Below are 72089 nucleotides of genomic sequence, written 5' to 3'. Positions count from 1 at the left end.
AGCAGTTTGCAATTATGTTCGTATATCTTTTAATAAACCAAAGAGCGAAGGAAAATCTGAAATTTAAAACATACTTGAGGAGAAAAGGCACTTTGAAATGTTGTCAATAAATGGATTTTACCTTGAATGAGCAAAGGGTTGAGTAGTTTAATACTCAAACTTTATCACTGGCCTGTACACACACACACACGGCTGTACACACACACACACACACACACACACACACACACTCAATAGCGTGCATTTCTTTATTTGTAAAGTGAACTAAAAATAAAGAAAATAACGGCATATATATGTCTATGCATGCAGTATATGAACCTAATCTACGAAGCTCTGTAGCAGCCAGATTTCAAAGAGACCATATAAAAGCCTAAATGTCCTTTTTCTGGTTTAACTCGTGGCCAAAAGCCTCCATCATTCAGATTCATAGCTCTCTTGGCATTTCTCTCACTTCCTCACTTCTTCCACTGCTCAACATTAGCACCGGCTCGGCCATCTGCGAGCGCTCGACAGCTCAGCCCCAGCTTTTCTGTCTTCTCTAAACAAAGATCAGCTTTTCTACAATTCCACCGGAGGCCGTCTTTATATAAGTCGTGTCTCTGTGCCGCTGTGTGTCCGCCGCCCGGCGTGTTGGTGGCGAGAGCTGCAGCCCCGGAGCAAATACACAAGCGGCAGATTCCCTGTTTCTCTCCACACAGCATTGTTGTGTCAGACCGGAGCACAAAGACACGGCCTTGTTTCAAACCCAGATGGTAAAATGCAAATGACTGTTGAACACGATTCAGACGATACAGAGCAAACCACCCAGACACTGATATCACTTCTCCTCTCTGCTGGATATCAAGTATCTATTAGACAACATGCAAACGATAGAATATGTAGTTTCTTTAAATAAATGTACAGAGATGATGTAGCAGCTGGATGTTATTATCACTGCCTAGAATCTAACTGACTCATCATTGGTGTCTAACTTTATCACAAACATCAGATGACTCCAGGACCTTTTAAAGCAGAAGTTAAGTTTGGGAGCAGAAGGGAGTTTCAGAGAAGACAGATGTTTGTTCATTATATAATTTTTTTTATTCCCAACCTCCTGAAAAACCTTTTAAAATCTGTTGCAGCTCCACACAGACTCTGAATCCTCCTCCTTTCAGCGTGAGGACTAGAGAATATCAATCTCACTTCTCCAGCTGTGTCTACGTGTTGCATGTTTACATCAGCATGTAAATGGAACATAATGGTTTAGTTCTCTCTCTCTCTCAGCCCTAATGGCCACGTCTGTACATTAGTGGTGGAAGCGTTGAGCTGATACTCCCGTGTTATTTACAATGGGTGCATAACAGCAGCATCGTCTCTACCACGATTACAGTAAACGATCTGTGAAACTCTGCAGTTATCTCTGCTATAATTCATATTCAACGCACAGTGTTTTAAAGGAAGCAGGAAGATCTCATGTGGAAGAGAAGTGCTGGAAAAAAAGGATCTTTGATTGATTTTCATTTCACATTTCATCTCTCACACTCATTTTAGAGTATGTGGGACTTTATTAGAGACTAAGTGTTAGAGACATAATATAACGTGGAACATATACAATCTGTCATACTGTATTTATAGCTAGATATTATTTAAAACCCTTGTTTTTGTGTTTCTGAGGAGTGGATCCACAGAAAACTAAAGAAAACACAAGAAAAGAGATTTAAAAGAGGTTTATTTTGGAGACTTTAAGACAAATTAAACAGATTAAAAATGTTTTTTAGGTATAAAGACAACTTTGACTTATCCAACCTTATGTTACTTTACTGTATGAGACGTTTCACCACAGAGGATTTCAACCACGTTTCCTTTAACTCCACAAGTCAACTCCTCCTGCAGAGCGTCGGTCATTAAGTCAACAAATGAGTCCAAGTGGAAGAGAGAGAGGGAGAAGAAAGGTAAAGAGTGCAGCGACCTCTGACCCCCAGTGAACACATGAGTGAGTGTTGGTGTGACTCCGTGTGACAGCGAGGGGGTTAACCAAAGAATGCATGAAGTCCGCTGGTACCTCGGGATAATTGAGCCATTTGTTGCAAGGTCACTGCAGAGCGAACCCTCCACCGCGGAAAAAAAGGAATAAAAAACCTTATCAGCAGCCTTGACCAGAGCGAGAGAGTCAGGTTCTATTCAGGAGACCTGCTGTGGTGGTTTCTACATCTCTGTCAGTGACGCAGAGCTGTGGCGAATATGTGATTTATTCATTTATACCTGTGGGTTAAATCGCTTGTTTTGGGCTGGTGTCTATTAAATGAATTCTGCGTTGTGTGTTCTAACTCACATTTGTACTCGGTCCACACACAACAACAGGAATATGTCCAAACCATTCAGCACAGGAGGGAGGATGACGTACAAGTGTTATTGTTTACAGCCCTTATCAATAACTAAAATCTTGTTTTTCTAAATTGACATCAGTGTCTTCTACTTGTACGGCTGCTCTTTGAGATATTTGTGTTCTTCCATTTCTATTAACCTTTTCTGGAAATCTTCCTGCTGTGTTCTCACATGGATTTACTCCGATCTTTTCTAGACATCTAACTGGACAAGGCCCAGAAAATGTGCGGATCAAATGATTTAAGGTGTTTGCGTTCTAACTTACAGCGTTTCTGGGAAATTACAGGAAATTTCTGAAAGCAGTTTTACTCATAATATCAATGCATCTGCTTTAGTCGCTTCTTTCAACAGCCCGACAAGGTACAACAATCTTACACAATTGTCGACTTCATACAAAAAACACACTCATTTACGTATCTTACGTAAATTACATATTTGTTGAAAAGCTAGTAAACATATACAGTTTCTTCTAAAACCCTGCTCCAATCCCTCCACCCAGTGTGGTTGAAACCAGTTTAGCAGTTTTTGCGTAGTCCTGCCAACAAACAGACAAAGTAAAACACACATGAAAACAGCTCAGTTGGTTAAATGACACTTGAAAAGTAAAATTTAGATGTTTCAGTTTCCCACTGAGTTAAAATCTGGTTAAAAACGTCCTGATCTCCTGTGATTCAGATATTTCCTGACCAGTCTTTTGTGCTTTCGCTCGGCCAGACCCTCCTTGTCTGAAGAGGAAGTGAAACCTTGCTCTAATTGACTTTATGACCACCGCAAACACAAATTGCAGCTGGAGCTGAGTGTGTGTCCTTTAAACAACCAGTGGTCGTAAAGAGAGCAGAGCCGAGCTCCTCTCCAAACACGGGAGGAAACGCTGAGTGGTGGTCGACAAACACCAGAACCAGGCAACAAACAAAAAGGAAAATCTTTCCTTTAATTTCACAGAATCACATTTAATGATTGGAAGGATTTTCTTCCATCATGAGCAGCCAGATTGCGTCTTTGAGGTTTGTGTTGTCGAGCAGAAAACTGGCTTTTATAGGGAAAGTCTGTATCTGTTTGTAATTACACATAAAACAACCAGTCCACGGATTCTGTTCATTTTGATGGAAAAATAAAACGGGGAAAAAACTTAGAAATGTTTATTTCATTTGCATTTATTCTTTTTAATCATATATTTTATGGTTTCTATAAACTACTCTGACATTGGAAATCTATTCCATATCTGCACAAAAAACATTTTTCGCAAGAATTGTCCCTTATCTCAAATACGATAATTAAGTGCACGATATGACTCTAATAATGATAAACGTTATGCACGATGTTAGATATTAATAAAATGGAGTCTTCGATCCGAGCTCTGCATTAATTTCGTCCGTATTTGTGCACGTCTTTTGAGAGTTTCCGGATTAAACGTAGCTGCAGTACCACTGGAAAACCTAGGGGGGGCAGTGTAGCCTGTTGCTCAAACGAGACAATTAAAGAAAACAAGAAAGAAATGTCAACAATGGTGGAACTTTGAGGAGGGACTTTGCGAGTGTGTGAGTTTTGCCTCTTTCTTAAGACGCACAGAATCACAACCACCGTCACCACCATGTTCGTTGTCGTCCGAAGCTCTCGACGCTGCACTGCCCCCTAGTGGTTTGTTTGCTTAGCAGCTGCGCCAACAGAAACGATGCACGGAACCACGAGAGCATGGTTACGATATTCAAAGTGGACGTATTCCTTTTCCTTTGCCAAGGTCAGATAACCCTAGCTTCAGACACATGTGTTCCTCCTCATGTCTGGAGTCCTCGGCTCCTGTGATGCCTGAAGGAAACATGATGACCTGTGTTGAAGAATGAAACTTCTGTATCCGTGTCGTGTCATCGCACCACACATAGGGAAAGCTGCCATTTCCATTTCACACGCTTTAACGGGTCGAACCTCCGGGCAAAAAAAGCGTTTGGAATAAAAACCCAGCTCCTGACACTGCAGCGAGGAACTGAGAGAAGAAGAGGAAACGTCTGATGCCTGCGACGTGTTCGCTGCTGGTAACACAACTGAAACACAACAGGAGGATATTTTTAAACTCGTACTTCTCGCTCACCTGCGTCGTCTCCTGCAGACGATTTGTCATTAATGATGCACCGGCTCCATTAACTTGTTTTACAGTGTTGACGGTTTGATTTGCACGTCCCAGATATTGAGAGATGACAAGAAACCGTGCGACTGTTGGTTTAGAATTAATAATTCACAGGGGTCATGAATTCACAATGAAAACTTGTTGTCGGAATCTGTCGTTATCTCGCAGCACACGAGCTGCTTGGAATAATTTGGTTTTGGTGCAACACACGGATGAAGACAAAGTATTTAATTTAAATTTACAGATTCGTAAAGGTTACATTACTATTTAGCAGCTTGTACCCATTTGTTACTTTACAGTTGAACCATTAGAATATTAGAAATTAAGTAGATCATAGGAGAAATTGAAAATAAATAGAAAAAGCTATTAACACTCTTTATTAAAACAGTTATTTGGCTACAAGCTGTTTTCAGACATGAAATCTGTCTGTATCGTATAAATTCTGCTGTGGAGATGTTTGACTTTGCATCACATCAACACCAGAGTCGTCTTTTATCACCAAAGATCTTGAACCTCGTGATTTCTTCGTCTGTGCCTTCTGCTCGCTCACTGGGAATTTCCCTGATTCTCTCACACTTCGTCGTAGTGACATCATCTTGTTCCCAGATATCTAACAACAGAGAAATTGTACAAAAAGTGCAAAATGAAAACCCACATTTTCATTCTCCTTTGAGGAAAAATCCTTTTTTAACCTGGGAAACAACAACTGTGCCTCTTACGTCCGTGAAGACTGATGAGAAGCGACATGATGAGCGATGACACCTGCAGGCAAACCGGTAGTTAAAGGATGTCAATGACTGAGGAAGACGAGGGTGAACCTTCGCTTTAATGCACTGCACACATTAGCTTGGGTGTTATGCTGTGTGCGCACAGACACACAAACACACACACACACACACACACACAGACTCTCTCCAGGGATATAAATATTTCAGAGAGTTGTTGTTAGTTCCAGTCTGCTGAGCTGGACGAGCCCAAAGCAAAAGGAGCAAAGCACCAGTTTGTCGAGAGGAGGGACAGGAGTTCATGACCCGTACCCACGATTTCAAACGAATAAAAGCAACGTGGCTGAATGATTCTGTTGTGTGCAGCTTCTCCAGGAAGAGCCCGGCCTGTAATGGTGGAAACATTAATATAAAGTTAACAGGCGCAGCTTTCTTTGATACTTTTTCTTTTCCTCTCTTCGGCTCAGATCTGCTCCGGTTTGACCTCTGGCTCTCATCAAATCAATTAGTCTCATGAAGACGCCAGATGCTGAGTCCGAGCGTCTCCATTGATCTGTTTCCAAAATATCTGAAAAATGAATATAGGAACTGTTTGATCCAGTTAGAACAACAAAAACATGCTAATTTAATCTTGTTTGTTCAAATCTTAAAACGTGGAGGTTCACCAGAGTCCCTCGTAAACAGGATGTTACATCTCACAGGTTTTATCTATAACACATCGGGATCCTGCGACTTCTCTTCTCCCAATGCAATTTTATTTATTTTGTACAAGATGTTATAAAAAAACAACAAACTGGATCATCAACTTCTGTATTTTCTGTTTAACCTTGTATTTAAAAGTTGAAAATTCAGTATGAAGGTGTCGTTTCTCTTGGCTATTTGGTAATAATGATAACGTAATAATAATATTCTTAGTCATTGAGTTCATTCTTTTGTTTATCTGTCTGTAACTTTCATATTTTAATTCACCCACTTTGCCACTGCAGCCTCACGACCGACCGGTGAAGAGCAAACAAACCACATCTACCAGAAGTGGGCGGAGACCAAAATGGAGTTGTTAATGTAGGAACTTTCTTTCTGTAGTTGTTATCTAAAGCAGAACGAGCGACTTTCATATGTTTTTTTAACCGATTTTGTTAGATTAATGACTCATTATATATATACATGCAGAATTTCAGCATTGACTTTTGTATAGCAAGGACCAATGAGACGTATATGAGACTGTCGGACACGTATATCTTCAAAGCAGCGAATCTCTCTATCTCTTGTGAACATTATTTTACCTGCACGTGCCTGTAATTAGGGAAAAACATCAGTTATTTGCGCAGAAATGTCGGAATTTAACAACACATCTGAAACAGCACAGTGTTTGCCCAACATACAAACTACTAATTTTTGTTTAAACTTTTTCCGCGGCCTCCAAGTCCGATCTGACCCAAACCACCATCACTATTATCAAAGAAAAGATCCAAACATCCAAAACCGACCTAAGCTTTCCTCCATTGACCTCAGATTTGTTTCACTTTGACCTTTGACTTCCATCAAATCAATTAGTCTCCGGCCTCGTGTAGTATCTTGATTCGAAACAGCTTCGGTAGAGAATCATTTAGAAAAGATCATCAACATTTCAGCCACTGAACATCTTGCCGAGTCATTCAGGCTCAAAGAGAATCAGTTCTGCCACCGTGTTGAAAGTGAGTGAAGTCTAATTTGTCTCAGAATTAATTTCAAAGAGTCGAGCGTTGACGTGCACAATTAGAAATAACACACACAATAATTTAACTGCAGTGGAACCATGCAGAACACATATTTAGGATCTTAGCAGTCGGCAGAAGATTGATGAACGTGAGATGAATGTTTCTGAGGATCAATCCGTCATTTTCATACAAATGATTGTACACTAATTGGAAAGGATTTAAACTCCCCTTGCAAAAAAACAACACAAAATTGTAATTTCTTATCCGTTTAGCAGACAAGTCATGTTTCTCCACTAAGATGAATTCCCAAACTTCCTGAAGTATTTATCACCACATCCCTCTGATCTGAGCGAAGCTGAGCCACGGAACACAACATAGTTTTCTACTTTCCGACGCCGTGCGGCTCGGCAGCCTCGGAACTGCCAAGTGCGCTCCCTCGTTTTCCGAGGGGTCACTCATCTGCATCTCGCATTCTGCCCATCAACTATTTGTGTGTAAAGCCTGAGGAAAATGAGCAGGGACGACTTGACGAATCTGACAGGGGGGGGAAAAAAGAGGAAAAATATGTATTTACTTCAAAAGGCTCCGGGCTCCAGCCGAGCGGATGTATTCTGTGATCGAGCCGTCATCTGTAAAACTGAACAAGGAACAAAAACACCTTTGTCTGAACGCTACCGCTTCAATAATGCACTAAATTACTGCAGTAACTTTTGTATTTTAATTTTCACGTAGTTTGTGATCTTTTGATTAAAGTGTAAACAAACACAGAAAACAGATTTTGATTCGAGGTGAACACTCACGAATGAATTCTGTGCCGCCACGAATCACTTGAATGAAATATGACTTTTATAAATAAACTGATGGATGCAGTAATCAGCTCTGACTGCTACTGAGGTGCAGATTTAACCAGTTTTGGGTTTTCAGCTTCACCCAATGCAACAGAACCTGATCATGCATCTGAACGACTCAGCAGTCGCACATACGTCCTCGTCTCTCACACACGAGGGACACACAATGAGAAGCTGCTGGAGTCCCGGCGTGGCTCCGTCCTGTGATTGTAAATTAGCGCTCACAGGCCGGGAGCCTCGGGTTCCTTGATTGCCAATTAGGTTTTTCCTCAGCTTCTGTTCCTTTGGCCGAGCGAAGTGCTGCTGCTGCTCCGGTTCTCACCTTCCGAATCCTCATCGTTCATTATCGCTCCTTCATTAGGGTTAGGGTGAAGTGAATTATCGACTTCGCTGGTTGTTGTGTTGAAGTCGTTATGATAAATGTGACGTTGTGTTTGTTCTGTAGAGACGTGAGCGGACATTTTGAGAGGCGGTGGCTGAATTTAGAGAAAAGCCCCCCCTCACATCGTGCTGGATCAAAAGAGTAGGACACGCACACTCATCTCTCTTATGTATGCACACACACACACACACACACACACACACACACACACACACACACTTTTAATCGTCCTTATGTGACCCCATATATGATTTGCTATTCGGATTTTTATTTGTTGAACAGATCAGAGCAGGAAAAGCACAGCAAAGATAAATAACATTATTTATGACTTCATCCCATTTGTATGATTCAACAGGACCGAGGTTAAATAAATATGAAAATATCTCTCGAAAGATTTGTATTTGGTCGAACTAAACTCCATCCTGAAGCGAGTACTTTATATTATTTTAACAATCTGATACTAGTACATTGTTATTTTAAAATAATACTTATATATTTCAATGTTTTTTTTTGGTATTTATATGAGGTACTTGTTATCTTTAATTATTTAATCATGACTTGAATTATAATTTTGACAGTTTTATAGCACATTTATTTTATTTATGCAACGTTTTCACATGGCTGCTTCTGTTTAGACAACATAAAAAACGTGTTATTCTCTTGTAGGATGAAAAAAGAGACTTAAGGGGAAAAGGGTATTCAAACGATCAAATTGTATTAATGATAGAACAGTGTGTACTTTAATTTTAGTGTCATTATGGTTTCTAAGATTACTTTCTTTTTGTCCTCTCATCTCATCTCAAAATATAAAAACCCAAATAACGGAAAACTTCTCCCAAACTCTCAGTGAACGTTACTAAGATTCCACCTCAAACATTTCAAAAACAACAACCACAGAACACAAACACAAATAGAACCGCCTCAGTGCCTTGAATACACCATAAAACTGCTAAATGTCAACCAATTAATTAAAGCCCCCTTCAGTTTCAGTCTCAGTCTCGGTCAAACATGCAAAACAACCACATTTACTGCCGTCCTGACTCGTTACTCGGCTGTGGAGCCGCCAGCCAAACTGCAAACGGCAGAAGAGAAACAAAAGAACTGAAGACGTGAACCCGTCCAACTCAATCTACCAAAGCAAAGCTGCTGTTCTCCGGCCAAAACCCGAATCTGCAGCCGTGCGTCATCGCATTCCTCGAAACAAGGTGGAGAATATTTATGAATATTGGAGGGAATAATCACGTGGACTCCCGCTGGTTCATCCTCCTGAGGACTTGAATCGGTCGGTGTTTAGTCGGCGCAGCGTCAAGAGAAATTGCTGTAATTATGTGAATTTGTGGCGAATGGATAAACACATCAAACCCAATGTGAAAACAGAGGAGTAAACAACAACATGTGTTTTTCTATGGGGAGGAGAGAGATTGTAATTTGGCTCCTGCGACAATGTTAACATGCTAATGTTCAGCATGTAAAGTTTGCTCTAATCACCATTTGGTTTTAGCATATAAGCATGTTATAACAGTTGCTAACATGCGACAATGTTAACATGCTAAAGTTCAGCATGTAATGTTTGCTATAATCACCATATAGTTTTAGCATATAAGCATGTTATAACAGTTGCTAACATCCGACAATGTTAACATGCTAAAGTTCAGCATGTAATGTTTGCTATAATCACCATATAGTTTTAGCATATAAGCATGTTATAACAGTTGCTAACATGCGACAATGTTAACATGCTAAAGTTCAGCATGTAATGTTTGCTGTAATCACCATTTTTTTTTAGCATATAAGCATGTTATAACAGTTGCTAACATGCGACAATGTTAACATGTTGAAGTTAAGGGTGTAAATTTCTATACTTTGATACTTTTACATTTGCAAATTTAAACGTTCTCTTTATTGATTTCTCTTATAGTTTTATATAGTTTTTTAAATGTCAGAGTCCTAATGCAAATTTGAGTTTTCTACTGCACAACGATGAGTCTAAATATATATTTTCTGAATGTCGCTGACTGTACTTGTTCATTAACACGAATATGTGGTGATGTAACGTTTTGTCCCTGTCGCCAACACTCATGTCATAAGAAGTTTTAATAATAAGTCTCTGTAGTAGAACTGTACTTGATTGACAGGTGCAGCTAATTACTGTTTCTGCTTTTTTTTTTTCTGTGATTATTTTAGTATATTAACATGCTAATAGTCGCTAACATGCGACAATGTTAACCTGTTGAAGTTTAGCGTGTACATTTCTATATTTTGATACTTTTACATTTGCAAATTTAAACGTTCTCTTTATTGATTTCTCTTATAGCTTTATATAGTTTTCCAAATGTCCCATAGCAAATATGTGTGTTTTCTCCAGTACAACGATGAGTCTGAATAAATATTTTCTTTAATGTCGCTGACTGTACTTGTTCATTAACACAAATATATCGCCAACACTCATGTCATAAGAAGTTTTAATAATGAGTCTCTGTAGTAGAACTGCACTTGATTGACAGGTGCAGCTAATTACTGTTTCTGCTCCGATTATACAGTTCTTATTCCTGAAAGGAGTCGGGTGGAAAACACGGACTGTAGTAAAGTGTGTACATTTATTAGCTGTTACTGTTAATCCAACAAATACCTTAATTAAGCACTAGTTAATTACCTGGACTAGAGGTGAACTACTGTCCCCGGTCACTTCATCTCCCCCCCGCCTTGCTCTTGCTTATTTGCCGAGGAGCAGGTATTTGCAGATGAAGTGAGCATCATGTGAGCTCAGTCAGTGCTTGTGATTAGTTTGGAGAGCGGCTCGATATATGGATTTGTTTATCTCTTTGGCTGCATCCACAGGGGGGACCCCCCCACCCCCACCCCCTCGCTCTGCTCTGCATGGTAACACCAACACAACCGATCACGCTTCAGCCACAACACAAACGAAAACAAACACCAACGTCTGCATGTTTTCCAGGAACCAGAAAACACACAAAAGCTCAATAGCACGAGTCCCCGGCGTGAGATTTATTGTTTTTAAAGCTCAGTGGGGAATCGATCGTTACAGGATTGACAGACGACAGCTGGTAATTATTTATGAAGGGAAATCTTTGTTTTTTCCCCCCAATTTGCAGGCGTCCTGCTGTTATAAAAGTTTATTTTTCTTTGTACAACACGGTGAGGATCCGACTGCTTAGTGTTGCTGTTTGATAAATCTAACAACAAATATTCCAACAGGGACTCACTAGTGTTTGTGTTTATGGGACTTTGAAAATTCATTTTTACTTCTCATTATATTACGGTTGGGATTTAAAGTTTCTCTGTGATGTTGAAGCTTTTAAATCACACAATATGGTTGTGTAGGTGTATCAACATCTCCACAACATGGGAACTTTGAAGTTTAAGGGTAATGTGAGAGTATGAAGATGATCCATCCATTAATCTATACATCCATTATATATACCCTGAAACTTTGAGGGATTACAGGGGGAGCTGGTGCCAATCCCAGCTGATTTGGGCGACCTGTCCAAGAGGCGGAGTCTATCTTGGACAGGCCGCCATTGTATTACTGTTGGGTTTAAAGTTTGTCTTTTTTAAACACAATACGGTTGTGTAGGTGTTATATCAACATCTTCACAACATGGGAAGTGTGAATTTTAAGGGTCAAGTGAGACTATGAAGATAATCCATCCATTACATATACTGGTGCCAATCCCAGCTGATTCGGGCGGCCTGTCCAAGAGGCGGAGTCGATCTTGAACAGGCCGCCAGCGTTTTGCAGTTCCAACATGAAGAGACAAACAACCTTTCAGACCTCCCACACAGACACAGGGAGAACATGAAAATGCCACAGACACCGACCAGGAGCCGTCATCCTTCATGCTGGAAGGCTGAAGGTTCTAACCACAGCAACACTGAGCCGCCTGTATGAGGATGAAGCTGCAGGGAACGGTTCTAGTGACGTGTTCAGCAGATTTGTCCTTTAGTCCTGTGAGGAACGTTGTCCCCCTTTCATAGAAATGTGCACCATGTGAGCTGATAATGAATCAAACAACCTCCTAAAGTTAGATTTTAAAACCAGCCAGAGTAAAATACACTAAAACTTTCATGTTGCAAACTTATGTGCAACTATTTGAGAAGCAGTAAACTTTTTGCTTTTCCAACTTGGCATCTCAGCTCCGGGTCATAATAAATAACTGCTCCTGGGTTTGAGTCGGCATTTTGCACATCGCTCCACCGAGAGTGAACCGGTCCCGGAGCCGTGGACGTCAGCGCGACCCACCTGACCCGCCCCCCCGGCTGCGTGAGTCGCAGTCTCACTTCTCACCGAGTCACTTCCACAGCCGCCTCGTCCATCACTGTCGTCTCGGCTCTCAGTCAGAAAATGTGCTCGCTCATGGAGTCGAACTGCAGTTTGTTGGTTTATCCGCCTGTCAGGATTTTAAATTGAGTTTTTGAAGAGTTTTGCATGGGCGGCTTTGCTCTGGTGCTTTCTCTCTGTCTTTCTGTCTCTAAGAGTTTAGTAAAGACCCACTGTCCCACCAGAAGAATCTGAGACCTGCACCCATTGGACGGCACTAGCTGTCAATCACTTGGTATCCAGGAGTACGTCCCATTAGTATACCCATAACAACATTATTACATTAATACTTAATAATCTCTGGTTTGACTCCCACTGTTTTGATCTAAACTAAAAGTCTCATGATTGAATATTTCACGTTAGGACGTTATCGTGGCGACTCAATCTGTCATAAACCACCACCATCTCCATGTTAGCCTCTGGGACATGAAGTCAAAGTCAACTTTAAATACATTCTCCCCAAAGATGGCTTCTGTCATTATACATTGCTCTTGCCCCTTTAATGTAGATTCAAGTGTTTCTGTTCAGTTTGGTTTGAAATCGTTATGAAACATCATAATTGACAGATGAGTACGTACGAGTGAATTCATGTACGACCCATTAGTACTTATATACCCATAACAACATTATTACATGAATACTTAATTATATCTGGTTTGATTCTGGCCGTTTTGATCTAAACTACAAGTATCATGATCGAATCTTTCACATTAGGACGTTATCGTGGCGTCTAAATCTGTCATAAACCAACAACAACTCCATGTTAGCCTCTGGGACATGAAGTCAACGTAAACTTTAAATAAATTTCCCCAAGGATGGCTTCTTTTTATTATACATAGATCTTGCTAATGTATTGTAGATTCAAGTGTTTTTGTGTAGAATTTGGTTTGAAATAGTTCTGAAACATCATGATTGACACATGAGACTGACAAGCGATTGGTCACGCATGTGAGTGGGCGGAACCTCGATACCTCAGGTCCACTCCATGATCACTGCTGCTCAGACTCTGATGCAGAAAGAGCAGGAGCAGTGGCACAGATATCTAGTATCGTTCAACTTAATTTGGGGATTAAGATGAGATGTCGTCCATCTTTATTTACAGTCAAAGGATGACACACACACACACACACACACAAACAAACACACACACACGTAACCAAAACCAGTCATGCAGTGTCACTGGTTGTTTTCATGCGAGCTGAGGCATCATCAGCTGATAACAAACCATCAGCTGTTATATCGTTGTGCAGCGAGCCCTCAAAGAAAAGGTCCCTGAGGGAATTCCCCAGGGGCCGTTAAATATGTTCCAGCATCAGCACCCTCCAGTTAAACCATCATGGACGTGACAGCCCCATGTGCATCCCTGCTGGAGGGGGGGTGGGAGACAGGAACATTCCCCAAATCACTGTTTTTCAATCAAATTGCTGTATTTTAATTTAAAATGTAAGAAAATATGTTTTTGTTTGCAGCTGTGGCTGAAGCACAAATGTTGTTTAGCTGCAGGGGCGAGTGTTATCGCTGCAGAATAATCTGAGTAATAAAAACAGACCTGACAGAGCCAGCAACAACAGGTTTATCTGTTTATTTATTTATCCTGATTATATTTCCTACGTCAAAATAAATCCGCCGCCACGGACTTTACTCAGAGATTGGCAAATAAAAAAAAAACACCTCCTGAAATTAGAGCGGAAAGTAAAACCTAATTCTAGAAAACACACACACCTGCCTGCTGCTCGCTGACATCCACAACATCTGGTGCGTCAGCTGCGAGGTTGAAAAACACATCTCAGATAACAGCTGGACCTCGGCAGCAACAGCCAGGTGATGTTTTCATTTCAGATTAATACGGCGTGCAGTTATTTTCCAGTGGAACCATAAATAAACACAAATAACCGAGTATAGATTGTGTATTTGTATAAATATTCAGGGATGCGAGTATTGTAAACAGACAAACATATTCTGCAGATGCTGTGGATTAGACCTCCAGGCTTTGTTGATGCTGAGTTTAATAATTTATTTGATTATTAAAAGTCATTGAGAGTGTGGAGGGACAAGGACAGAAGAAAAAAAGAGTCAAGATGTAGAGTTTTGAGACTAATACCATATTTCTATCAACACATTATATTTTATTTCACCAGCATAATCCAGTCGGTATCAATGCGGCTCTCTGGGGAGTCTGGGCACTTGCAGAATGTTAAAAAACAAACATTAAAATTTGTTGATGAATTTATACTCTAGGTTTTGTCTGGGGAAAATAAAACTATCTTTCACATATGATTTTAGGTTATAAACACAACTAAAGATTAAAGTATTGAACTTTGGACTTTCCTCTCTTTTTTTAAACAACAAGATTCAATTGGAAAATACAGTCTTAGTCACAGGTGTTCATTTTGGATGTACATATATCTCATATAATTTTGTATAATGAATCAAATCAAATCTCGTATTTTATACATCATATATAATATGTTCTTATCATTTAATGTATATCATATAATATATCATATGTAATAAGTAATATATATATATATCTTATATTGTATATTATACATCACATAACATGTATCATATAATATATCATTTATCTTAACATCTCATACATCATATATCATATTTTGTATATCTCATCTCATATTGTTTATACCTGAACAGTTTGTTAATACAACTTTTTACAGTTTTTTTAAAAACATCTTATGTTATATATACGTTATTAACCTGTAACTAATGGCCACAAGGAGCTGGAACTCCAACTCCCATAAGTCGTTGCGCGGCTGAATGCTGTGTGTGTGTGTGCGTGGAGAGAGATGCGGAGTGTGTTGGAGGCGGAGTGTGTTTGTGTGTGTGTGTGTGTGTCTGTGAGAGTGTGTGTGTGTGCAGCAGGAGGAGCCGCCGACACAAACCAGTGATTCAAAGGGAAGACGTCGCTCTCTCGCTGGGTTCGGAGCGTTGGATCGCAGCGGAGCAGGAAACCACCGGCTCATCTGCAGGGACTCGAACCACCGACACTGCACCACCGACCCGCAGCGGAGCCACAGACCTGCAGGAAGCCAGCGAGGAGCAGCGAGGAGGTGAGAGGAGAACCCGGGAGAAGAACCCGAGAGGAGAACCCGAGAGGAGAACCCGACAGAGACGTTTTCAAAACTGGGGCGACCACACTGGAACGGGCGGTGCGATTGAAGTTTACAGTTGTGTTACATTGTAGCGACTCGGTTCCGTTTGATCTCCGGCGGCTTCTCCCCCCCGGACACACTGCTGGTGAACACGGTTGTGTTTGTTAAAGCCCCCCCCCCCCCCAGAGGTGCGAGTTGTTCCCCATGTGAAATGGGTGAGGTTAGTCCGCTCATACAAAAGACTTGTGCTGCCTTTCTCAGTCAACTGGAGACACACACACACACACAAACACACACACACACACACCCATAGACACACACACTGTATATTTACATCCATGCACGTTCTATTCTGCAGAGTTTTGTTGTTTTGTAGACAGGTGGGTGCAGATCTATAGAAGCTCGTGCTATGTGGCAGCATTACAAACTACCCAATAAGACTGATGACTGTGTGTGTGTTTGTGTGTGTGTGTGTGTCTGGGCTGAGGCATATTTGCATTTTGCTCCACAAGCAGCAGGAGACAGTGATGAAGGGGCCACAATGAAAACTGCATTTTTTTCATAGAAGAGCCGTAAATCAGATTTGAAGGAGCCTGCATGTGACTCCCGGTGAAGATCCACAGTCCTGATCACCGACCATCACGTGTCTGTGGTAAACTCCTGCCACCTTGTTAAAGGGTTTGTGTTAAAAAAAAAACCGTTCCAGAGGTGGGGTCACCTTCCACTTCCACTTCCTCCCATGTGAGCGAGAGACCCCTGCGAGTGCAGGAAAAGAGGGACCCCCCTCCTTGCATTTGGACTTTCCTTTTTTTCTCGTTTCCCTGCTGGAGTCCAGGACGGATGTGCACTGTTTTGGGATTTAAAGCCACATAGGAAGGAAGGGGGTGGGGGGTGGGGGGGGGAAACTGAACCGAACCCTTTGCCAAAGAGTTTAGTTGCAGCTGAACAATCCTCTCGCCCACCTCGGGGTCGCTGCAGGAGAAGCGTTCAACCCCGTCTCTGCAGTTTGTGCATCACAATAAATCACGTCGGCCCGGCTGCAGCTTACACGGGGATTTGTTTTTCGAAAGGCTTACTAATGTCTCCTCGTGTGGTTGTTTGGTGTTTTTCCCCCGGTTCAGACAATGTCAATCATGCATTAACAAACATCCCGTGGACTAATTAAAGCTGCGGTTCGTGCATTAGCATTAAGCTCCTAAAAACTTGCATGGGAGTTCTGTCCCCATTCTAAAGCCTTTTGTCTCTGTGTCTGTGTTTTCCAGGGGAAGAGCCAGGCCGAGCATGTTATTGGAGAAAATGACTCGGCACTGGCAGTCGCCTTCCGTGCTCGTGTAATGGAAACACGCTCCGGTCGCCCTCGCTAGCTATCTGAAATGCATCGGCGGAAATACATCAGCAGCTCCCATGGCTAATTGTATCAAGCGGTGGCGGCTGGAGTTTGCCAGCGGATGCACTCAAGAGCCGGGTGCCCTGCCATGCCCAGCGCCATGCTAAGGCAACACGCTCACAATAACAAGGAGCACTCGGTCCAACCAGTGGGAAAGCTGTGGAAAAAGTTGGTGGAAAATCTATGGTTTGAGCCTCAATTTTGATTTCCCTCCTTTTATTTTTTTATTTTTTTTAATTTGACCTAGATATTCCTCCGCTGCTTTCACCGCCATCTGCTGCAGCTCGCCCCCTTCTCTCTCTCTCTCCTCTCTCCTCTCGAGTTGCTTTCACTCCGGCTCCTTCCCGTTGAATCCACGGGACGGTGAAGTGCAACCTGCTTTCTGAGAGAGAGGGAAACGGTTTTTCAAGCCCCGGCAAAAAATGGATTTCCGAATTTACAGCTGGCCCTCGCTGGAGTTGAACATGTGAGGGGGGGGGGGGAATGGAGGGACCCCTATGAAGAGGAGGAATAGCTGGAACAGCAGCGCAAGATCACAATGGCCCAAACCAGTTTGCTGCAGGGGAAGCGCTTTTACTGCCGGGAGTGGGTCTTCCACAAGATCCAGCACTGCCTCCAGGAGAAAACCAACACTCTCACCGGAGTGACCAGCACTCCCAGCAAGCAGCAGCAGCAGCAGCAGCCGGCGGCGGCGGCGCCCAGCGGGGGTGCGTCCACTCCCGGTAGCCTCACAGCGGGGTCTGCGAAGTCAGGTAGCTCCTGGGGGGTGCTGCTGGTGGGAGGGCCGGGCAGCGGGAAGACGGCGCTGTGCACGGAGCTGCTGTGGCCCGCGTCCGCCCAGGGGAACCACCGCGGCATGCACCAGCAGAGCCTGGCGTTCCACTTCTGCCGGGCGGACGACTCGGACACGCTGTGCGTCGGCGGCTTCGTCCGCGGCCTGGTGGCGCAGATCTGCCGCGGCGGGCGGCTGCCGGGCTACGAGGAGAAGGTTCGAGACCCGGCGGTGCAGAGCTGCCTGCAGCCGGGGGAGTGTGAGAGGAACCCCACCGAGGCCTTCAAGAGGTGAGGACTCCATCACACTGCTCTTCTTCCTCTTCACCCTCCTCTTCCTCTTCACCCTCCTATTCCTCTTTATCCTCCTCTTCCTGTTTACCCTCCTCTTCCTCTTCACCCTCCTCTTCCTGTTTACCCTCCTCTTCCTCTTAACCTTCCTCTTCCTGTTTACCCTCCTCCTTCTCTTCACCCTCCTCTTCCTGTTCACCCTCCTCTTCCTGTTTACCTTCCTCTTCACCCTTCTCTTCCTCTTCACCCTCCTCTTCCTGTTTACCCTCCTCTTCCTCTTCACCCTCCTATTCCTCTTCACCCTCCTCATCCTCTTTATCCTCCTCTTCCTCTTTATCCTTCTCTTCCTGTTTACCTTCCACTTTCTCTTCCTCTCTACCTTCTTCTTAACCTTCCTCTTCCTCTTCACCCTCCTCGTCCTCTTTATCCTCCTCTTCCTGTTTACCTTCCTCTTCCAATTGACCCTCCTCATCCTCTTTATCCTCCCCTTCCACTCTACCCTCCTTTTCCTGGTTACCTTCCTCTTCCTATTTACCTTTCTCTTCCTCTTCACCCTCCTCTTCCTGTTTACCCTCCTCTTCCTGTTTACCCTCCTCTTCCTGTTTACCTTCCTCCTCCTGTTTACCCTCCTCTTCTTGTTTACCTTCCTCTTCCTGTTTACCTTCCTCTTCCTCCTCTCTACCTTCTTCTTAACCTTCCTCTTCCGATTTACCCTCCTCATCCTCTTTATCCTCCTCTTCCTGTTTACCCTACTCTTCCTGTTTACCTTCCTCTTCCTCTTCACCCTCCTCTTCCTGTTTACCTTCCTCTTTCCCCTCCTCTCTACCTTCTTCTTAACCTTCCTCTTCCTGTTTACCCTCCTCTTCCTCTTCACCCTCCTCTTCCTCTTCACCCTCCTCTTCCTGTTTACCTTCCTCTTTCCCTTCCTCTCTACCGTCTTCTTAACCTTCCTCTTTCTATTTACCCTCCTCTACCTCTTTATCCTCCTCTTCCACTCTACCCTCCTATTCCTGTTTACCCTCCTCTTCCTGTTTACCTTCCTCTTTCTCTTCCTCTCTACCTTCTTCTTAACCTTCCACTTCCTATTTACCCTCCTCCTCCTCTTTACCCTCCTCTTCCTGTTTACCTCCCTACTTCTCTTCCTCTCTACCTTCTTATTAACCTTCCTCTTCCTATTCACCCTCCTCATCTTCTTTACCCTCCTCTTCCTGTTTACCTCCCTCCTTCTCTTCCTCTCTACCTTCTTATTAACCTTCCTCTTCCAATTCACCCTCCTCATCTTCTTTATCCTCTTCTTCCACTCTACCTTCCTCTTCCTCTTGACCTTTCATGTACACTTAACATTCCTCTACCCCTTCATCCACCTCCTCCTCTTTTGTCTTTCTCTTTACTCTCCTCTTCCTCTTTACCTTCCTCGTCCTCCTTGTTACAGCGGAGGAAGAAGTCGACTGAAGTTATTGCTGACAATTAGTTGATTGACAGGAAAGGGATTTGTCAATGATCAGTTATCAATCAACAAAATGCGTTAGCGTGCAGCTTCCTGCTCCCTCACTTTCTGGATTAGCTAAATGATAAATGCTCTGTATTTATAAAGATCTTTTTCTAGTCTTGATGAAACTCAAAGCTCTTTACAGAACAGTTTTACATTTAGACACAGTCATACAGTGCATCTATGTGCAGCACTTTTCTCTATGAGAAGGGCAACTCAGATCTTATGTCCTAAATCTAACATTTTACGCTATTTTTATCTATTTGCTAACATTTTATAGTGATACATTTGCAAAAATCATCAGATTTATGGTCACTGTCTGGATTAGCTTAATGCTAAATGCTCTGTATTTATGGAGATCTTTACTCGTCTTGATTAAACTCAAAGCAGTTTTACATTCACACACAGTCATACACTGCATCTATGTCTATTTCATGCTGATAGATTTGCAAAAATCATCAGATTTATGGTTAAAAGCAACAATTGCCTTTTGCAGCAGGTCATGAAATCATCTGGTTTGTTGATACATTTGAAGAAACTCTGTTTATCCCGTTGCTCTGTGCAACACAAGCTGGTTTTAAAGAATGAAACCTTGCAGCTCCTCTCAGGCAGCTGGTGATCGGCTCTGTCAGCTCCAGGTATTGTTGGAAATCCAAGAATTTGCTTTGGCCTGAAATGTAAAATGCAAAGCCAGCCCCTCCCCCCCTCTCTCTCTCTTCCCTCTCCACCTCCTGACCCTGATGCACCCCCTCCCCTTTTCATTTTACTGCCGCTCACACTCAGCACATAGCTCCGCCTCAGCAGCCTCTCCACTCATTCCATGTCATGGTTTTGTTGGTTTTCCCCCCTGGTGGGACACGCTGGGTGGGACTGTCCCTCCCTGGGTTCCTCATTCACGAAAGGTCAGATATTTTTAAGTCAGTGCCGAGCTCAGGTGGCCGAGGACTCGTGAGTGAGGAGCGTTGAACCTCGACCGGTTGACTCAGGTCGCCGGGTGACCTGAAGCGAGGATGTGAAACTGAAGTACAGTGGGCCTGCGGACTTCCAGCGCCGTGCCCGGACATGTAACGTGATCGAGACTGTTATTGTAGACGCAGGCTTAAAGGGGGGGGCTGCACGTGAGCCGGTGTGTGTGCATGAGGGTTAGTTGCAGGACTTGTCTTCACAGTTTAGGTCAGGCAGTCTGTGCAACACAGGCTGGAATGCAGCACTGAACACACACACACACACAGACTCACACACTCACACACACTCTCTCACACACACACACTCACGTTTCTTGTCTGGCCATCTGGTGACGCTTATTGCACCATCTCCACATCACACACCGGGCAGGGAGGAGGAGGAGAAGGAGAAGTAGGTCAAACGTTCAGCAAGGTAAATCATTTTTTTAAATGCTCACCAGAGTCAACAGCTCAACCTGCGCTCCTCTTTTCTTTTTTTCTGAAACACACTTGTTCTCAAGGAAGCGAGCGCTCCTCTTGTCATCTGCTGGTGATCACGTGGTCGGTACGGGCGACTCTGACTTCAGTTTGACCCTCTCCGATGAAAGGCAGGTTATCGTGGGGACGTAAACAATCGAGCGGGTCCCAGCGGAGACGGACTCCTCACTTCAGCTCTGCTCTGTGTCCCGCTGCGTGTCCAGGGTCTCGCCGCCTGAGACGATCGCATGAGCTCGAAGCTTGCAATTGAGTCCTAGGGCCATGAATTTGTCGTTTTGTTTGCGAGGCACAAAAGCAGTTGTGCAAACGCCTTATCGCCATCTCAGGTGTAGAAGCATCCCAGCGGCTGTGGAACACGGATAATCTTAACGGCTCCGCTGCCGTTCTAGATGCTATCTGGTTTCAGGAAGTCCAGATTGTCGACTGTATCTGGCAGTGACTTGAGAAAAATGAGAAGAGATGGATGCGTGTCAAGGTTCGCTATTATTCTAACACTAATTTAAATCAAGAATAAAGAGTAAAAGAGAGCTGCATGCTTTATTTTGATTGGACAGACTGTACTTGACTCAGATAGTAGTTCAAAAAAGTTTCATTTACTTTAAAGCAACACTACGCAACTTTGTACAGCGCCCTCTGCTGCCACACGTGAAGATTGATTCACTCAATTAGTTTAAGTCCAGGGCTGTGTTCGAAACCACCCAATCCCTAACCCCCACTTTACTAACCAGTGTCTATGTAGAGGACTATAAAGTGAGCTCATCGGCTAAAGAACAAAACGCCTTCAGACACGTCTTGGCTCATTTTCTCTGTGCAGGTAATTACGTCATTGTCGCAGGATTAAGACAAACAACAACAACAACAGTGTCGCCTGCCCAAAGATCTGCAGTAGCTTTTAAATTTGACACTTTTAGGTAAACAACATGTTGAATGAATGTGTTTAAACGTAGAAATACACTTGTTTGTGCTGTGATGAGCTGCTCTGCTCGTATTTATAAGACGGCTCAGTCTGTTCCTGTTGCTCTCTCTCCTCTCGTCTCTCTGCCGCAAGCACAATGCATGATGGGAACTGCTGCTCGCTTAGTGACCATCGGTTGTGCTTTTCACGTTGCATTGTGGGAAACAAAGAGTGCGCTATATATGGCACACAAAATTAACTCCAACATTCATACAGCACTGCAAAAAATGTCAAACTCACTATGGACACAGCCCATGATTGTGTTGAGAGGAGCTCTGGCTGTGGATATTACCCATGATCCTCGGCTTCCTGAACCAGAAGAGCGGCCGCTGGAGCAAACACACAGAACCTTGTTCACAATTATTCAGATAAACACGGGTTCTTCACGACTTCCAAGACTTTTTAAACTCAGCGACTGTACTCACATGCTATTTTAAAGTCTCTCTGACACAGATGTTTTAATCCCCCACCCCCGAGAAAAACCCCCAGCCCTCTTCCAGCTGTGATTTGAAAGGTTCGCTGCTGGCTGAATGCGTGAGGCCCTGCCAAATTCTTTAGCCTGGTCAAAGACAAACAGCTCTGTTTGTTGATAGTAATCAGTCGTGTGTTAATGCATTGAAACTGGTTCAGACACGGGTTTTACGTCCACGCTGTGAAACCCGATCCTGTGTGCGTCTGCAGCCACAGATAAACACACTGTCTACATTTAAAATCTTGTTTGGACATTTTATTGCTGCATTTGTTTCACCTCAGTTGTGTTTTTATCACCGTGTAGCATTGTAAATTAAAACAACTATATGAAATCTAACATCAGAAGTCATCAGCAAAAGTGTAAATTTGAGTAAAAGTACTTATTAAAAGACAGATGTACTCAGTGCTGTAGTTTAGAAGCTTGAGTAAGTTACTTAATTTAATTATTGTATAGTTTGTGTGGGAAAAATGCAACATATTTGACAACTTATGACAATTTATCTGCACAATATGGATTTGTAAACGTCAAAAAGTTATATAGTAGTGTCAGTAGTAGCACTAGTATCTGTAGTAGTAATGTAGTAACTTTAAATAGTGTATATCGTCCCGTTTATCATATATTATGTAACTTAACTACTTGTCGTAAAGCAATGATATAATTTAGTATAATATAGTAACTGTGTCTCTGAACTTCTATTAAATCCTTTCCAGTCACATTCTAATTTATTTCAATGTAAAATATTTAAAGTTCAACTCATGAAATCCATATTCGTAGTGTGAGCATAACTTTATATCTGGAAACGTGGTTGTGGGGCTGAGCTGTGAAATATAATCATTTATTGGTTTTCAGCAGAATCATATTTGAAGGAATAAAATGTTTTTCTTCAAAAGAGGAATTTCTCTGCACATGCAGAATTTGACGTCCTGTAATAAATCTCGACGCAACACATTTATTTGATCATTTTATGGAATAAATCAACATCTGAAACTGTACTTATCCTGATATTGATATCTCTCATTTATCACCGAGCCTTCACCAGACTCCCTTTCCGTTTCATCTTCCACTGAAAGTCATGTGATGCATTAGTCGGGACAGATTCCCGCCAGCAAAGGTCACGAGCCCCGGTTCTGCAGATAAAAGCCAGCTTCACCTTTCAGTTTAACTTTCGTCTTCCGCGGCGAAGCAGGAACCGACGTCTCGTTCAAACGATGAAACGCCGTGCGTCGCCTCGGCTGCTCACACGGGTCAGACTCATCGCCATCGCTGCTATCTCACAGCGTTGGGACTTGGAGGGCGTCGTCAAGGATTTCATTTCCAGACAAAGCACATTCCTCTGTGTCATGAGCCTTATCAAAGGCCACTGCCGTGTTGTGACTGGGTCCAGAATGAATCTGTGAGTTTTGAAACGAGCAGTCAGCCGCCCGTGTCGTCCAGCGTGCTTTACTTTCTCCCTTCAGGACAAAAGAGCGAGCTTCAAACAGGTGGAATTAACTCAGTCATGTGGGTCAAACTAAAGGCTACAGGGTTTGTTTTTTTTTGTGCTGATGGGACAAAGCTGCCTTTTTAGTGGAGGTGTGACTTTTTGTGGATCTGCCGTCGGGCCGTTCGCCACCGAGCAGCACGAGACAAGTTTCTATTTCCTCTGTAAAGGGCACAGACTTCACATGTGATGAATGACCAAGGCTTGAGTTTGAAAAGTTCCTCTGCAGCGTTTTTATTCCCTCAGTGAGCACGAGGGAGAAATAGATTATTAAAAATGCTAATTTTCCTGCAGCTACATCAAAAGTTTCTTTAAGTTTGTTCGTCACTTTGTTCCAAACTACTGTTGATAATTCAGATAGATAATTGAAGCAAAAGTACAATTTAGATCTTGTCTTGTTTTAATAATGATAAATGTATATTTATAGCGCCTTTGTTAAAACTCCAAACAGTTAAAAGTAAATCACACATCTGTGAATATAAATATCGGCTTCTTCTAAGTTGTTATCGGCTCGCTGCAAACTTTTAGAACCACTTTTTGACTTTTAGTTGTTTTCATTGCTGTTTGTCTTTTAGCAGGATTGCACAAAATCTACTCAACCGATTTTTTGTGAGAAGTCAGTGGAAGATTTGGAGCAGATTCCCAGAATGAACACATTAGTTTTTCAATCACTTTCTTCAACATAAGTTTTTTTGCACTGAATTTCCAGGGAATCATTTTGCATCTTGATGAAAAACGGGACATTTATGTGACTGATATCTGAGTTTGAGCCATTTGCTGCAGCTTGATTAGATTTAATGATACAGTTGGGTTTTCGGTTTGAGCTACATTCTCTTTCGCTCTTGTAATGTAGGAAACTGTGAGGTGTGGAGATATAAATATAACGAAGATGTTTACAGCGGTGACGTGATCTCATGTTGACCTAAGTGAGAGAAACCCTGTAATAATGTGACGTAAGTGAAAACACTTCTTTCACCGACGTGCCTGTTGCTCTCGTTTGGACGCATTTCAGTCTGAAGTGAAACCAACCACGACTTTATTTTATATGATGATGACGGAGCCCTATAGTCCCCCCCCCCCCCCACATCTCATTGTGTTGACTCTTTAACTGTTGCACTTCGGGCAGCTCTTCTTATTGGGGTTAAGAGACGCTGAAGGAAAGTGGCCCCGGTGCCTCTTCATGTGGTGCACGGCTGTGGAAAAACCTGCAGCAGATCAGAGCCACATTTTACCGAAAAGCGCACACACACACACACACACACACACACACACACACACAAAAAAAGCCTCAGCGTGACGCATCGACTCCAGTTGAGCAGATGAGGAGAAACAGCGGCGCTGGTGCGACTGCAACGATGACTCAGCAATCTGAGGTCAGCCTCTGTCTCCACACCACTGGCGGCTCCTGTGTGTGTACGTGTGTGTGGGTGTGTGTGTGTTTGTGTTTGTGTGGATGTGTCGTCGTGCCGGTGTGGGCATGTATAACTCATTCATATTAATTCTATCGCACTCAATAAATTAACTCGTAAAAAGTGTGATGCTCACGCTCGTATATATATTGGCTCATAAACTTAAGATTCATTCACGAGGATAAAAGAACAGTTGCATCTTTATTTCCAATCAAAAGTTCCGTCTTTTTAAACATGGAGCTTCTAAAAATGTGCATTATATGTTCCCGGGGTCAAAGGTCAAGTGTTCACGTTGCTTATGTTGTCAAACCAACAGCTCATAACCTGAAGATACTTGATTCACACCGAAATAAAACAGATAAAAGCAGCAAATCCAAATGTTTTGGAAGCTTTGAACTGTGAGTGTTTGCTTCAGTGATTTCCTTCATGGTTAAAGCCCCCCCGACAACCGTCTCATCAATATTAAATGTTCATCAACAAACAAGCAGCTTATCTGCGTCATCAGCGCGGTGAAGCTTCGGTTTCATCAGATCCTGTCGTCCGTGTCGGCAACACAAGTAAATAAACTTCACTACCGCCGACACTTCTTGATTCGAATCGTCCTGAATTCTGATTGGTGGATTTAAATATGCAGCGTCACCATTTTCCAACTGTGTCTGCCGATTTGAAATCGCCATATTTCACATACACATATTGAGTTTGTCTTTATACATTTACTATAAACTGCTCATATTAAACACAGGTATATAGTTGAAGGGAACATTTGTTACCTCACAAAATCCAGATATTAGCACTCTACACACAAAGCAAATCTCACAATGTGTATATCCTCACCTTTCTGTGAGTATTTTAGCGAATCTAAATGTATTTGATTTGTCACATGTCTTGAAATCAGTGATATCATTTAAAACATATATGCCAACGTCTCATCCGGCTCTGAAGGAAAAGGAACAGAAGTCCCACCCGTCTTAAAAGTTTAAACGCCTTTGTTGCATCAGGTCCTAATGGGTTTAATCCAATCTGATCCAAAAGTTAATGAGTCCTTCATGTTTCCACCAAGTTACAAGAAAGATGGAACGGCAATGAAAACAACCTCCTTGGCAAAGGTAAAAATAGAAATGTGTCCCGCTCTATTTTTGGCAAAAAATGTAGAGAGCTTATTGGAAATAAAACATGTTTTCAGTTCCTTAATATTTTTTCCAAATATTAAGATTATCGTGTGATGATGATCGGTTTCCTCAGCAGCAGATTGTTGATCTTTCTGGTGCCAGAGCGCTCACACAGCTGCCCTTTGTTTCCAGAAGCTTTTTCAGATGGGACGAAGCCTCGAGTGTGTTTTCAGAATCCTGCACTCGGCTCGGCTGGCTCTGGACGTCCTGCAGGGTTTTACACGTTTAGAGAAACCTGGCGAGAGGTGTGTGTGTGTGTGTGTGTGTGTGTGTGTGTGTGTGTGTGTGTTTACACCTTGAGACAAACAGACGGCGTGTGTCCGTGCCGCGGAGCGTTTTGGAGGCAAACCCCCGGCGAGAGAGCGTCGGCAGGGAGGGACGAGCAAGCGAGGGAGGGAAGGAGGGAGGGAGGAGGGATGGGGGTTGAGAAGGAGGAAATTTCAGATTCCTTTGACAGTATTGGATGGCGGGCCAGGAATGCACACCTCGTCCGGGTTGGGAAGAGCTTCGGGGATTTGGAATAGTGATCTGAGGCATGTGTGCTGGCTCCAAGACACGTCCGCCTGTTTACACTTGTGCAAATCGTTAATGGGCCGAGTTACGGAAGTAAACAAGTGTTTGAATTTGAACGTTTTCATTCAAATTCTGTAAATAAAGCTGTTTTCAGACTTGAGCTCCTTAGTACTGGAGGCAGGAGGCAGGACAAGAACTATACATTTCCTTTTACATATTAACGTCCTCTTCTACGTCAGTTAATCACAGTTTAATAAAATGTTTGGTGGCACAGTAAAAGGGGGGGGGCAAGAGTTCAGATGGTCAATTCTCCCAGAATTCCTAAAAACAATGTGATCTCTGTGTGTGTCCAGTCCCATGATGATGATGATGATGATTATTGGAATCAAAAACATCATAAGACTTAATCTTTATCTCAACGATCACCAGTTATCAGTTTAGATTCGTCAGTTTAGGGGAATTATGAAGTTATGAGTCAATTATGAGGAACCACTTTGGGCTGGTTTTAGTTTCTTGGTGTGTGTGTGTGTGTGTGTGAATCCCCCCCCCCCCCGACCATCTCCAGTCCCTGGGACAGCTGGAGGCACTCGGCTGCTCTGGAGTCAGCTCGGGATTGATTCTGCAAATCCATTAAGCCAAGATCAAGTTCTTGCATCGTCCGAGCGTTTAAAGAACGGCAGAAACAAGCACTTTTTAAATACTTAGAGAACGGTTCATAAGTGATCGGTTTCTGTGCTGGTGTGAGATGGCAGTTTATGAGGTGATCTGCGTACAACATGCTTTGGAGTTTCAGCTTCTCAGACAGTAGGCTTGGATTTGTGGATTCAGTTAAGCTATCTCTCTGTTTTCATATATTATGACTCTTCTCTGTGTCCATACATTGATTTGTTAGAGGCCACAACCTCAATATCAACACTGATCATTACGTAATGATTGATGCTTTGCTCAAATTAGAAAATCTGTCTTCATAGCTCGCTCTCTTCTCCTCTATCTGGTCCTCTGACACACACACAGAGACACACAAACACACAAACAGTGACACATCTGCAAACTCAAACTGGGTAAAACAACACAATCTGGTCTTCGCACAAACACGAATGACGTCAGTGATCATTTGCATATGGAGCAGTAGAGTCATATCCAATCACACGTGGTCATAGAAGACACATCCATGATGCATCTCAACACCAGGTGCTAACAGACGGATTTGAAGGCTGTTCACTGAGTGATTGGATCTCTCAGGATTGAACTGGGCCAGAGATTAAAATCTTCCAACCTGAAGCCGTCTCTGAAAACCTAAAGCTGCTCCTGAAAGAAATACCGAAGCCAGGAGAAGTTGTTAAACTCTTTGCATTGTTGGAATAATGTCGCCATGGGTTTAAGCTCATTTGCGTCTAGACGTGATGTAATTGTTTAAGCATAATCGGATTCCTTTTTTCCACTGGTTATGAACAAATTACTATAAGGGCTGTTTCTGTGTTTTAGAGAGTAACTGAATTACTGCTGCCGTGTTGCCATCCTCAGAGGTTTATCTCTCAGCACAAATTCATGTATATGTGTCGTGTGAGTGCAGCTGGGCTCCTCTGTAACTAAAACCATTGATTTGTAAATACATATACTTTGAATAAGAAGCTTGAGTCGATGCAAAAAAACTGCCACGAAGCTTTAGTTCCGGAGATTAAATGGAAACTGGAGCGAGATGAAAACAGACGGAGAAGCAAACAGCCAGTGGTTGTTCCCGTTGTCGGTTTGATTACTTTCAACAAGACCGTGATCGCGACACCTTTATGCATAATGTAAGAAATCATATAAGTAAGAAGCCGGGCCAGATTCTCATCTCCTTCACTTTGCCCGGAGCCTGAGTCAGCTGCTGGCGTCCGGCGCTGCGGCACTAAGCTCCTCTGACTTCACAAAGACGCTGAGCCGGCCTCCTCCACATTGACCCGATGCTAAGTGAAGAGCTGGACGTTCCGCTAATGAAAAGACATCTGGGTTTCGATCGGCCAACGGCGGAAAAGCTTTGTCAGGATCACCTGCTCGCCAGTTTTTTCCATTCAGCGAAAGCCGTGTCAAGGACCACACATGGGTTGTGTATCTCACCCCTTGTTCCGCGTCCCGGTCTGTGTTTACATGAGTGTGTGTCTGTGTGTGTGTGTGGTGATGTTTGGTTGTGTGGCGTGGATCTCAGGCCCGGCTCGCCCGCTCTATAAAGTGAGTTGTGTAGATTTGTAAGACTCTGGCTCGGTGCCCGGCGCGGCCCAGACATCTTCACTAAACGTCAAACTGAAAACCTTCACTTTGCACATTGTGGAGAAAGGCTCAGAATGACAGATGGCGAGTGCATCGGATGCATTTGACACACACACACACACACACAACCACACACACACACACACCCACTCCTCTCCACCCTTTCTTGTCTTAAATAGAAATGGGCGTTAACTTGAGCAGTATGCCGAGGATCTGAGTGAGAACCAACCTCGTGTATCGCTGATTCCCTTTTAATTCTCTGGCTCAGGTGCTGCAGGTTTGTGTTGCAAACTCAAATCTGCTTTTCCCCTGAGCTTGAGCTGATTCTCTCTCTCTCTCTCCGTCTCCCGCGTCCCAGGGAGTCGTCTTTGTCTGCGGCTCTTGTCTTTTGACTCTTTGACAGCCCTGAAAGTAGCTGAATTGTCGGAGAAGAAAGGCCCTTTGTTGTGCCCACTTGCTGTCACTGTGGATTTGATTGTCTCAGTGGGCAGCGTGGCCTCAGACACGACCATTCACGCACACACTCGCTCCCCGGCCCCCCCACCCCACCCCGTGGACGGACATTCCTTCCAGCGAGGCTCCCAGATGGCACCGCTGGTTCTCTGTGGGGCTGCGGACATCAGGAGCAGTGATCGACCTTGTGTCTGAGCAGCTTCATGACGGAGGAGGTTTCATTTCCAAATGAGAGTTCAGGCTGCAGAGAGAGTCAGGAATACGGGCTGAAGATTGAGGTTTTGCAGAAACACGTTAAAATGCGCAGGATTGTGTCCAATGCTGAAAAGTGAATGGAGGACAACAACAACCTTTTAATTCAGTCATTCTGAAAAGAGAACATTTGCTGCTTTTCCTCATCACAAAGTGAATTCATTCAGGGTTTCAGGCTGTTTGTCGAAAACAAAAATGGAGATTGGCAGAAGTTGCTTCAGGCACCTGGTACCTGTGTTAACACACTTCAGCTATTTGTGTTTTTGTTTACACTGAAATCATTCAATTAATAAAAAACAAAGAATTAGCAGCTTGGTAAATGAAAAACTCCATTTGGTTGCAGGTCTATTTGCATCTCAGAATAATGACTAGAGAATTAAATATCATGTAATGCAGTCTGAGATAAAACTGTTATGACAAAGAAATGTCAGTGAGGCTAATAAATAACAGTAAATAAAAGGAGAAGAGACAAATAAAACCAAATATATAGATCTTAAAAGCGTAAATGTAAATAAAGAATACAAATCTGGTCTGCATTGAATATTATGTAAATGATAAAAGGTTTTATATCTGCAAACATAAACGTAGATAGCAACTCATATCGACTGAGCTCCTGTGTTAATATATTATTATGCACATATTTTATATTCACTGGTAATAAGTCGACCATTATTCCGACTTCTAAAAAATTGTAGCTCATCAGCAAAAGCGTTTTCAAAGTAGTTTAACTCGACCATATTGTACGTCGTTGCCTCAAACTACAAACGTACGCACATAAATATATTCAAGCACTTGTGTTTGGTATTAAAATAAAGTGGAGGTTGTTGTAAAGGTGTGTGTCTCTTGTGTGTCTCTGCACTGAACGCACACAGACCTTCACCACCTCTGCTTCCTCCTGCTTCAGGATAATGAACTTGGTTTGAAATGTGAGCCCAAAGTGGCGGATGAGCTCCGGAGCCACGGGGTTAGTGACATGCTGCTGAGCATCCAGAGGACGTCTCATTAAAACAGTATTTTAGTGTTTTATGACAACGCTTACGAGTCATGTCAGCTCCATTAAAGACGAGTGGTAGTTAAAGAGAGCGTCCCGTCATCCGGAAGGTGACCGATCTTTATCTTCTGCTCGATAGCTAAACCGTGAAGATCCTCTCATGCCCCGAAGCCGTCTCCGCTCCCGAGTCAAGTTCTCGTGTCGATTAATTGATTTGATCAATCTCCTTTTTTTAAATGTTTAATTAACCCAGACCCAGATTAAAATGTCACTAGTATAAAGTCCTCAGATCCTTTATCTCGGCCGGTTGAGCTGGAAGTACGTTTATGAATCTTGGGAAATTACATTTTCCCCTGAATGGAGTTCGGTGGCAGTAACAGTCCTGGTAGCACAGACGTAATGTCACAGAACCAAAGATATGAAAATATAAAAAGATATTTCGCTCCTGTGGGTGTTCATTTGATCCCATGTCTTTCTTGAAGGTTTGTTTTTGGTTAATGTTGCATTTTAACGGAGCCACAGAGCTGAATTTAATCGACGCTCGTCTTCAAACATCAATATCAATGCAGCGAGGAGCTTTGTAGAGGTTTGATTTTGCACATTTAGTTTTCGAGATAGTTACCAAACGCATCTTTTCCTTCACACTTCAATCGTCTCGATGCCGAGAGTTTAGCTTGCAGATAAAGTTTTTGTTGAACATAACAAAAAAGGGGCGGCCCTATGAATTATATATGAGTGTAGATCAGCTGTGGAAGTTTTCAGCTCACAGCCTGTTAATGGATGCAGTTTAGGTTGGATGGAGACGTATTCAAACGCCTACACTCGCTCCCTGTTCAGCTAGAGAGACAGAGAGAGAGACAGAGAGAGAGACAGAGAGAGAGAGACAGAGAGAGAGAAAGAGTCGCTCTCTCTCTGTGACTGTGTCTCGTTGCATCACACCAGACAAACTGCTGCGAACAGATTCATCCTGGAGAGAAGCTTGTGTCGCTCAGAGGGAGGAAAACAATGGAGGCATTATGATTCATTTCTACCAAACACACTGGAGATTTGACTAACTTAACATTATGATATTAGAGTTGTGTAGTAGTACAGAAACACAATAGTTTTTACTGTATTTTTTTCTAATTTCAGCTTCGAATAGCTAAATACAACCAAACTTACTGGAACAATAACACATGAACATTAGGTTTTGGTATCGTGTAGTTTTTCTGACAAAGGTGCTAAATGTATACGGTTTTCTTTAAAAGAAAGAACAAATCACAGTTGACGAGAATATTTTTGTTCATTGCTACGGCAAATTGGAAGTTGAAACATAACATACTGCCCTTCTAAAGTTTTAACTAAACTAACAATCAAATATGCAAATACAAATAAGTGTCAACTTCCGACAATAAATGAAACGGAAACCCTTCCACAATAAGTCAACACTAAATAATAGTTTCAGTCCTGGAAACAGCTAAATACTCCGAGCAGTCAAACACTGAGCATCTCTCTGCTTTCAAATATATCCCATCCCAACATTTTTGCTTTGGTCCCAACCATTAGCACAGAGGAGGAGAGGGATTATGACATAAACCTCGATTTTTAGCTGAAGTGATGTTTCCATGCTCCATTGTTACTGTAGTTAGTTATCTTGCCTAATGAGCAGTGCAGAAATCAACCGTTAATTAATTGATGGAAAATTAAGTTTTTAATATTTAACTATGATTTCATACTGGGAATGTTTTTAGATTTATATGTTTGTTTTTCATATATACTGTGCTTACTTTCTGCAGCCCAAGGTGGCAGCTCTGAATAACCTGTTTTCCTTGAAGTCATTTTTCTCTCTTTTCTGACACGGCGTAAATGATTCATCGGCTAATTTAAAGAAAATACAGATAACAGACAAATTAATTGATAAGGAAAACACCGTTGCAGCCCCACGTTAGAGAAGAGAAGTAATTTGGTTGGTGTGTCGGGTACAATCGTTAAGATGAAAACATAATAAAGTTCCTCTCCCTTCCCGTAGGTGCGTCCTGCTGCCTCTCCTGGGCGTGAAGCCTCCTCAGCAGTCCCTCATCCTGCTCGTGGACTCTATCGACGAGGGCTGTCAGCTGGGCGAGGGGGAGCAGCGCTCGCCCCCCGGCTCCCCCAGGACCATCGCCGAGCTCCTGGCCAGCCACCACGAGTTCCTGCCGCCCTGGCTGCTGCTCATCTGCTCGGCACGCCGTCAGAACAAGGCCATCACCAAACTCTTCACAGGTAAATACAGGCTCGAATGAAGGAAGCGGCTGGTGAATTGAGGTCAAAGCTTGAGTGCCGCCATTGTTGATGTATCTTCCTCGGGGCTGTTGTCGTCCTTGCTCGAACTATTGGCTTCAATCGCTCCAATGATTTCCGGTGGTTCTGCTCCATTTCCTTTGCTTTGTCCATATCTGTTAGCTTCAAGAAGACGTGCACAAATAAGGATGAAATTAACCTAGAGTACGAAAGGAAAGCTCTGAGCATAACCCGAAATGAGCTGAGCTGATTTAAAGAGACATATCAATATATAAAAACATGATGCATCACTAAGGCTACAACCAAAGTGGTGCAGCTGCTTGTAGAATATGGATGCAGAAGGTGTTCTCCCACCTCAACCTTCCCGGTAAGATCAGGGTCACGGCTGCAGACCTCCTCCTTCATGTCCGATGACACTGTTCCCACCCGGCTGCTGTTATCTCATCCATCACCAAACTCTTCACAGGTAAATACAGGCTCTAATGAAGGAAGCGGCTGATGAATTGAGGTCAAAGCTTGAGTGCCGCCATTGTTGAGATGTCTTCCTCGGGGCTGTTGTCGTCCTTGCTCGAACTATTGGCTTCAATGCCTCCAATGATTTCCGGTGGTTCTGCTCCAATTTTTTTTGCTTTGTCCATATCTGTTTGCTTCCAGAAGATGTGCACACATAAAGGATGGCGCATGCTTCTGCAACGGCGTCTGCGGCTTTTCACGCAGTTGTGACGCAGGACTCGTTGTCATTCATGGTTTTCCAAGCGTTTATTTACATCGGTTTATTTACATCGCCACGGCGGCTCCTCAGAGCCTTTTTCTGGCGGACAAATCCACCGGTCAGTGACGGGTTATACTAGTGGTCATAGTTTCGGATCTCTTCTGCCAAGTGCTCTTCTATTTGGTCCATATTCGTTCTTCTAAATCTTCCGTGGTTTCCGCCGGTATTATCGGGCATGAACCAGAAATGCGACTCCGGAAATGATGTAGTTAGCGGACCAATCACAGCCCTTGCCGGCTACGTGACGCTTGCGGAGCTTTGCCGTCTAGGTAGAAAAATTGGGCGACGCAGGTAAGCACGTAAGAAGGGATACGTAAGTACTTAAGGGGCCCGGAAGGGCTCTTACGCTTCCGGGCCCTTGAAAACGCAGAAGCATGCGCCGGCCTTAAGGATTAAAAAATCGCAGAGTACCGACGGAAACCCCTGAGTATGATCCCAAATGAGCTGAGCTGATTTAAGGAATCACACCGATATATAAAACATGATGCATCACTATGGCTCCAAACACAGTGTGGTGCAGTGTGGCTCGGTTCTGGTCTCAGCTGCTTGTAGAATCCGGATCCAGAAGGTGTTCTCCAGCACCTCGACCTGCCCGGTGAGATCAGGGTCCCGGCTGCAGACCTCCTCCTTCATGTCCGATGACACTGTTCCCACCCGGCTGCTGTTACCTCCTTGTCAGGCCGGCAGCCCACTCTGTGCTGATGAGCTGGCTCAGCGTTCATGGAGGACCTGCCTGTGTGGGAGGAAGTCTGCGCCGCAGGCTCGCTCCGCTGCGTGTTTCCTCCTCTACCTTCGCTGAACCGCTGAACGTGGGAGCTGCTCCTGCCCTCGGCTCGCCCCGTAAATCATTACGTAATATCCCAGCAGTCTCTCCTCGCTGAGTTTAAGGCTGAATGAGCCACTTTTCCTTTTGTATACTGCACAAATAACACTTGTACGGCCGTATAAGAGTAGGGAATTGTCGTATTTCTGTCGTATTACTTTTATTTTGACAAATAAAATGAGGTGCTAATCTTTAAGTGCTGAGTTTAAAATCTAATTTAAATTTAAATTCCTTCTTCCCTTCTGACTTGATAGTCAGGTCGGTATTAAAGCTCAACCAATATGTATTTTTGGGGGTCGATACTAGGGTTGCAAAATTCCGGGAATATTCAAAGTTGGAAACTTTCCATGGGAATTAACGGGAATATTCGGGAATTAACGGGAATAAACGGGAATTAACGGGAATAAACTGGAAATGTTGTGGGTTATTTATACTAACTGTATTTACCTTGTCATATACAGACATAAATATGAACATTTTGTTTTGTCATAGGCTGATTTGAGCCCTGAGGAAACTTTGGGCACTTGACTATATGCTTCTGCATCGTTGTGTCATTCTTAACATAGGTCTTTGCACAGTATTTGCAAATGTACACAGCCTTTCCTTCTACATTGGATGGGGTGAAATGTCTCCACACATGAGAGAGTGCACGTGGCATTGTTCTGTAGAATAAGATGAGAAAAAAGTTTGTAAAAAAACACTAATGCAATGCCAAAGATATAAATAGTCGATACCGTTTTTTGGGATTAAAATAAAATGCATACGATATATCAGTCAAAATTCATGTAGCTATTGAGTAGCCTGATATCTATGAGTGTATTTAATTGAATTTAAGGCGACTGTTGAACCTTAGGGGAGTTATGAGCTTTACTGAGTTTTACTTTTTAAATTTTGTATTATTTTGAGGTGAATATTTGTCAGACTGGGATTTGAAGAAAGTTGAGAATTTGTCACGAGGATTCTTGTCATTTTTGGTGATTCTATGGACAAAACAATTAATCAAGGAAGTAATTGCCACTCGGATTGATGAACACGTTGGTGCGTTTGGGTTTAATGAGCCATGTGATGCGCTCTTAGACCTGAGCCATGTTTTACAATGGGTGTCAACTGTGTATTGATTGAAGTTTTATGGAGCAGTTTGGCATCACCGTTATCGGAGCGTCCGGTCGGATTGATTCACGCCTCGACTCAACAATGTTAAAGCTCAGTCAACGAGAGAGTTATGGTTGAAGTGAACTCTTTCAGGTGATGATTGGTGTTAGCGAGAGGGTGGAGCCCGAGTTTGAAAAGACTGAACTCGGGATTCTTTTGTGTTCTTCATGCGAAACAAACCGGCTGTGATGCGAGCTGCCCACTCCTGTAATTGCAAAGACATGCCCACCCACACTTTTCCTCCAGGATCAAAGCTCCTACGCGAGAGGAGATTCTGGATCAGGTATCACAGGCTCAGTGTGAAGCATCCTCGAAGCGATTCTCCCAAAAAACCTCCAGCCCACTGACAGGAAAGAAGTTTTATATTTATTTCTTCTGCCGGGAATTTGCATTTAATCGTATTTGCCGGTTTATCCTCAGTGTGTGTTTGTGTGTGTTTGTGTGTGTGTGTGTACTTCGTGCTGTATCTGGCCCCAGCCACAGTTTTAAATCAGCAGGAGTGCATCTCACATCGACAGGGGAATATATAACCGTGCACGCTTGCAGATGTAAATGCTAATAGGAAGTTTCTGCCTGTTTGTGGCTGAAGAGCTGTCTGTTCTTTTTAGTTTTCTGATATGATTTGAAGAGATTTTCATCTTGGAACAATCAGATAAACTGCACTTATCTTCTGTCATTTCTTTCTTTCTGTTCCACTGGCTCTCATTCCGATTTCTCCTTCTTTTTTTTTTTGATTCCACTGCACCTTTGATGACGGCCAAGCTTTATGTCAGGCTCTTATTCCAATTGGCCGACAATTTGGCGTTCAAAGACGAAAGCCTCCGTTTGAACAGAGGAACAGAACCGCACTCGCACATCAGATGTGACGGCAACAGCTTTAACGGGGGTGAAGGACATATGTGGTTTCTCTTTTTCACTGGACAAACACGCTGTTCTAGATCGGAATCTCCTGTATTTAAGCTTTTCATCGCTTCCCATTGAGTTTGTGCATCGAGATGCTCCCGAGCCACAATGAGCTGCGGCCTTCCTCTTCTCTGATGCTTTTAGCAGCGTCTCTGTTTTGTCTGGGTCCAGTCTTCCGCTTTTAGTTCTTAGTCTCCTTCACCCCCCCCCCCCCCCCCTTCACACACAAACGGATGTAGACCTGCACACAAACACACACTCGCCCACTCGCCGTGTCCTCGATTAGCTTGCGCGCCTTATTATGAACCCTGCAGTGTGAATGCTGCTTATTCATGCAGCACCGGAACCTAAAATAGACCAGAAGGACTTCAGAGGATTAAAATTGAGGCCGAGTGTCCCCTAAAAATACCCTCCATATTGTTTACAAGTCGGAGATGGCCGTGACCTGCCAATACACTCCACTTTCACGCTCGCTGCAGAGCCAACTCCTATTTTATACGAGCGGCCTGGTTCGTCTGGGGCGGAGGTTGTGAGGGTTTCCCAGTATACTCCGGTCTGCGGTGATGGGAACTTTGCGGCGGTGTGAATATAGTGTCGATAAAGTTTGAGTGATGACCTTTTAACCACGGGGGGGTCAGGCTGCAGAGGAGAAGCCGGGGGCCAGAAATCTGCTGTGACGCGTTTTTTAGATTTCTGGTACAACGGCGGCGGCGGCGGCGCTCTGGATTCCTCTCTCTCCTCACTCCACTGTTGTTCCTCGTGTCCGACTCGCTGTGGAATGTGCTTCGGGAAGTTTTCGACACCTCTGAGACCGGGCAGGAAGTAGGAGGCATTCTGGGTTCTGCTGCAGAATGCCGCGCTCGCATCCGCTCGGCTCATGCCTCACAAACAAAGGCCGTTCTGTTGGAGAGGAGCCGCTCCAGAGTTGTGCAGCGTGTCCCTCTGGCTGACTCACTTTATATATTTATATAAATAAATATCACTTCAGTCTGCGTGCCTTCACTTTGACTCAGGTCCTGAGATGTAAATAAGCACAGACTTGTACTAAAAAACTGAAACGCGCCCTGTAGTTTGCAGCTTCTTTCCCTTCCCATGTGACAGCAGACCTACAGCTCCCCCCCCCCCCCTCTGTGTGCTGTGCTACTGTACGACCAAGATGGGGGAAGCGGAGTGGAAACACTTAGGCAGCGATTTTGGTTTTGGAGCCGGGTAGAATCTGTGCCAATTTAACGAGGCCTCCGGCAGCAGGGCAGAGCAGCGGTGGTGAGGGGAAAGAGGGGGCGGGGGGGCGGTGGAGGTGGGAGAACCAGGGATTAACATAGAAACAGCCTCAGACACTTTTAGACAACTCATACCTCAACCTCTCAGAATGTTCTTACATGCACAGAGGTGACAATAATTCCTCCAGATTCCTAATTTACATTGTGCTGAATCAGAATCAGCTCCTGGATCTGTGCAGAAATCTATTGGAAGGTTATTAGATTTCGCCTTTTGTTTTTAATGGCTGCATTAATATAATTACAGGCTCATTTTGCTAATGTTAATCCCCTCCTACACTTCGATCCAGCCTAGTGGGTGATCTTTTTATCACTGAACTGTAATGGCTACCATCTGCACAGTATTGTTCGTGGTGCAGGCCTGTCAAAGTTTCACAAGCAGTAAATCTGTCTATCAAGCATACGTCTAGAAATCCTGGATTATATATCTAATGATGTTCATGTATAATTGTCTGATAACAGAGTTTAGAAAACCGTGTTTATTCCTGGAGCCTCAGTAGGTTTAGTTTGTATTTAGCCTCTTATCTAGCATCAGGAACATGCACAGCAACAAAGTTTACAACAAGATCTCTATGTTTATTAAATTAAACCCATCACCATCTGACCACATTACATTAGAGAGGATTTAGTCTTTCAATCACAATCATTGTTTACACTTTTTTCAATATATATGCACCAGTTTAAAGTTGAGCATGTGCTAAATGTGCCAAAAGGCAGAATGAAGTGGAAAATGTCATAAAAATAGTGAAGCTAATATTGTTAGCATAGAGTGTCTCCACTTCCTCCCTCTATCTGGAAATGAAACTAAAACATACCGCTGATGTCTTTAAAGCCGGAGCCTGTGCAGTAGTGGTCAGGGGGTGGAGCCACGATAGCGAGGTCCCACAGATACAGTAGATGTGATCAACCAATCATGAGTCAGCTGTCATTCATGACATTTCACCTCGTTTTCACAACATTGGATAACAAATTCAAACCCAAACTTATCCGAAATTTAAAGGAAAAGCCTAAAACAAACTCTTTAGAGCAGTCATCTGATTTAAAAAATAATGCTTAATGAGACTTAAGGTGATAATTAATGATCTTTAAAGATGCTGTCACCTTTGGACCCAGTCGGGCGGTTTCCAGTCACAATCTAAACTGATCAGGCTGCTTGTTCCAGCTTCATTTCTTGATATAAGGTAATAATCTCCTGATCTAAATCCCTGCAGTAAATAAGCAGATTCCTCCAAAGGATGTTTTTAAAGAAAATAAAGGATTTAATTAAAAAATTCAAAGAACAAGAAATTGAGTGCGTGTAGTGAGACGATAAGAATCTTTATCTCTAAACAAAACCATTCTCTTATTTTCCTCCTGGATCTACGTAGAACCGTCTTTCAGAAGAACGGCCACGTGGAGTCGGAAGAAAGAAATATGTTAAGATCTGAGATAATAGAGCGAGAATCACCGCCTCTCAAATCTCTGCTCCCGCATGGAAGCATCTCGTTACTAATCCGGCCAAACAGGAGGAGGTAGATGACAATGATAGAACCCAGTTTAAAAGGAAACACAAAACAAGAAACCCTGTGCAAGCCGTACTTAGCCGACATGAGCGAGGGATGAGGGAGGATGGAGAAGGAGAAGCTCTGGATCTGAGCTCTGCTGTGCCAGTGGTTATAATAATATAGTTTCGGTGTGTTCTGCTGGAGCCGTGAAAGATAATCGCTCCCTTGAACAACCACATTCCAGCTCCGCCGTGTTACAGCGGCTTCAATTAGATTGATTTCCACTATCATAAAATACAGTATTAGATCAATTTTTCACCCAATATTTGCTCTTAGTTCCTCTTCTTGGTCACGAAGGGCACTTGGCAGAAGTCGAGGGCGTCTGCCCGCCAACAACTTGTGAAGCAGCCACACACACGTATCCTCACACACTTATCCTCACACACACACAAAAAGAAACCCACGCATAAAAGCCCCTCTTAGTTATGAATCACAGCTGTAATTAAGACAGTTATACTCCTGGCTCGGTGTGAGGAATGTTACAGGAGCGTGCGGCCACTTCAAGAGGACACTCACCCTGTGAGGCGTTCTGATGGGTTTACTCATTTCCTTCCTTGGGTGACACATTTGCACATGCTCGAGTTTAAACTGTGGGTCGTCTTGTATAGTCTGAAGTATGTAGGTTCTATAGAAGGTTTGTTACAGCTGTAGAAATGCACACACTGAAGAAACTGTGGATAATGTCCAGCTGATTTGGTACTTTGGATCAAGCTCAGAGTTTTGGACATTATCTCCAGAAAATTGGCGTAGCAGAAGATTTTAAGTTCACAACAATGGGGAATACAAGCAGTAGGCAGGACGTGACATATTAATTCTACTTTAGAAATCATAATTTTTTGATAACGGAACATTTAAATTGGCGCTTATATCACCAAAAGCTTTCAAATCCCGTTGACATCTCCATCAGCGTCATACGTGGACGGCGCCTCTTTTTTATTCTGATATACTTGTGTCTGTACAGTTTTTCGTTGCTATGTATTTTCAGGATATTTTATTGGGTGCTGGCTTGAAAATGTACGGAAAATGTCTGGAGCAACTGACTCATCTGACATTTGCATAATCCCTTCTGGAAAATGCTCAGAATGTCAGACACCGTCCTGAAGCAGCTTATGTGACCCTGGGGGGGGGGGGGGGGGTGCATGGGCCTGTGTGTTTTTGTTTCCTGTAGTTCTATGTCACAGGAGAGAGAGGGTCAGTCCCACCCCAGAAAAGAACCTGAACCGCATCTCCCACCTCCGCTCTCACCACCGTGAATGGAGTTTTCTTTAGGCGCCTGTCAAGAGACGGAGCTGATTTACCACCAATGATCACAAATGAAAAAGAGCAGCTCTGTTTTACACGTGTGCCGCTCTGAGCAGCCCTTTGTCCCGAGGCGTGCCGGGGAATCTGACACAGGGCAAGGCCGACCCAACTCTTAACATCTCCCTGGATGTGCTGCTTTTTTTCGTGTGTCTACTTTCTTTCTGGTCAGATGTGAGCCCTCACTGGTGCGGCCGCGGGTTCTTCTGGCCGACACACAACACAAACACAGTCGTAAAAGCAGCGAGGACGGTTTATTTCTTCTGGGCTGTGGAATGCTCCCTGAAGAGAGACAAAGATGGCTCTGCTCACAGACGGCCCCAGTAAATGCTGCGGCGTCATTGACGTGACGATCGGACGAATCTGAGACTTTGACTGTGAAATAAAAAAAATTGCCAGTTTTACGAGAGGTTAACGCGCCAAGAACAATTTTGCGGACTGAGAGTGGAGGGGGGAGCTCCGAGGCAGTCTTTAAGCAGAAAGTGTAAAAGCTTTTATTTAATGGTCTGAAGGAGTTTAAAGCCAATTCCAACACATTTTGTCCGGGCGGTAGCCTTTCACCAGGGAGCCCAAATTGCTCTGCACCAAACCAAAGAGAACATTTGACAGATGCCTCCTGCAACCAAAACACAATAAACGCCTCCTCTGTTCTCTCCTCTTAGTTTTCACTTCAGATCGACTCAGCGCCTCGAATCCCGGGCAACACGAGCGAGGACGACAGATTTAATTAGCTTACCCCCCCCCCTCCCCTTCTTGAAATTGGCTTACCCAGACAAGCTGATTTATGTCCATATTCATTTATGAGTTGTCGTCTGTGAGGCTGCATGTTGAGCCTCACTTTGGATGAGCTGAAGACCATAATCCTCGCTGAATACTGTAATTCACCGACATGCAGTCTGACAGCCGGGAAAATTACAGGTCTCCCGTGTCTGTATCTCCAACACCTTGGGTGCTGCGCTGCAGGAACATGATTGTGAACATGGCTGACGATCCGGGCGGGCCTCTTTCCCTCTCCAGGTGATGCCCTTTGGTATGCGGCATGCTCCTGCCAAATTTTTATAGACCCGAGATTTTCTTATTTCATCAGGGGTGTAGCACAGAGCGCGACTTGTCGTTTTCTGCTTTAATTGAAGGGTATTTTTAATTAAGTCTTAGTTTAACTCGAGTTGAAATTGAATTCTTGGCACGTTTCTCGCTGCTTTTTGCTTCAGGGGTAAAAGTCTCGAAAGTAAATACAGTTATTTTTTGTGAATACCACGCTGCCTGGTGACCTGCATGCCAGGGATGACTTTGCAAGTAACTCGATTTCACAGAGCTCTCTCCTGGTGTCGAATCCTGTTTCTCTGTGAAATCTTTTTACCAAAACGGTTCCAGACTTTCCTGGCACCGCATCGGCGATGGCAGATAATGGCTTGTTTGACTTGATGGCTAATAAAACACGACTGACATGCAAGAGCGAGTGGCCTCTGGTGCAGGTGACTGGAAACATGTGGCGGCGGCAGGGGGAAATGAGGTCACCTGGAGGTCAGCCAGTGTAATGATGAACAAAAACACAGGAAGGTATCGAGGAAATTTGAGTGAGTGGGAACTCCCTGCACAACAAGAGCTTAGTGACACCTGGAAGATTCTCAGAGAGGAAACAGGTTATTTTAGTGACTGGAGGGTAAATCATTTTTTAATTTGCATGGCTTTTCATGGATCCTGTTCAGCATTTAAAAGATTTATAATAAAGGTAAAATAATAAAAAAAGGGTTAGGGTTAGCGATATGGATCAAATACTGATTTATTGACTGAATAAAAAAATTGGCAAAGATTCATAAGATGTCGTTATTAAATCCTTATGGGTTTAAACTAGGGCTGGGCAAGTTAACTCGTTTCAATGGAGTTAACTTGATTAATTATTTTATCTCGCATTCACTCAGGATTGATTATTTATTGTTTTATTGTGAAAGTCAGGCTTTTATTTTGTGAAAGTCTGTTGCTGACTGCTGCAGAACAGGAAAAAAGAAAATAATTGGCGGATAAACAATCGAGTTAACTCATCACTTGAGTTAACTCGATTAAAACGAGTTAACTTGCCCAGCCCTAGTTTAAACATGAATTTGAAAATAAACAACTTTAAATAACAGGTCAACACAAATACAACCTAATGTATAGTATTGTTATTGAGTAATTTTGTGCCTTATTTTGCATTTATTCTGTCAAATAACAGTTTTGATATCTGCAACACATACACCAGATATATTTGTGAGTGTTTCATATTATCAGCCAAACGATATAAAGGTCAGGATCCTGTGAATACACAGTCTGGATAAAGTTACTACCATTTATGTGCTGTTGCTCTGGTTTGATCTGTGTGTTCTTGGCTGAACTCTCTGTTATTTCTCTGGGATGAAACTTCCAGTCGTCAGTGCAGCTGCAGGAAGACGCTCGGTGATATACGGTGACATCTCTCCCCGAGTTATCTGCTGTGGAATTTCGGAGAGAGGCGGCTTGTAAGTGACCAGGTGCGCTGCCTTATGATTCAGCCTCTTGTCACCGTCTTAATGAGCTTCTGTCATTCAGAGGCACGCTCAGATTTTTCCTTCAGCTGCTGGAACGGAAACCTCAGCATCTCAGTGCAGGCAGTGTTCCACACAACTGTTCATAAGATGGATGGTTCTTTACTCTGCATGCAGGTGGTTTGATGGCTCCATCAGCCTCGGCTTTGTATCGGAGATAATCCACAAAACCGCACGAGCGCACCTGGAAACGCACGCCACCGTTCAGGGAACTAGATGTCTGAAAACACAACAAACGAGAAACAGCAGTGGTGAATTATTGGACTGATAATAACAAATCACAAATATTTCAGTACGTCTTTCTTTTCAAACTAGCAGCTTTCCAAACATTGTAGATGCTTCAAAACTCTCCACTGTTCCAACGACTGATTATTCAGAATAAAACATTTTTCCGATGACTGAGTTTCCATGAGTTTCTAGTTGAATATTCCTTTTACACAGCATAGTCTTATTATAACTCACATCATCATTATGTCCACTACGCCGTTACGTCCATCATTATTCCACCAGTTTCAAAACCTCAACCTGAAATAGTTTAATATGCGATGCTGCAAAACATCACATCATTTTTATTTCTCCATTTTGTCGAGCAGTTGGTAAATGTACAGGTCAAACATAATCCTGTTAAGACTCCACATGTCCTAATTTGATTATTCCTTATCCAGATATTGATCTTATGCAGAAAATGCTGTTCACACGGCAGCGTCTAATTCGGACTGTCGGCCTTATAACATTAAAATCAGAATATCGTTGTCCTTGTTAACGTAAAGCAGCAGAGATGGAGTCTTCAAACCAGCCTCAGATCGCTCCTCTCCCACTGAGCCGTGCTGCTGTGTGTTAAGTATATTCCTGTTTGCCCCCCCCACCCCCACCCCCACCTCGTCTGCCCTGCTCAGCTGCACCGCGACAGGTTTGACTGGAAACCCCTCTCACGTCCTGTTTGAGATTCAGCGAGAGGCGTGTTGGGGCAGGAAGTGTTTTCATGTGCTCTGCCTCCAGCGCTACACAAATTAATTGTTAAACTGTAATAATTCCAGTGTCTGCGCCGATGCTCACGTCGTGTGGCAGTGAAAACACACACAGCAGTTAAAGTGAAGTCTCTAATCCGACGTGATTTCCTGCTGCACAGCTGAATTAGGGGCTTGTTAAGAGTCGAAGCTGCTCGGTGCTTTGCTTTGTCTCCTCTCACTTGTGAATAAACCACATTTATCCCAGATGAAGTAGAGAGTTGTGTCTTTATTTGTCTGTCGGAGCAGAAATCAGAGTGTGTTTAACCAAACAAGGTCCTCAGCAGCGTTTCTCAAGGCTTAAATGGCAGCTCTCTTTTCTAAAAGGCTGTTGTTTGCAGACCGTTGGAGCTGACTCTCGTCCACATACTTGTGTTTAGGAGGTTGGCGCTGGTGTGTTTTGGAGCCGGGAACACTGCAGCTGTCGAGCAGACGTTTGTCGAGCGCGGGTTTACTGGAGGGCCCGAGGAGAGGGCAGCCAGGCTTGGGTTTCTGTTTGCTTTATGGATCCGATGACTTAAGATGGTGTCTCTGGCAGAGAACGTGCCAGATCTCAGACCTTGTCATTCCCGAGGTCCAGGTTGATGAGCTTGGACCCCTCTCTCTCCTGTCGATGTGCACGCACGCAGGCACGCCGCCTCATTTGTCATCTGAAAAATTAATCTAGGAGGCAAACAGTCGCTCTTTGTAGGCGAGCCTGTGTCTCCTGTGGACGGGTTCCAGCTCTGTAACGAGCAGCAGCTGTCTGCTCAGGAGCTGAGTCCCTCACCCCGATGAATGTGTCATTTGTTGCTTGTTTAGCAGTCGCCTTTGTTCCGACTCTGAACCGTCCTCACGGTACACAGCTACAGTTTGTGTAACCCCCCCCCTCCGTCTAATAACGCAAAAAATCTAGGCCGTCATAACTGTGGCAGGAAATAAAATTGTTCTTGGAGAGCATCTGGACATTTATAGCCAACGTGAGTTCTTGCATTTTTCTCTAGTGCTTAATAGTAGTTCCTGTTACACCACAGTCATGAAATACAGGTCGGATGACTTTCCCCCATGTGGTGGTTTGAGTGTCGAATCTGCACGAGCTGGGCAGAAATCAGGCCCAGCTCGTTCCAGTTGACATCCAGGCCTTATAAAGTGATGTGTGCTGATGAGGTGGAAACTGTCGGCCGTCCTCCTTCGAGTGCTGTTTCAGAAAAGCTCTTTCTTCTTCTGCTTGTTCTGACCGGAGACTTTTAGGCTAAATCCATACTGTAACATTTTGAGAATGCACCATCTTTTCTACCTGGTGCCCACACAGACTCCAGAGTTTGAGAGGTGGGTGGAAACTGTAGTTTTAGTTTGAAAACTGAGGAGAAGCGTTTCAGTGTGGACGGGAAGACACAGATGTTCGGAAACAATGACGTATTTATTTGTTCATTTTTGTTTATTTAGAAGGATCCCCATTAGCTCTACCCAAAGACAGAGCTACTTTTAGTGGGGTCCACATTTAAGACATACCAAACATTTAAAATATACATTACAATATCAATATCAAACATTTAAAACATACGTAAAATTACAAATATCAAAAGTTAAAATACATTAAAATAATGATCATACAATTTTATATTACAGATATCAAAAATCAACTAAGTGGTTATGCAGTTTAACCTTTGTCATGATATAAAACACTGATATATCGTAGACACACTCGCCACTTCCTGCTGATTGCGACGTAGCCTTCGTTGATTCGTCAGTCTCCTATCACACGACCTCATTTCGGAAGAAAACAACTCGCATCAGACTCGTGTAGAATCCAACGAGGATAATCAATTACAAGCATTTCTGTCTTTGCTAACAGCTGCAAGATGCAACATGCACAACATGCTTATTCGCCATTGCTTGTAGCCTAGCTCATTAGCGAACAACCAAATACTTCTTGTCTACAGCAACTAGTATCGACCTGGAGTAAAACTGATCCAGATCCAAAATGCTTGTGTGGACGGAAATTGTTTCAGTTTGAAAACGCCATTTCCAACAGAACATAGTGTAGCGTCACTTCTTCTTTTCTTTTCTTTCTCTCACAGAAAAGTGTTTTAACAGAAATCCAGGCATCTGCTTTATTTCATGTGGCTGCAGTCAGATCTCAGCCTCCTCCTCCTCCTCCTCCTCCTTCCACCTCCAGCTTTCACTGTATCTTCATAATTGGTGTGTCAGCGACCGTGGAATGCAGGAGAAACTGTTTATCATAAACTACAGCACAGAAGCATTTTTCTTTTGTTCCCCTGAGAAAATATTTACAACGAATCTCCAGACTCAATGTTTTTCTCGGTCCCGCAGTGAACGGAGTAAATCAGAAGACGGAATGTCACACTTTTTAAAAAAGTCAAAATATTTTCTTTTTCCTCTTAGTCCGCTGAAATCCCTGTTTCCCCCTAATGGCCTCTCCCCCCCCCCCCCCGCTTTCCCAGCGAGCGGGTTTCCTGTCCCAGCTGGAACAAACCCAGAATGTCCAAAGAAGGATTTGGTCCAGAAGGAGCATGAGAACGAAGGCAGTGACGTCAGAGCAGCAGAAATTCACACACACACAAACACTACCAAACACACACACACACACACACACACACACACACACACACACACACACACACACACACACACACACACACACACACACACACACACACACACTCAGGATCACAGCAGGCCTCAGACGTCTTTCTCAAAACATGACAGCGTGCTAAAATATTCATATGATGTTGCTTTGTTGACTAAGACACTGATGACTCGTGATTGTGCAAATACAACGTTCTCAAATCACAGATGAAAGTGGAAGGAGGCTTGTGAAGCATGTTCAGCTTCTAGTTTGGCTTTAAGAACAAAACTCTGGAGAGAATTAGGAGATAAAGACGGAAAAGTCCTCTGATGAATCTCACGAGAGGCTGAAACTTGATCGTTAATGCTCTGAAGTCGGAGCCAGAGGAGATAGTGTGCACAGAGGGAACAGGTACGCACATCAGGAACCGTGTGGTGCCTTCAAGTGCTCCTGTATCTTTTTGATGTGCAACCCCAAGTTAACCTTTTTCCCAGAATCATAACACAACCCATTTACAGCTCTTCCCGGGCTACTGTCATGATTTATGAGTTGGTATTTGTAAGCAAAGGTTTGAAATATTGAGCATCTTTAATGGTTAAAGATAGAAGTGCCTGAGTTTTTTTCTACGTGTGGTTACTTCGCTGGCTTCCCATGGATCTGGCTGTTGGAATGTGTGAGCTGGTGCAGGGGGTCAGGCAGCCGGAGAGAAGAGCGTGGAGAGTTGGAAAACTGCACACGGCCTCGGAAAACAATGACAGACTGAAAGTGGGTTAGGGTCATCGAGTTGCTGTGATGATTGGGCAATTATATTGTACAATGCAGGAGAGAAATACTTTATAGCTTTATTAATCCAAACTGTTTGTTTGTGCAGCTGCCCCCCCCCCCCCCCCACTCTTTTTTGGTTAAACATTAATCTGCAGCAGTGAATATTCAGAATAAACAGAGTATGGATTTGTTTTCAAGAGGTTATTGTTTTTCTATGTATCCAAGGCTTGTTCTGGTTTAGATTGAAGAACTGCAGAACTACATGTGTCCGTCCATATGATCCCTATTATAATAAAGTCATTAATCCTAAGAATTTACACCCCCACCATCCCTACTTCTCCGGGGGTTAGCAGCTCTGTCGTAAAACATTTTGGCAATTGGTAGTTATTATGAATTCCAACCAGCGAGTGTGTGTTTTATTAGAGTTAATCCCAAAACAGATTTCTCTGCTTCTCTCCTCCTGCCATGTTTGAAATGATACCAGAATACATCTCATCGTTATCTCCGGCGTGAATGTTTGCATTTCAACAGTTTTATCGCAGTTTGAAATACAAACGAAGGCCTCAAGGACAAAGTAAAAGGAGATTACTGCGAGGTGCTGTTCAGCGGGTTGGGAGCTTATCTAAAACAAACTCAGAAGCAGACGATAAAGAAAAAGCCAATTGCCCCTTTGTTTACCGGGAGCTGTCGTCCAAACCGTCGCTGGGAACTGTTGTTAAACTCATCGGGGTTATCTGGCGTCCAGGTGCGGTCGCCACTGGGCCCGTGTGGAAGACGATTTCACAAAATATCAGTCGGGGGGGATAAAGCCCTTGCCTCGGGCACGGTGACAGTCAAATTTTGTACAGGGTAAAAAGTGGTGTTATATAATCAAAGCAATCGAGTTTCACCGTTGGGGATGAAAGTGAACAGGTGCCGATTTTTTGCTGAATTGATTCTTTTCATTAAAATCTGTAAGAGCACTTTCCCGGGGAGAACCTAAAATGCTCCGTCAATATGAAGAAGCCTAAAATCGAAACCCTAATCACCTAATTTTTTAAAGTTAATCGTAATGAGTCTGTGCTCAGCCTGGCGGATAAAGTGGACCTTTTCACAGAGCCAGATTAAACTGGCTCAGACGTATTAGCTGTGGAAGAAAGACTAAGTTATTCCAAATGGTGCAGTACTGTATGTCAATAATGTTTTCTTTTCCTTATCCCAGTAGCCTCCTGAGAACCATGGGAACTGTAAATACAAGACTGCAGAAATGCTCTCCTCGCCCTCCGGCTGAACAGACCACGAGCAGATTGTTTTAACATGCAGGACAGTTCACTTAATGCCCATTAGCCGAGGCCATTAAGGGGCCATTTTTTTCTCGGCACTGAGAGGAATTTCCTATTAATGATAATTTATTAAGACCCACTGTGATTATTTCGGTGCTTTTTCCTCTGAAGGTCTGAGCCGGGAGCATGTGGGACAATAATAAGTGAGGCACTGGAGAGATGTTATACAGATCATTGATGGGCTACAAGGGTGGAAACGATCTTCCCTTTGCTCTCCCACGATTCAAATCTTGTACATTTGCAGCCCTTATTGCAGATTTGCTCCAGCTGATTAAGCTCTAATAACCTCTATAGTCAATGGATGGGTTGAAGGAGCAGTGGAGCTTCAGTGGATGTCGATTATACTCTGTCGTTTAAAATCTTACTGGAAAGACTTTCTTATTTCTTCTTTGAATCGGCACGAGAATAATTTAAAGTTATGCATGCATCACATCAGCCATGTTTATACTGACACTATTAAGTTTGAACTGATTACAGCTGAAATTGCTTCTGCACCAGACACATTAAAGAATGCTAATTGGAATGATTTTTGTTTTGGTTTCGTGCTTTATGGTCTGAATTGATAGCGAACTCCCGCTGATCCTGTCGGCTTCCAGCAGCCAGAGGGGTCGTGCTCTCAATTCCTCTGAAAGGCTTTTCTTTAACACCACAGCTTTACTGTTAATTATCCCGTGCCTTAGGAAATTAAAGGTCGGCATAACCTAATTATCCAAAGGTACAAGATCAGTGGATAAATACTGGGTATGATCTCAAGGTCAGACTCGGGATTATAACTCGAGAGGGACTGTGCGGAAAGTAACACTAATCATTAACTTAGACTCCTTCAGCTGCACCCAACTCTTTTGTGTGTGTGTATAAATAGAATATAAACACCAACCTACTAAGTTATTTGTGCATTGCCCTTTTCATCCTCTGGATCTCTGCCACATGTTATATATCTGTGATCCCACTTGTCTAATGTCCTTTCTCTTCTCTTCCAGGTTTCCGTAAAATCAGCCTCGACGACCTACGCAAGGCCTACATCGTCAAGGATGTGCAACAGTACATCCTCCACCGCCTGGACCAGGAGGAGGCCCTGAGGCAACACCTCACCAAGGAGACGGCCGAGATGCTCAACCAACTTCACATCAAGAGCAGCGGCTGCTTCCTCTACCTGGAGCGCGTGCTGGACGGCGTCGTGGAGAGTTTCATCATGCTTCGTGAGATACGTGACATCCCTGGGACGCTCAACGGCCTCTACCTGTGGCTCTGTCAGAGACTCTTCGTCAGAAAACAGTTTGCCAAAGTCCAACCCATCCTCAACGTCATCCTGGCAACTTGCAGGCCCCTCACAGTCAAAGAGCTGTACCATGCGGTGTGGACCAAAAACATGACACTAACTATGGAAGAGTTTCAGAAAAAGATGGACATTCTCTCCAAGTTGTTGGTCGATGGCCTCGGGTCCACTAGAATCCTTTTCCACTACAGTTTTGCAGAGTGGCTGCTGGATGTTAAGCATTGCACCCAGAAGTACTTGTGCAACGCAGCAGAGGGACATCGGATGTTGGCAATGAGTTACACCTGCCGGGCAAAGCAGCTGAAACCCCTGGAAGTGCAGGAGTTCGCTCTACACCTGGTCAATTCCAATCTTCAGATTGAGCCGTTCAATCTGGCTCTTTGGATGGTTTGGAATGGAACTCCTGCTAGTGACTCCCTGACCACCTCCATACCAAGAGAACAGGAGGTTCTGCAACTTCTGGTCAAAGCTGGAGCTCACGTTAACAACGAGGACGATCACGCCTCCTGTATTGTACAACAGGCCCTGGAGAGAGAGGACTCAATAAGGACATTACTTGACAACGGGGCGTCCGTGAACCAGTGTGACTCCAGTGGAAGAACTCTGCTGGCCAACGCTGCATACAGTGGAAACCTCGATGTGGTCAACTTGTTAATATCCAGAGGGGCAAACATGGAGCTGGAAGACAACCACGGACAAACGGCACTTACTCTTGCTGCAAGGCAGGGCCATACCAAAGTGGTCAACTGCCTAATTGGTTGCGAGGCCAACATCAACCACACAGATCATGATGGATGGACGGCTCTCCGCTCAGCAGCCTGGGGGGGACATTCAGAGGTTGTGTCGGCTCTGCTCTACGCTGGTGCCAAGGTGGACTGTGCCGATGCCGACGGTAGAACTGCCCTGAGAGCTGCAGCTTGGGGAGGTCACGAGGATATAGTGTTGAATCTTCTTCAGCACGGAGCTGAGGTCAACAAGGCAGACAATGAAGGAAGAACCGCTCTCATTGCTGCAGCGTACATGGGGCACAGAGAGATCGTTGAGCACCTCTTAGACCACGGGGCCGAAGTGAATCATGAAGATGTGGACGGGAGGACGGCCCTCTCCGTGGCTGCTCTCTGTGTTCCTGCAAGTAAAGGCCATGCTTCTGTTGTGAGCCTTCTGATCGACAGGGGAGCAGAGGTCGACCACTGTGACAAAGACTGCATGACCCCCCTCCTTGTGGCTGGCTATGAAGGACACGTCGATGTAGTTGATCTGCTTTTGGAAGGTGGAGCCGACGTGGATCATACTGACAACAACGGCCGCACCCCTCTTCTCGCTGCTGCATCGATGGGCCACGCCTCAGTTGTCAACACCTTGCTCTTCTGGGGTGCAGCTGTGGACAGCATCGACAGTGAGGGACGGACTGTGCTGAGCATCGCGTCTGCTCAGGGTAACGTGGAGGTGGTCAGAACTCTGCTGGACAGAGGTCTGGATGAGAATCACAGGGACGATGCAGGCTGGACCCCGCTGCACATGGCTTCGTTTGAGGGCCACCGTCAAGTGTGCGATGCCCTTATTGAGCAAGGCGCTCGTTGTATAGAGGTAGATAACGATGGTAGAATACCGCTGATATTAGCTGCACAGGAGGGACATTATGACTGTGTGCAAATTTGTCTGGAAAACAAGTCGTGCATCGACCAGAAGGGATATGATGGGAGGAATTCTCTCAGGGTGGCTGCACTGGAAGGCCACAGGGACATTGTAGAACTGCTGCTGAGCCACGGTGCTGACATAGATTACAAAGACGCAGACGGACGCCCGACACTCTACATACTGGCACTTGAAAATCAGCTGGCTATGACAGAGTATTTCCTTGAAAATGGAGCAAATGTGGAAGCTAGTGACACTGAAGGCAGAACAGCCCTCCACGTCTCCTGCTGGCAAGGGCATGTTGAAATGGTGAGGCTGCTGATTAACTATCACGGTGATGTGAACGCCTGTGACAATGAGAAGCGATCAGCCCTCCAGTCTGCTGCATGGCAAGGCCACACCAAAGTCGTACAGTTTCTGATAGAAAGTGGGACGCACGTGGATCATACATGCAACCAGGGAGCCACAGCGCTGGGCATAGCTGCACAGGAGGGTCACATCGATGTGGTGCAAATACTTCTTGAAAACGGTGCCGAGCCCAACCACGCCGACCAGTTTGGACGCACAGCGATGAGAGTGGCAGCAAAAGGAGGCCACTCGATGATCACGAAACTTCTGGAGAAGTACGGGGCCTCAACTTTAAATGGCTGCAATCCATCCCCAGTACACACCATGGAGGAAAAAACACCATTGACTGTGACTGGTAAACTGCAGTCCCTCACCATTAAATCAAGCAGTTCCGGCAGCACTGGGGCAGGAGATATGCAGTTGTCTGGACGCGGATTACCCAACGGACCCGTCCATGCTTTCAGTTCGCCATCAGAATCTCCTGATTCCACTGTAGATAGACAGAAATCGTCTCTGTCGAATAACTCCCTCAAGAGCTCAAAGAACTCCTCCCTGAGAACCACATCCTCCACAGCCACAGCTCAGACTGTTCCCATCGACAGCTTTCATGGGCTGACGTTCACAGAACAAATCCAACAGCACTCGTTGCCTCGGACCCGGAGCAGGCAGTCCATTGTGTCCCCTTCCTCCACGACCAAGTCCATTGGTCAACAGCCATCATCTCCATCCAATGACTTTGACTGGTCTCAGCTGAAGCCTGGTCTCAAGTCAACAAAGGGAAGTAAGACCGGAAATGGGACATCAAACAGTAAAGGAGACAAGAAGAAAATCAAGAACAGTGGGTCGACACAAAGTCAGGTGTTGGAGTACGAGATGACGCAGTTTGACAAGAGGATCGCGCTCAACAAGTCGGTAGCTAACATTTCAGTGAAGGATCCCCACTGCAAGATCATGATCGGTGGTTCGATTCAGCAGGACAGGGGACAGGAGCAGGATCAACTCTTCATCCAGCAGCAGAGCGCTGCGGAGAAGAAGAGAAACGGCATCATGACCAACCCCAACTATCATCTACACACTAATCAGGTTTTCCTGGGTAGGGTATCAGTTCCTCGGGCCGGACAGAACCGAGGCCACCAGGATGTTCTGGAGAACTATCCCATCGGGGAAACCGAGTTAAGCCTTAAACAAGCCCTGAAACTGCAGATTGAAGGATCGGACCCTGGGTTTAACTACAAAAAGGAGACTCCGTTATAGCTGGTGAGAGACACTTTTCAAAATGACCCTCCAATATGTGCTGGTTGAATCACATCAAGCATTTGTCTCGAAGTTGAAATCAAGGTCAGGGAGACGGCACATAGGTAACGCTTCATTTAGAGTGGCTGATGACTCATTTGTTACTGGATCGCACTCAACAGAGCCGTCATTGGTTGGATTTAATCAGACTTGCATGAAGAACGCCTCAATCCGGATGAGAAGACTTTCCTCCCAAACCAAACACTGACCCGAGTCATTCCTATACTGTTGCAGATGTCTTGAATATCATTCGTCACGCAGACCATTGGAGGGATTGTGCCAAAGCAACTGTTTTCATCTGCATTAAAAAAACAAACATATCTTTTCTTTTGTTCATCAGAGGGCGACCTAAAAATACAACCTAGGGAAGATTGTTGATTGCTGCCTGAGGCTCATGTGAACTGATACTTCGACGTGCCTACATCTGTTACAGCCTTCTTCATTTAGTCATGCAAACTATCATTTTTAATTTAATGTAATGCTATTTAATAAACAGTGTATGCACTTTTAAAAGACTAAAATGACAGACATGCATTTGTTCTATTTACTTTGTATCCCATCCATGTTTTAAAGTAATTGTTTGATACAAACATCCAATGCTTTTTATTTTTGGTTTTTATTATTTTACATCATGTTTGTTCTGTCTGTTTAATTTGTTTTTTTGTTGTTTATTCACACTGACAGCAATGTAACACTGAGTACATTGTCACAAACCAGAGGACACAACAGTAACTGATGTCACGGTATCAACTTAAGCGCATTTATAGTCTGCCTTTCTAGAGACCCCAAATAATCTGTGTTAACCTTGATCAGTGTGCTAAACCTATGTTGTGTGTAATGTATTGATAGCTATGGCAGTTTTACTTCATGAGTATATACAAGCATATTTATTTTTGGAAAAAAGCCACTTTTGCTGCAGTTTGTGTTGCATTAGCTCTACCATGGTGCTGTGTTCAGAAGGTGCCTGCAGTTGTTTTGGACTCCAGATTGTGTCGGCTTTGTGCGTTTTCTGTATTATCACAAATATCTACGAGAGAGATTCAAGGAAAATGTTGAGGATAAAAAAAGTTCATTTTGTCCCTATGGGATTTTTTCTTTTTTTTTTAAGTTTGTGTGTTATGTTTTTTTTTGTGTGCATAAAACATATTTAAATAACCCATTGTGTACTGTTAACAGAGCTTTGGTGCTAAACGCAGAAGTGACTACACAAAAAAAAAATGCATTTGTCTGCATTTGTCCGAGTTACATGTTTAACCTACTGCAATGCAAGAAACAGAATCCCGGCTTTGTTTTCTCATGTGATTCACTTTCATCGATTTCCTTGTGGATATTTCAGGGGGAGGAAATGAAACGGTTTGAAAGGCAAAAATTGTAAAAAACAAAATAAAAGCCAAAGTTGAAGCAGCCTCCTGTCCCGCCTCCTGCTGCCTTCGAGGAGCTGAAAATCAGTTCAGCGGGACTCAACCCCGCGGGAGCAGGCGGGGGGGAGGAGGCGCTCGGCCGTGGCACCGAGGGAACTCGAACATCTGCTTCTCATGAACTCTGTGGAGCTGCGTTAGCGTTTACAGGCTGTGTCATATTTTTTTGCAGGCTTTTCATACCGTTTAACAGCGAGCTATTTTTCGCCAGGATCTGGGATCAGGGGGGGGGGTAGGAACCCATCGCATGCACAAACACTTCTAAGCCCTAGTGAAAGCTCTCAACTCTTCAGTACCACAGTAGCTCAAACGTTTTGCCATGAAGGGTCAATAGAAGGATTGAAGGCAGGAGCGAGTCTGGAACCAGTGTTGGAAAACAAAGTGTACAGTCGATATTCAGCAGTTCTCTTGTCTTGACTGTGTTTTGTCCGTCATCTTTGGTTTGACTGTCAGTGATTGGATTGTAAATAGCTTCCCATGTACATTCGACTTTCAGTTTAAAAGAATTCCTGTATTATATGAAGTGGAATTTTCTGATGTATATTAAAGTGCTTAATAAACATATTTGCTTTACTGCTGAACAACATCTTTTTTTGCTGATTTATTCCTAAACAGGATGTGAACAAATACATGAGATCTGAGGAATGAAGTCGTTTAATGTTTTATGAGGTTCAAGATATTTAAATTAACATTTTATAACATCTGCAGTTTGTCTGATGGTGGTTTTAATCTTTTAGTCTTTTCTTAGGCAAGTCACCACATCCTCCTAAACTCAAGGCTCATATAAAGTGAAAGCTGATTAAAAATTTGTGGTCAAAGGTCAATGTCACTGTGACCTTTGGCCGTACGTCAAGAATTTATAGGTTTGACAATATTTAATGCAACTTTATTGGATAAAATGATGAAACGATGACATTTAATGTCCATAAAGTTAAAGGGCAAGTTCACTGTTCTGCATTAACACTTCTCTGGTTCGTGCTGTTCGTCATAAAGGGAGATAGAAACCATATTTAATAACTGGGGGGGGGGGACTGAGTTGGTAATTTAGAGTGACCACCATGAAACAAGTGACTGTACAGATTATACACTTTATAGAAACATGGACGACATGACAGCTACCGTAACGTGACGCCAAATCCTCTTGGTCGCCCCCTGGTGGCTGGTTCCTACACGTCTGAAATGAACCACACTAAAAAGTCAAAGTAGCCAACACATCAAATAAATTCTTCTCAGAGATGGTTTCTGTCATTTCAGGTGGTTCCTATCCCACTGATGAATGTTTTAAGGGATACAAATGAAAATTCACACATTATTATTATATGTATTAATTGTAAAACACACTATATTACAATCGATATACAGCAGAGCAGGAACAGCAAAGCTTAGCCTTTAATGAAATCCTTTCAGTTTTCACCACATGGACTTCATCATGTGTGTGTGGACAGACGTGGATGTGACGTGCGACCTGATTGGCTGGCAGAGGGACACAACTGCGATGTGGTAATTATAGTTTTTCTTTGTATCGAGGCTACAAAACCGCAGGCTGTGCTGTTAATACCTATCTCCCTGCTGGCCATTCGATGGTGGACGGCCAAACCAGGACACTGAAGGAATCACAACACATGCTGGAGTGGAGCAGGCCAGCGTGCCAAGGCCCCCCCGCCCCCTCCCTCCGTCCCCCCAGGTCAATCAGTTCATCACAGTTCAACAGGAGCTGCAGGAGATCAAGAACAGAGAGGGTTTGATTAAGTTTGATACAAATGCTTTTGCAATCTTTCAAAATTACACTTAACGTAATAATAGGTTCTCGGTCAAAGTCATCTGGGCCCGGCTCCAGCCCCCTGCGATCCCAGATTAAACAGCAGCGGTGATGGATGGCACCAGAAGCTCGTTCCTCGGACTCGTACATCCCTCAAAAGCCAATTTCAGTTCAGAATCCATGAAAAGCTTTATGGAACTTCAGATGTCCACACTAATAAGAATATTTCGCAAAACAAGCTCCTGTGCTTGTTCCTCTTGTCTACGCAGGAACAGAGTTTTACTAAAAACATAGATTCTTGCAATCGCAAAGTAAAGCTTTTCAAAATCGAGTTTATATGCATAGGTACATATGTATAAGTACATTTAAAAAGGAGCCTTCGGGACACAAATCTAAAAAACAAAACAACAGAAACAACAACGAAAATGGCAGATTTATTCCGATTTATACATTTGGTTTGCACTGATTTGTCTAATTTAAAGTTTACAGCTAAATTAAACATCGCTGCAATTAGTATGGACCACAGCCTTCCTCTCTGGTATTTCACAGATCATTGATTTAGACTGTATCGCCCCCTACTGGCCCATTATCTTTGTTTAATCGTTAGTAGTTGTTTTCGTGTTCTTGTCTGCACGATGATATTTTATAAAAACAAAGATCTTGTGGTTGGAGATTCATTTTATAAACGAAGAGAAAATATCCGTGCAAAATATGTCAGAATATTTGCTCTTGGCCCCGAGAGTGAGAATTGGATGATGTTGTTACAGTAAATAATTCAGCTGGATCGTCACCACCCAGCGTTTTGTGAATAATGTGCCACAGAACAGCTGAAGTGGGATTCAGACATTTGGACCCTCGGCTCAGTCGTGTCTCCATGTTTTTGAGAGGGTGGGTGTTAATGGCTCGACCATCTGGTACTGATGTCATGTGCTATGCACTGTCCAAGCTTTGGAGAAGCTGCTCGGGGAACCAGCTGCCAGAGGCCACATCTGGTTCCTCTCCAGCCAGGCCCCTTGTTTTGGATACGGTGCTAACAAGCTCCCATGCAACAAACACAACACAGCGACGGTTGGGACCCAAATGTTGGACTCGGCCGTTTCTGTTCCTTTGTGCGTTCGGGGTTTTGCTCCACACGTTCACTTCAGCAGATTGTTCTTTAATTTCAAGAGAACAGGAGCTAAAAATCAGCCGTTGTACTGAAAACCTGTTTGCACATGCCTCCGCGATGGAGCTGAGTAATTATCAAATCAGAAAACGTGTGTTGATTCCTGTGTCCCTGTGGGGAACACTTTCCCAGCCTGCGTCGGGATCAAGCACTTCACAAGAATGCAAACACTGGAAACATTTCTCTGCAGTTTGGCAGAGCCTTCGTTTCCCTGTGTCCTGTTTCCAACCGTCTCTGTGATCACACTCGCTGTGTTCAGCTGATCCCGGTGCAGGTGGTGTCACCGACACAGTTTTTATCTGCAATAATTACATTTTATAATGATGAATGATTGGTTGATCTAAATAAGCTGTCAAATGTGTCTCTAATCATATTGGTTGCCAAATTTAATGGATTACTACGCTATATTATGTAATTTTCTGACTTCATAGTAACATCCTGTCCTTATAGGATGCAGGATACCTTGAAGAATACATTTTAAACTCTGTATGAAGTTATTTTTCTACAATTGCGAATGTTCAGGAATGATTTTCTGATCAATGAAAGCTTTAGATTGGTATTCTATAATTTGTGGATTAATATTTGAAAAATGGACACTGCACAAAGGCTTAATATTCGGAAAAAGAACACGTCAGAGATCCACAGAATTGTTTTCACGGGATTCATGCATGTTTCTTTCTTGAGAATTAACTTGACAATATGCTTTTCTGACACATCTGCTTTTGAAACAAATCTCTGCGCAAGAATATCAGAATATACATTAGCAAAATCGACCCATTCTCCCCAGAGTGCATGAGTGAGACTGTTTAAGAGAACATCTTGTCAGAGCATTTTTATTCTTCAAATGTTAATTGCTGTTCTGGGAAATCTGGCATCTGTACAAGCATAAATAGTCAACCTCTGCGGATCAGTGCCAGCAGTGATTCGGTGAGGAGGCAGCCAAGTGGCAGCCTCATGCAGAAAGTCTACAAAGGGGTATTTAAATCTGTCCATCCATTTTTATAATGACACAAGTGCAGCCATGCAGAGCCCTTCATCGTACTGGGTTTCAAATTAGATTTGACCAGAGCTGCCAGTGACAGAGCCAGGTTCGAACTGGGAAATGGAAAAAGGTGAATGTTTCGTTTTTGTCTCCAAACTCAGAGCAATTACACGACAATTCAGAAAAGGAAATGACTGCAATTTAATCATTGAATGGAAATAAATGTTGAATTTGAACGTCCAATGACCTTGAGAGAAATTATACCTCAGCTGTTATTAAAGTTACACAGGATTTCTGAGGGTCTCAAATAAATCACCAGATGCAGATATTTCATTAATATTTCAAGTACTTGCCTTTTTACCTTTACCATCACTCTTGTATTTAAAGGAAAAACAATATTACCTCATAATAAGTGTTTTTGTTTTGATTCTCCAGTGATAAAATGTCCGGTGAAGCTCATAAAACAGAGGTTAGTTAGAAACTGGTTCGTTAACAGATGCAATTCTGGCAACAACCCTACTGTTGGTCTACACATACCAGGATGTGAAATATCAGTGTCAGGAAATACTTTCATAACGAAAAGGTCAGATTGAAAGAAATCACAAAAACTACAAAACCATCCTCGGCCTTGAAAGAAACGATTAAATTTAAAGGCGGATCCATGATTCTGATTGAAAACTTTCTTTAACTATGTTTCATGAACAATAACCATTCACATTATTCCACCACTTCCTCTTAAGAACTAGACAATCATCTGATTCCACTACAGTTGTTGGTATTTTCACCTTTACTGGACAGATGAAAGTACGGGTAGTTCACAAGGGGACATTTAGGGTAGTAACATGCAATAACTGGATATTTCAACGATTCTGCAACCAGGATTTTGTTCTGCACTTCTCACAGTGTTTAGTTTCTCTTTGTGAGAATCTCATCAGAGCCAGGACAGAATTAAGATGATGATGAAATCAATCAGTAACATATAGAAACCATGTGAGATTAAAATAGAGTTTTACATCTAACGCATCTTCTATTGACTAGCTGATGATATCCATGTAACCCTCGGTACCTCAACTGAGAGATTTTACAAGTTTGTTTACCTCCACTTTATCTTATTATCGACCTCAGATCATTATTCACAGAACCAAGGACACTTTTGAAACTTGAGTTTTTATTGACAACAGCCTAAAAGCCAGAACTCTCCGATTCCCCTGATGTATTCAGCCACTGATATTGATCTGGAACCCCATCAATCCCCTGCAGATACATTATGATCACTTTGTGCTATGGGGCAGAATCAATCTGAGTTATGGCTCCTATAAACTGCTGGATTCACATTGTGCCAACACGCAGAAAGATGGTTTCAGATGTTGTTGTGACAAGCGAGTTTTATTCCCTTCACTGGCAACTGTTCAAACACGGAGCGTCTGAGCCGAACAAGGCCATTCTTGTCCAGGTCTGTGTCAGTGGAGTGCAGCAGGTGGAGAAGGAGTTTATTCATTGGCCTCTGAGCAGCTAAGCATTTAAAACCTGGCTCAAAAGACCTGCTTGTGCTCATCTGTTTTCCCTCAGAGCTCCGACATCCATCAAAAGCACTTCGGTGAAAGCAAATTCGACAAAAGAAGGAATTAAGAAGATTTTTTCTTTTTTATATTCAGAATTAGATCCTGCTATCTGTTGCCGTGCAGCATCGACATCAAAAGTTGAATCAAAATTTGTGGAAAAGCCCTGTGCTTAAAAAGAAGAAGAAGGAGAATGGCTTTCAAAGCAGTTGCTGCTCGACAACAATGCAGCGAATTCATGGCCAACAAAGCCGAGAGAAGGAGAGATTACACGTCCTGTCCTCCTCTTTGTAGCCTGTTTACATAATCCCTACAGTCTCTCATCAAGGAGCGTGGATGAAAAGCTTTCATCGACTCTCTGTGGAAAACCTGCCTTCGTCTTTGAAGCTCGACACCGCGGCCCGGCGTGCACACAGGTGTTCCACTTTCACTAAACGCCGAGCGGGATAATTAAAAACTCCCGGCGACGATCTGCTACAGCCACAACGTCTGTCTCTGGGGGAGACAAGACACCGAAGCACCACCGGTCCTGTGGGTGTGGGCGAGTTGACCATAGTGCACCGTCATACTACGCATCATTAATCATGACGGCTGAAGCCAAGGATAATAAATGGACCAGCTCTTAATACAATGAAAGGCCTGTAGCTGCACGGACCCAGATATTCGGGTTTAAGGAAAAAACAGCAGCTGCCTGTAAATCAGAGAGTTTGGTATTTCATGGCTCCCTGCTCTCTCTCTCTCTCCATCAGTCTCTCTCGCATGCAAACCCTGTATCTCCAAAATGTCAGCTTTATGGAGGAGATAAAAAAAACGTCTTTGTTTACAGTGGGAAGACGATCCAGCTTTCGAGAAGAGGGGAAAGGGTTCATGAGCCCGAGAGGTCAGAGAATTATCCAAACCTACGAAGCATATAATCATCCACTCGGCCTCTTCTGGAGTTACACGACAGGAATGACAGACGTGTGATGGTGGAATCCGTCAGAAGAAGCTGGGAATCGAATAAACCACCAGATGCAGATATTTCATTCATATTTCAAGTGTTTGCTGACCTGTTTTTTGACCTGAGTGCAATGATCACACTTGTATTTAAAGGAAAAACAATATTACCTCATAATAAGTGTTTTGTGTTGAGTCTCCAGTGATAAAATGTTAGGTGAAGCTCATAAAACAGAGGTTTGTTAGAAACAGGTTCGTTAACAGATGCAATTCTGGCAACAACCCTACTGTTGGTCTACAAATACCAGGATGTGAAATATCAGTGTCAGGAAATACTTTCATAACGAAAAGGTCAGATTGAAAAAAAATCACAAAAAGTACAAAACCATCCTCGGCCTTGAAAGAAACAATTTAATTTAAGGGCGGATCCAGGATTTAGTTAAAAAAAGTTCTTTATACTACTTCCACCACTTCCTCTTATGAACTAGATCATCTGATTCCATTTCGGTTGTTGTTATTTTCACCTTTACTGGACAGATGAAAGTACAGTTAGTTCACAAGGGGACCTTTAGGGTTGTAACATGCAATAACCGGATATTTCAACAATTCTGCAAACAGGATTTTGTCGAATTAAAGGAATCTTGACTCTTGGACAGCAACGTTAATTTCTCAGTGAAACGATCAGTGTCGCCCTCCGAACCCACGACCTCCCGACCCTTCCATGTTTCTCCTCCACCTGAACGGTGCAGCAGAAACAGAAGCAAATGAAAAGCAGATTTGCCAGGAGCGCCACCTGGGTGTTTTATTGGTACTGAGCTGCTAAATCAGCTTATTATGCAGAGCTATTATCGCCGGGAGTTGAGGAAACTTTACAGCGTTGGCAAAGGTTTTCATCTGTTTCCTATTTTTTTCCTCCCTTACACCTCACCTGCTCTCAGTCGCTCTTATCCTCCCATTGTTTTAGTTTTTCACTCTATTTTTTATCTCCCGAACCTCCGTCGCTTCATTTTGATTTATCTCCCTTTCCTGCTCTGTCATTCCTCCTGGGTTTTTTTTTTCTTCCCTTTCCCGTGCTCGCCGCTCTCTCTCATTCTTCATCCTCCGTCTGTTTTCGCTTCTCGCTCTTTCCTGTCCCCCTGTTTTCGTGGCTTTCATCCTCTTTCTGTAACACGTTCACTCACTGTCCTGTTTTTCTCATCTCTCTCCTTGTTTTTCCCGAAGCTGTTTCTTTTATAGCTCTGTCCTCCCTCGCTGGTGTTTTATTGCCACCGTGGAATTCATTTTCTACGTTTAGCCTTCTCCTCTCACTCTTCTTTGTCACTGTCTGCCTCCTCCGATGCGTTTCCCTCTTTGTCTCTTTTTTGTTTTGCCCTCCCGTGCCTTTTTGCCTTCTCCCTCTGTTGCTCTCCTCCGTCAGCAGCGAGCCGCCCCCCCCCACCCACCAGGGCTGCTGCAGAGTTCATCTCAGGACACGACTCGGCTGCTGCTGCTGCTGCACACACACCGTTTGTCGACCGAATCAAAGTCCTGGGTGTAACGGGGCCCGGGGACAGATGGAGAACAGTGAAGAAGAAGAAACATTCTCTGAGCTTCACTGACGCAGACTAAAGGGGGAAAGTATGGAGAGGACAAGGATGCCACAGGATATCACCGATCAGTGGCGTTTTGCACATTAACGCATGAGAAGAAAAGCTGGCACAGACTCCGGCCTCTTGGCTTCAGTTCTGCGATCCGTTTGCTCCGACTCGCATCTGCCAGCATCTGAATTTGTTTTGTCAAGAGTGTTTAACAGACTTGACCTGATTCGACTTTCATAGCAGATTTGAATCAGCAGCCTGACTGGAGATCAGTTGTCACAGCGTGGGCCGTACACCACAACACGGCTGGAGACTGACGGCTCTGATTCAAGGTGGCAGTTTTTTAGAAATATATATTTATATATCAACTGTATACGTCTAGCGCTCGTCTACAATGATGCAATGAGAAAAGAGGAAATCACTCAGAGCAGAATCCTCGCCAGCACTCGAGCTAACGCCAGGGAGATTGTTTTTTTCCACTCAACAGTTGAAATTCAACTCAAACCAGATTAGCCGCACTCGGAGCATTTCTCTGGGGATCACGCCGGGCCAGGCCGTCATCTTTCCAAAAGCTGAGAGTGAAAAATATTTCCACAGCTATTGAATATATTTACAAGGAATGTGGTAATTCATGGTGAGCAGAGGAGGATCCCCAGGAAAGTTGCAGTTCAAAGTTTCCACTTTCATAGAACAACAAGGCCTTTTAGCTTTCGTTTAAAGTGGTCGGCTAATGATGAATGTGATTTACTATGTGAGCGTGTTTTTGCAAACTGTGAGAACTTGGTAAAGTAAAGCTGTAATCAATATTTATACTTAACAATAGTATAGCTTTGTTTTACTTGAAAGGATGTAGCTCAATAGGCAGTTCCCTCAGCTCTCATTTTATCTTTGAGCTCAATTACAGGCCATGACTTGCTCTTCATTACTCTCCTCATCTTCATTTCAGGTAAAAATATACACTCTGTGCTAATTGCCAAGTAGACGAACGGCATGAGACTCTCAGTGGGTCTCATCCGCCGAAGAAATGGGTGGTCTAAACCAGAAGGTTGTTGGTTCGATCCATGTATCCCACCAAAAAGTCCTTGTCCGTTACATAAAACCTCAGAGCTAAAAATTACCAACCCCCTCAAGTCAGAATTTGGACTCGGAAAGTGGGAGGAGCCTCACCACTTGACTTTGAAATCCAAGATGGCCGCACCGTGTATCAACAATCGTGAAATCTCTAGTTTCTACTGTTTATTAGCACTTCTGGCATTAAATCAGTCGTACATGTGTTAGAATGCGTGAAATGCAGCTTTTTGTGTTATTATGAACTGGTTTTGCTAACAATGGCTAGCGGGCTAACGTTAACATTGCCTTTGTGGGGTTGTAAGTAGGGTTGCAAAATTCCGGGAATATTCAAACTTGGAAACTTTCCATGGGAATTAACGGGAATTAACGGGAATATACGAGAATATACGGGAATAAACGGGAATAAACTGGAAATGTTGCGGGTAATTTATACTAACTGTATTTACCTTGTCATATACAGACATAAATATAAACATTTTGTTTTGTCATAGGCTGATTTGAGCCCTGAGGAAACTTTGGGCACTTGACTATATGCTTCTGCATCGTTGTGTCATTCTTAACATAGGTCTTTGCACAGTATTTGCAAATGTACACAGCCTTTCCTTCTACATTGGATGGGGTGAAATGTCTCCACACATGAGAGAGTGCACGTGGCATTGTTCTGTAGAATAAGATGAGAAAAAAGTTTGTAAAAAAACACGAATGCAATGCCAGAGATATAAATAGTTAGCCAAACAATTGGAATCGTCTGTAAACATATTTTACAATTGATGGATAAATGAATGGAAATAGTCTAGATGAACAGATGAACAATCCTCAATCAGCATGCCAAAATATTTTCCCCAGTAATATCATTCCCAAAATTCCCGAGCTTAACTTCCCATGGAAAGTTTCCGGAAATTTACTGGAAACTTTCCGCCCCTTTGCAACCTTAGTTGTAAGCCAGCTCGAGTGTTTCCTTGCAGAACCAATAACATTTAACGATTCTCTGGGTCATGTGTGTGCAGCCAAGTCTTCTCTCTGCTACACATCGTCCCGCTGAGAGCTTCCCAGCGCAGCTAGCATCGCCTCCTGACACATTCGGTGCCGCGTGGTCTCCACAATGTCGGCGGCGGCGGCAAACTGAGGTGTCTGTTCACGCCGGAGACCTTCACCCCCCCCACCCCCCCATCGCTCACATCACCGGCCAAGCTTTTGTGTTTGACACCGGAACCCTGAGAGCAGCTGCTATTCAACACAACCAGTGCATGACGCTCTGAATGTGGACCCCCCCCCCCCCCCCCCCCCCCTAAATGTGAGCGAGGCCTGACCCGGCGACCCTGAACTTCCACACGGTGCAACCTCCCTGCTCATTAGCACCGACCCGATTCCAGGTCAAGAGAGACCACCCCCCCCCCTTCACACTTGGTCTTTTACACACTGTCTTTCTCACCCACATTCACACACTGTGAGCCTCTCTTTGTCCTGCTTGTTTTATCCCTGACACACACACACACACACACACACACGTAACGACACACATGTTGCTGATCAAGGCGGCCGAGCAGGAGTCTGACCTCATTAGGAATCACGGCAGCGAGCCAGCGAGAGGCTGTCGCTGAATGACCAAGAAGCTGGAGGCAGCGACAGCCGGAGATGTGAGAGTTCCTCTCTGCTGTGGTGCAACTGGGAGGATTCAGTGCAGCTCTGGGTTCGACTCATTCAGGCCAGTCTGTAGTTTGCATTTAACCCCATGCTAAGATAATGTAAAATAAACTGAAAACATGCTAAGTATGGACTTTATGAACATGTTAGCTCTGACACTAAAAGCTTGTTAGTATGCTGATTTTATCATCTTGTTGCTATGGCAGCAACAAGTAATCTGTTTTTTTATGGATATTAATGTAATGTTTGGATATGAGATAGACAGATAGATAGATGGATAGATAGATAGATAGATAGATAGATAGATAGATAGATAGATAGATAGATAGATAGATAGATAGATAGATAGATAGATAGATAGATAGATAGATAGATAGATAGATAGATAGATAGATAGATAGATAGATAGATATACATATAGACAGATAGACAGATAGATAGATAGATAGATAGATAGATAGATAGATAGATAGATAGATAGATAGATAGATAGATAGATAGATAGATGATAGATAGATAGATAGATAGATAGATAGATAGATAGATAGATAGATAGATAGATAGATAGATAGATAGATAGATAGATAGATAGATAGATAGATAGATAGATAGATAGATAGATAGATAGATAGATAGATAGATAGATAGATAGATAGATAGATATACATATAGACAGATAGACAGATAGACAGATAGATAGATAGATAGATAGATAGATAGATAGATAGATAGATAGATAGATAGATAGATAGATAGATAGATAGATAGATAGACAGACAGACAGACAGACAGACAGACAGACAGACAGACAGACAGACAGACAGACAGATAGATAGATAGATAGATAGATAGACAGACAGACAATAGATAGATAGATAGATAGATAGATAGATAGATAGATAGATAGATAGATAGATAGATAGATAGATAGATAGATAGATAGATAGATAGATAGATAGATAGATAGATAGATAGATAGATAGATAGATAGATAGATAGATAGATAGATAGATAGATAGATAGATAGATAGATAGATAGATACATAGATAGATACATAGATACATAGATAGATAGATATACAAACAGATATAGACAGATAGATAGACAGACAGACAGACAGACAGACAGACAGACAGACAGACAGACAGACAGATAGATAGATAGATAGATAGATAGATAGATAGATAGATAGATAGATAGATAGATAGATAGATAGATAGATAGATAGATAGATAGATAGATAGATAGATAGATAGATAGATAGATAGATAGATAGATAGATAGATAGATAGATAGATAGATAGATAGATAGATAGATAGATAGATAGATAGACAGATAGACAGATAGACAGATAGACAGATAGACAGATAGACAGACAGACAGATAGATAGATTATTGTATACCATGGTTAGACGGTTCCTTTTCCACGATGGAACCTTTCTACAACAACCATTTCAGAGCAAACAGCCCAATTCAAAGCCTTTTCTCTTCTCCTCTGTCAGACACTAGCGACCATTCATCAGGCCATTTTTTCCAGGGCTTTCAGCAGGCATGCCTTTGCATTAGTGGCTGGTGAAAAATCTCTCATTTTCTCATTTTTTTTTCCCTCCACGATTTTTCCATTTAACATTTTGCAAGATGCTGAATGGGAAGAAAGTTCTTTCAATCACACACGGGCATGTTCCTACTCGGTCTTCTGGATTTACGACGACGTTTGACCTCAGCTGGCCGGTTGCTTTATATTCACCAGATACTTTACAGGTAGTCCTCTAAGTAATTGTAACATTTATGAAGTCGGGAGCGCCGACATGCTGCCAAACGCCGAGAGTGACAGATTGCCTCAGCGCCGCCAGGATCTATGGGGGTTCGCCATCGTCACAATATGTCCGACTGAATTCATTATCAACCCGTGTGCTGGGATCACTCAAATCCCAACCGAGGTCCCACAGACAGATTAACATATAAATGAAACTAAAGGCAAGATCCTGCCCTTCATTTCTCATCTGTGTAGGCCCATGATGTAAAGTCCGGGAGGTTTTGGAGGAGGTGTCTCCTGGAATAGATGTCAAGCTTCTATGTCAGAATGTAGAAAACATCTGCTCGTTGTCCTGATGGAGCAGAAAGTGCTTCCGACTCGACAGAACAACCTCTGATCCGGGATTGTAAAGTGCGACGTGAATGAATTACAGAAATAAACACAAACTTATTTCCCCAAGTCGTGAAGATAATTAAATTTAGTAGTTTAGAAGTATAATTAATGCGCTGCACGGCTTTATATAATACTCTGTGGATTCATTCCTTAATAAAGTGGTGTTCATTTTATTAGGCTTTCTACATATTATGCAAGAAATGTCTCAAAGAAGTCTCCCATGAACAAAGCTACTTAATCGGTTATTAAATATTAAAATCTATGCTTCCTCAGTCAACTTTAAATTACTCGGGCTTAGAGAAATGGCTTCACCTCACAGGTACAAATGACTGTAACACAGAGGCAACACAACACCTATTTTAAAAGCTACTTACAGATGACTGTCCAGTGAAATGAATGGATGTGATGTGCTGACTTCACACTGCAAATCACCAGCGATTAGTTTCCTCTCTACAGCAGCTTTTTAACTCGAGAGCTTAAGCAAACACGACTCTGACTGGTTCGGTGGAAAGCTTTCTTCTAAACCCTGTGTTTGTTGTAGCTGTGCAGTAAACAACCAGCGCGTCCAGCAACATCTCGCTATAATTGCACGTTGCGCCATAAAAAGAGCTGTTGCTATTTTCATCAGCGCATGTAAACAATGTTTAGCAGATCTACGTGTAAAGTGAAACACGGGGACCCAGCCGTGATCTAATTTTAACAACGAGAAACACCTTATTTGCCAAACATAGCAAACATCTGTTTGGTCTCGGTTGTTTCTGCTGCAGACGCAGCACAGCACGGGATATAATAACGCAGGATAATAAGCACTTGACAAAGTGGAAGGACGGTGTGACCTCACAGGAATAGGACAGTCACACACACACAGCAGATTTGAAACCAGAGGAGGCCAAAATGTCAAAAGGAAATTGAGGTATAATCACTCACTCACGCACTCAAAGACATATTAACATGTTAGAAGCAGTGCTTGTTAAAGAGACGTGGATATTAAATCAGTTGAAATGTGTTTGTTTCATTCGTTTGCAGTTTGCAGTATAACTCAATGTGTGAAAGTATTTTATAAAACAACTTCCAAGTCCGAACTGTCTGAAATATCAGTTTTGATGTTAGTCCAGCTGAGGAATTTGCAGTGGACAGTTTTCAAAGTGTGTCACTTAGACGCTGGAGACCACAGCTCCTGCCCAGTCTTCTCCCAGCAGCCGATCTTTCACTCTAACCACGGAGGCTCCTCTACCCTCAACCCTCAAGCTTGTTACCTAACGCTACTCGAGTCGTTTTAAAGCCTCTAGCGGTATCCTGTGTTTTTCTTAGTGTCAGAACTCCAATAAAAAAAAAAGACCCAAAAGACGTAATAAAACGATCCTGCACTCGTGGATGTGTGTTGGTGTTTCCAGAGCCTCATAGATCTCATTCCTCTTCTGCTCCAGAACCCGACTTCTGTCCCAAAACACTTCAGTGAGCCACACTGAAGCACTGGGTGACATGTCCCTTGATTCACAATGAATTGTGGACACTGAGGCTTATTTTGAACTAACCTCACACACACCATGTTGCTGTAAATCACCACCGAGCTGAATCAACTCTCTGCTGCTGTTTGACTTTCGTTTTCTTTCTTTTTCAAATCAAACAAATCCCAGGCTGGGTTGTTTTTTTACAAATAAGATTGAGGGAGTCAGATATGAAGGAATTTGGTCTTAGAGGAGGTAGAATTTGGACATTTGGACAGTGGGTCTGTTGGTTTTGGTGTTTTCACAGCAATATATATTTAATCAGGCTGGAGTTTTTCTTGAGGGCGAGCAGATCAGAAAATGCTCATATGAGTTTGTTTTGGGAGAAGTCATGTGGGTTATCTTGGAGGACACAACGATAAACAACCTTGCTCTATCGTGGAATATGTTGTCCACCTTATGCATGAGTCATAATTCAACATGATGAATTACTGGATTGGCATTTAGCAGAGTGCACACATCCACCAAAGCCCAACAGTCCAACTTTAAATTCAATCAAATTGAAAACACTCAAACAGATCAGTCCCCTTAATGAGAAATAACAATTTTCTCTTTATCAAGATCCATTTATGTTTCCCTAAGAAATCTGTCAAAATCTAGATACATAACAGTTTTTTTAAGATCTACACCCATAACGAAACCCGATCCTTTTCGTAGTTCTTGTATAACCCTGCTGATAACCGAACAAACAACAAACTTATCAACAAATCAACCAGACGAGCGTAAACATAACCTCCGTGGAAGGGTTAATACTTTTCAAAAAGTCAAACCTCACAGGAAAGACTGGCAACAAGGGACCAGTTGGAAATTAGCTCTGGACATGAGAAGAATCACCCTCCTGGCCTCTTCAGTGAATGGAAACCCTGGTGTCCAGCAGCACCAGCTCCCATTAAAAACCCCTGTTCATTGTAGGAAATCAAAACCTTACGAGTCACATGTAATTGCACCAAAAAGCTGCACTTTCAGAAAAGCATTTATCCTCCTGAGCACTTTCTCGGATAAAATTGTAAAAGCCAATTTTGGTAAACATGTTTCAGTACCTGGCAGAATAAAATAAAGAAACAGCAAAGAGCAAAGAGTGACTCAGCCGAAGGTAAGTGAGGTAAGGGTCTGCCGCGGCCCCTCGGAGAGCAGACCACCCACTCACGTCCCCCATTAAGGAGCCGGCTCTTCCTGCACATCAACGCCCCTGCAGCAATTTACTGCTCCGCTCGCACGGAGGCCAAACCAACGGTGAGCGACGGAGAATTAATGAGACATGGGTCAATGAAACGGACAATGACTAGAGGAAAAAAATGTCCTCGGCCGCGATTGAAATTCCAGTCTGTGCATCTTCACAGGGGAAAATATGAACTGATTTAAACTCCCTGCGTTTCCTTGGGTTCTGTTCTTTTCTTCTTTAAAACTTAACTGAGATGTGTTTCTTGTTTTCTTCAGTTTTTCTTGTCTCCAGTGGGTTTTACAGGTTTTAAGGAACATAAAGGGAAGTCACTCTCACATATCCATTCACTCCGAGCCTGTTCCTGCCTATAGTGTTTGTTAGAAGTCAAACTCAGAGGAACACGTTCACTCCTCGTGTCTGAGAAGCTTCCTACCTGCCACACGATGGGTCTTTCACTTCACCTTTAACCATCGTTTTAGAATATAGGTCACACTGTGTAAGATGAATAGGTTACACAGCACAATGTGAGGCGGCATCACCATTCAGCCGCTCTACAGGCAGTCATCAACCCCCCCGCCCGGGCTCGTACAGCGGTTTATTAACAATGCAGGAGCGACACGTGTTGTTACCTGCATCCTCCTCCTGTTAGGAGACGATACTGAATATAATGACTCAGTGAATGGTGATAATCTGCCTGTAGCGTTCAGAGTTTAATGTTTCCTCACGAGCAAGAGTCGGACTTTCATTAATCCACCTGGTTTACGGGTGTTAATTAAAAAAGGAAAAACTTGCCGACTTGGATTACTTGAGATTTTTTAGGCTGCATGAACCCAGAGCTTTGATATTCATCTCTCAGGTCGATGGATTGAAGAGAATAAGTGTAAATTTAAATTAAAATACCACAGATTTTATACCAAAGCTAATGGACAGCTCACTGCTCCTTGTTTCTGTACTTTGAGTTGGTCAAGTTATTATATTATATCTTATAGCAGTGAGGTTAATGCAACATTAAACCTCACTCATGCTTTTTGTTGCTACTGCTGGTAGAAAGGCTTGTTATCTTGTATTGCTGTTTACCTGTTGTCTCTTTGTTTTTCAGCAGAAAGTATTGAACCGATTATAATTATTACATCGACACTTGGTGGAAAGATGTGGAGCCAAATAACAAAACTACATTTTGAGGTGGATCCAGGAAGTTTGTATCATTGTAACATTGTGGATTTTGAGAATTTCCCCACGTTTCCCAGAGAACAATCCATGGATCTTGAAGAAAAGAAAATGTTTTACTGACCCCATATCTTTGAGTGTGTGGAAGTTGGTGCAGCTCTATTTAATGGGTCTGTTGGGCCTTGGTGGAGATATATACGCTCGGCTGAGTGACTTTTCTATTGTCGTCTTTTTTATGTTGTGTTCCTCTACAAGTTTAGATGCTGATTCTTTT

The 72089-nt window shown here is 43.3% G+C and overlaps 1 protein-coding gene across 1 annotated transcript; it reads left to right on the top strand.

The window, feature by feature from the left end:
• Positions 1 to 17492: 17492 nt before the first annotated feature.
• ankrd50 (ankyrin repeat domain 50) lies at positions 17493 to 55707 on the top strand. Its single transcript, XM_061080241.1, has 3 exons — positions 17493 to 18036; positions 32920 to 33152; positions 50145 to 55707. The coding sequence occupies exons 1-3, from the start codon at positions 17513 to 17515 to the stop codon at positions 53675 to 53677; spliced, it is 4290 nt and encodes a 1429-aa protein (XP_060936224.1). The 5' UTR covers positions 17493 to 17512; the 3' UTR covers positions 53678 to 55707.
• The last annotated feature ends 16382 nt before the right edge of the window (positions 55708 to 72089 follow it).

This window comes from Limanda limanda, chromosome 10 (genome assembly GCF_963576545.1).
Source record: "Limanda limanda chromosome 10, fLimLim1.1, whole genome shotgun sequence".
Classification (NCBI taxonomy): Eukaryota; Metazoa; Chordata; class Actinopteri; order Pleuronectiformes; family Pleuronectidae; genus Limanda; species Limanda limanda.
The sequence above is the reverse complement of the archived record's forward strand: the minus strand, read 5'-3'. Positions and strand labels throughout refer to the sequence as shown.

Bases quoted from the DNA above. Each gene is read 5' to 3' on its own strand.
- ankrd50 (XM_061080241.1), top strand. From the start codon at position 17,513: ATGGCCCAAACCAGTTTGCTGCAGGGGAAGCGCTTTTACTGCCGGGAG. The intron at 18,037-32,919 runs GTGAGGACTCCA...CCCTTCCCGTAG, and splicing joins CCCACCGAGGCCTTCAAGAG to GTGCGTCCTGCTGCCTCTCC. The intron at 33,153-50,144 runs GTAAATACAGGC...CTTCTCTTCCAG, and splicing joins CATCACCAAACTCTTCACAG to GTTTCCGTAAAATCAGCCTC.